Below are 57,411 nucleotides of genomic sequence, written 5' to 3'. Positions count from 1 at the left end.
AAATCCCCAATTCAAGACAAAATTGGAAATCCTGAAAATTAGGAGAGATTAATAAAATGTAAAGTAAGAAAACCATTAAACTAATAAAACTGGGAGCTATTTTCATGAAAAAAAAATGAGAGAGATAAGCTATTGATTAATTTGGTTTAAAAAAAGGAATACTAAATTGCCAGTATAAAAAATGAAAAGGATGAATTCACCACTAATAATGATGAACTATTAAGGGCTATGCAACTAAATTTAACAATCCAAATTTAATTGTCCAGATTAATGAAAGAGGAAATAGAATACTTACATAACCCAAGCATAGAAAAAAAATTGAACAAGCTATCAGTGAGCTCCTTAAGAAAAAATCCACAGGCCCAGAAGAATTGACAAGTGAATTCTACCCAACATTTAAAGAATAATTCATTCTGGTACCATATAAACTACTTGGAAAAATAAGCTAAGAAGGAGTTCTACCAAATTCCTTGTATGAAACAAACATGATGCTGATACTTAAATGACAAAAGCAAAAACAGAGAAAAAAGACCATAGGCCGGTATCCCTATTGAATATTGATGCAAAAATTTTAAGTAAAATACTAGCAAGTAGATTACAGCAATATATTGCAAAGATCATACATTATTACCGGATGGGATTTATTTCAGGAAGGCAGGGCTACTTTGATATTAGGAAAACTATTGATATTACCATATCAATAACAAAACCGACACAAATCATATGTTGATCTCAATAGATGCAGAAAAAGCTTTTAACAAAATGCAGCATTTGTTCCTATTAAAAATGCTGGAAAGCATAGGAATAAATGGAGCTTTCCTTAAAATGATAATAGTATGTACCTAAAACCATTCCAAGTATTATTTATAATAGGGATAATCTTTCTGGTAAGATCCAGGGTGAAGCAAGGATGCCCATTATCATCACTGTTATTGAATATTGTACTAGAAATATAACAATAAGAAAAATAAGTTGAATGAATTAGAACAGACAAACAACAGGAAACAAACTATCATGCTTTGCAAATGATAGCATAGTATACTTAAAGAATCAACTAAAAACTATGCCTCTTACGTTTTTCCTGGACACCATCTGAACTGGGCTAAGCACCCTTTTCACCTCCATGAAATGGATCTTTCTTGAATCCTTCCAGTCTATCTTGAGCTGGAGAGTGGTTTCATTCTATCAGACTGTTCAGAGGCTTGATTTCATATAGTTTTCAAGGGAAACTGGAAAAGCTCAAGAAGCTTCTTGGCTTTACTCTGCCATCTTGTCTCTGTCCCCAGAACTTCCCCATATTCAGTTTTAACTGTTGCTTCTTGGCCCACTTATAAGTTCCTCAGGAGATAAGTAAGATGATGTAGTCTAGTACTCCCATCTCTTTGAAGACTTGCCACATTTTGTTATGGTCTACACAAAGGCTTTTATCTGTTAAGCAGAAGTAGATGTTTTTTTTGTTTTTTGTTTTTTCCTGGAACTCCCTTGCTTTCCCCACAATTCAGTGAATGTTGGAAATTTGGTCTTTAGTCTTTCTGCCTTTTCAGAATCCAGCCTTATCTTCTGGTAATTCTTGGTTCATATATTGCTAAAGCTTGGGTTGCAGAATCTTAAGTATAACCTTCCTGGCATGTGAAATCTTAGCAATAGCTTGGGAATTTGGACATTCCTTGGCATTGTCCTTTAGAATTCATACATAAACTGATCTTTTTCAATTCAGTGGCTATTGAGTTTTCCAAATTTGCTGGCCTATTGAGTGTAGCACTTTAACAGCATTAGTTAGTAGAATTTTAAATAACTCAGCTGGAATCCCATCACCTTGACTAGCCTTATTGTTAGTAGTATTTCCTAAGGTGCACTTGACTTCATTCTCAAGGATGTATGTCTCTAGTTCAGTAACCACACTATTGTGGTTATTGGTGATGTTAGGATTTTTCTTGTATAATTCTTTTATGTATTCTAGCTGCCTCTTCTTAATTTCATCTGCATTTATTAATCCCTACCATTTTTTGTCTGCTATCATGTTCATTTTTACTGAAATTTTCCTTTGATATCTCTAATATTCTTGGAGAGAGCTCTTATCTTACACATTCTATGTTTTTTGTTTTCTTTGTGTTTCTTATTTAAGAAAACCTTCATATTCCTTATTGTTATTATCTGGAATTTTGCATTCAGTTGGGTATACAGTTTCCTTTCTCCTTTACCTTTCACTTTCCTTCTTTCCTCAACTCTTTGTAAAGCTGCATAAGAGGCTTTTTGCTTTCTTGCTTTTCTTCTTTTTTGTTTCTGTCTCCTGTACAATATTGTGAACCTCCTTCCACAATTCTTCAGGCACTCTAACATATCCATTTTTTAAAAAAATTAATAGTTTTTATTTACCAGATATTTGCATGGGTAATTTTACAACATTGACAATTGCCAAACCTTTTGTTCTAATTTTTCCCCTCCCTCCCAGATGGCAGGTCGACCAATACATGTTAAATATGTTAGAGTATAAATTAAATACAATATATGTATACATGACCGAACAGTTGTTTTGCTGAACAAAAAGAATCGGACGTTGAAATAGTGTACATTTAGCCTGTGAAGGAAATCTAAAATGCAGGCGGACAAAAATAGAGGGATTGGGAAGTCTATGTCGTGGTTCATAATCATCTCCCAGAGTTCTTTCCCTGGGTGTAGCTGGTTCAGTTCATTACTGCTCTACTGGAATTGATTTGGTTCATCTCATTGTTGGAGAGGGCCACGTCCATCAAAATTGATCATCATACAGTATTGTTGTTGAAATATATAATAACATATCCATTTTTTAAAGCTATTCAACACTTCTCCTTCATATTCTTAAGAGATGTTATTTAATCAATATCTATATGGTTTGATGTTTCCCTCCACGTTTTCTCAATTTATGTCTGAATTTTTCAATAAGAAGTTCATGATCTTTTCTCACTCTTTTAATGTCTATGAGAGCTACTCCATTTCTTCTAAAGGATTTTTGCTTACAGTAATATATCTAATCAATTGAATTAGACTCACGCATTCCCATCCCTTTAAGTTCACTGACGCCTAAGATGTCAGCGTTTAGTCTTTCCATCTCCTATTTGACCATATCTAGCTTATCATGGTTTATATATCTTATATGCCAAGTTCTTATGAAATATTGATCTTTACAGTTTCAGACTTTCCTTTTGCTTCCAGATACATCGACATATATACTTCATTTCAGCTTTGGCCCAGATGCTTCATTAGTACTGGTATTATTTATGGTTGTCCTCATTTATTCTCCCCTAGTGTATTGGACACCTTCCATCCTGAGAGGCTCATCTTTTGTTTCCATCTCTTTTGTCATTTTAGTATTATCCCTGGGGTTTTCTTGACAAAGATACTGCAATAGTTTACCATTTCCTTTTCTAGTGAATCACCTTTTGTCAGAATTCTCTAATATGACCTGTCTTGGGTAATCATGCAAAGTATATACTTATAGTTTCATTGAGCTACCCAAACCCCTCCACTATGGCAAGGCATCCAGGATAAGGTGTGCATATGGGTAGGCTGATCCAATATAATAAAAATGACAGTTTTACCTAAATTAATCTACTTATCCACAGGCATACTAAAGCAAATTGCATGGAGTTAGGAAAAAAAATAATAAAGTTTGTCTGGAAGAACAAAAGTTCAAGAAGATCAAGGGAATCAATGAAAAAAATTGTGAAGGAAAGTGGCCTAGCAATACCAGATCTCAAACCATAAAATTAAGCAGTAATCATCAAAACAATCTGGTACTGGCTAAGAAATAGAGTGGTAAATCAGTGGCATACATTAGGCACATAGCACACAAAAGTAAATGATTTTAATGATCTAGTGTTTGACAAAACCAAACATTTAAGCTTTGAGGAAAAGAACTCACTATTTATTTAATTTATTTTTATTTTCTTATTTGTTAAAGTTTTTTATTCTCAAAACATATACACGGTTAATTTTTCAACATTGACCCTTGCGTAGCCTTGTGTTTCAGATTTTCCCCTCCTTCCCCCCACTCCCTCCCCTAGATGGCAAGCAATCTTATATATTATAAATGTTAAAATATATGTTAAATCCAATATGTGTAAACATATTTATACAATTTTCTTGCTGCACAAGGAAAATCAGATCAAAAAGGAAAGTTAACGAATAAGAAAACAATGCAAGCGAACAACAGCAAAAAGAGTGAGAATGTTATGTTGTGATCCACATTCAGTTCCCACAGTCCCTTCTCTGGGTATAGATGACTCTCTTCATCACAAAATCATTGGAACTGGCATTAGTCATCTCATTGTTGGAAAGAGTCATGTTCATCAGAATCGATCGTCATATAATATTGATGTTGCCGTGTACAATGATCTCCTGGTTCTTACTCATTTCACTTACCATCAGTTCATGTAAGTCTCCCCAAGCCTCCCTGAAATCATCCTGCTGATCATTTCTTATAGAACAATAATAATTCTATCACATTCATATACCATATCTTATTTAGCCATTCTTCAGCTGATGGGCACACACTCAGTTTCCAGTCTCTTGCCACTACAAAAAGAGCTGCCACAAACATTTTTGCACATGTGGAATCCCTTTCTCTTCTGTAATCTTTCTTTGAGATATGGACCCAATAGAATGTTCTGGTTAGCTCTCTGAAGATCCTCCAAATGGGCCTTGGCTTCAGCAGAATAATCACAAGAATAGTAAGTATAAAGTCCAAAATCTTTAGTATCTCCTTCACAATCTGTCTTCTTCACCTGGGGCTGGGCTGGCTTTCTGGGGGACCTTCAGATGGGCCTTGGTCTCAGTGGAGAAGTGAAGGATGACAGGCCAGCCACCACAAGGGTCTCTGTCTTCAAGTCTCTTTGAGTCCCCCTCTAGGTCTGATTCTGACCTCTTAAATACTTTATTACAATTAAATCTATTCATCATGCTGAGTATAAGCCAATCATTATATCACTAGGAATCCATTATTTATTGTAAGATTAAATCAGTTATACTGAACTAGAGAACTCACTATGCTAAACTAGATAACCATTATCTTCTCAATTCCACTGAGTTAACACCTTGTTTTTAGAATACTTGCATTAAGTATATTTCTCTAGAGTTCTGGCCCATTGTAAAACACTGCTGGATCAAAGGGTATGCACAGTTTGATAACTTTTTTAAGTATAGTTCCAAATTGCTCTCCAGAATAGTTGGATCCGTTCACAGTTCCACCAACAATGTATCAGTGTCCCAGTTTTCCCACATTCTGTCCAACATTTGTCATTATCTTTTCTTGTCATCTTAGCAAATCAGAGTTGTCTTAATTTGCATTTCTCTGATCAATAGTGATTTAGAGCACCTTTTCTTATGACTAGAAATGGTTTTAATATCTTCATCTGAAAATTGTCTGAATAATTCACTATTTAATAAAAATTTCTGAAAAAACTAGAAAGCAGTTTGGCAAAAACTATGACTCAACATTTTATACCATATACTGATATAAATTCAAAATGCGTACATGATTTAGAGATAAAGGGTGATGTTACAAACAAGTTTAGGGGAGCATAGAAAATGTTTCCTGTCATATTCATGGATAAAAGAAGAATTTGGGTAAACATGAGATAGACATCATTGCAAAATATAAATGGATAATTTTTATTACATTGAACTAAAGAGATTTTGTAAAAAAAAACAAAACAAACAAACAAACAAAAAAACAATGAAGCCAAACAAAAGGAAAGTAGAAAATTGAGGGAAATATTTTCCAGCAATTCTATTATAAAGGCCTCACTTCTCAAAAAATATAGAGAACTAAATTTAAATACTTGATACCTATTAGGTTGACTAATAAGACAGCAAAGGAAAATCACATATTGGAGGGAAATATGGAAAAATAGGATCAATCTTGGTGGTTGTGAATTGGTCCCACTATTCCGGAGAGCAATTTGGAACTATGCCTGAAGGGCTATAAAACTATGCATACCCTTTGACACAACATATATCACTACTAGGTATGTCTCCCGAAGAAATCCAAGAGAAAAAAAAAAAGGACTTCCATGCGCAAACACACTTAAAACAGCTATAATTGTGGTGGTAAAAATTGGAAATTGAAGGGATGCCTATTCTGAACAAGCTGTAATATATGCATATAATACAATATTAATGTTCTATAAGAAATGATGAGCAGGCAGATTTCAGAAAAACTTGGAAAGACATATTAACTGATACAAAATGAAATGAGTAAAATAAAAAGAACATTGTACAAAGTAACAGCAACATTGTACAATAATGAACTGTGAGTGACTGGGGTATTCTCAGCAATGCAATGATCTGATACAGTTCTGAAGGATTCTTGATGACAATGTTATCCACTTCCAGGGAAAAAAACTGAGTTTAAATACAGATTGAAGCATACTTTTATGCTTTATTACTCTTGGGGCTTTTTGGTCTGTTTTCTTTTGGAACATGGCTAATATGAAAATGTTTTGTATGACTTTATGTATATAATCTGTATCAAATTGTTTGCCTTTTCAAGGAGAAGAGAAAGGAATGAAGGAGGGAAAGAATATGGAATCCCAGTTTTTAAAAAAATGATAAAAATTTTTGTTTACATGTAACTGAGAAAACTAAATTTTAAAAAGGGGAATCATTGATAATTTTGGGTCAAGCAGTTTCATTTTAATGATGAAGTCAGAAGCCAAATTGTAGCGAATTAAGAGAGTGAGAGGAGAAGCAATCACTGATTATTATATGGCCTTCTCAAGGAGTTTAGTTACAAAAAAGTGAATAGAAATACAGGATAATAGGTGGGGGTGGTCAGATCAAGTGAAACATTTTATCTTGAGAATTCAGGGGGCATAGGCATATTTGTAGGCAGCATAAAAGCAACCACTAAACAGGTAGAGATTGAAGAAAAGAGAAAGTTAGCATTAAAAATGAACAATCCAGGGGAGAAAACAGCATAAGATGGGATTAAGGGTGCATGTAGAAGGGTTTGCATTAGGAAAAAGAAGGGTTGCCATGTGCTGCCTAGAGGCATCTGTGTAGCCCTTTGCATAGGATACAGTTCTAGAGCTGGAAAGGCCTGACTTCAAATCTGTCTAACAATGTCACTCTGGGTAAATCACTTAACTTCTGTTTATCTCAATTTCTTCAACTGTAAAATGGGAATAATGATAGCACCCACTTCTCAGGGTTGTTGTGAGTCTTGAGTGAGATAATATTTGTAAATCACTAAGTATAGTGCCTGGCACATAGTAGGAGCTTAATAAATATTTCCTTTCTTTATGTGAGACAGAGGCTGAAAGAGCTAGCCAATGAAGAGGATTTAGTTATCTCTATGCCATTGACTCCCAAATCAACATATCCAGCCTTATTCTCTCTCCTGATGTCCAGTACTATGTCATTGCCTGCTGAACATCTCGATGTGGATGTACTATAGTGAACTCTTCTGATAGAAAACTCATTATTTTCTCCTCCAAACCCTTTCCTCCCCCAAACTTGTCTTTTCTTGTTGAGGGTACCACCATCCTTCTTATTACCATCTCTTGCATCTGTTTCTGTCCTCTACTCAGAGCCACTACCCCAATACTGATTCTTAGGCCATTACATAGTAGTGTCTAGTAGGCCTCCCCTCATCAATCCATCTTCTAAACAGTTGCAAAAATCACTTTCTTAAGATACAGATCTGTTGTGTTCAAGAAACTTCACTGGCTTCACTGCCTTCATTTGACTTAAAGAGAAGATAGAAACCCAGAGGGAAAGTGACTTGTCTAAGATCTCACAGATATTATTAGGGCCAGAACTTAAATTCAAATCCTCTAATTCCAAATTGAGTCCACTATAGTCTACAGTGTTCTCCCATTTCCCAAAATAGGATGGCAGAAAAAACTTAGATGGCAAAAAAAAATAGTAGTGTGGGCAAACTCATCTACACATGTCACTTTGGAATCAATAGTCCCATTATGAACAAGGGAAAATAATGTTAATAGCTTCAAATGCAAAGCAGAGAAGTATTTTTGAGTGAATTAAATGAAAAAAATTGTTTACTTCCCTGTAAAATCTTAGGTTAAGAAGCTTCTAACCATACACCCCTTGTCCGTCATTCATAAATAGTCCAATGAAACACTTGCACAAGACAAAAATTGGCTGGTCCAAATAAAATTGGCCAGTCTCTTAAATGCATGATCTACACCTGCCTTTAGTTGGTTGACACCATTTGGACTGCAAACTGAAATTTCACAGTAGAATGTCTTTGGTCATTGAGGCACTAAATTATCTGCAATTCATCTTTCAGCATCAAATGGATACCAACTTAATAAGCTAAGTGTGCTTGCCTGATTGGAGTTTGAAGAATGTAGAGCACTGGTATGGCAACAGTCTCTCGCCTGTCTAGGTTCATGGGTGGCATTGCTGTGAGTCCAGACATAATTAAAAATGGGACAAGGCTCTAAAATGTGGGCCATCCCAGTGCCTTCAGGACATGTGGTAAATCCAAGGCCAGAGCTGAATGTTCTGGAAAGATTTTAGGAAAGAGTTTTATAATCTTTTTAGATCTGGTGTTCTAAACAACAAATTGCCTTTTCCCAGGAACTCCTTTTTCTTGGCTTTGAGATGAAGACTTCTAAAATGTTTGATGGATAGGAGTTTTGCTTGATATTTTTTTTGGAAAATAAGGCTTACTTAAAGCAACCATTGCTGTGCTTCTTCTTAGATATCATTTGCACACCACAAAGATGAGTCACTAACTTCTGATCATCAGTGTGGTTGGTCTTGGATTATTGTTGGCCTTTCTAATGCTGCCTAGATGCTTTCCCAGCCCAGCCCGGAGAAGGGCACGCAGCCAATGTCTCCAAATAGTGAAAGACAGACAGACGGACACACACCCCCCTTTATATTTCTGCTTCTCTTTTTCCCTCTCTTTCTCATCCACACCAAAGGAAAGATGATGTACCAGAGAAAGGAAGAATGAAGAGAAAGCTAGAGGGAGAGGGCAGAATTGAAAGGAAATTCTGACTAATCTGTACTTAAAATGGCCCCTTCTAGTTCTTAGACTGGAAGAAGGATTTGGTGCTAGAAAGGAGTCTAGCCCAAACTTCTCACTTTATAGAAAGAACAACAGAGGCCCAGAATGGAGAAATGACTGGCCAGGAATGTGTCGCTAGAAGTGTCTGAGCCACAATCTGTGACCTCTGAGCTGGTATTTTTTTCACTTTATCAGTGGCTGCTTCATGTGACCACTGGTTTTTAGGCTGCTTTGTCATTTCCCAGGAGTGTAGCAATACAATTAGTCTTGAGAGGGGAAGTTTCTCACTACTTCACAAAAGATTTACCCTAAAATTAGAGAATATTAAAGCTAAGACATAGTTTAAAGAGCTTCAAATCTACCCTGCCATCTTCATTTTCACAGAGAAAGAAACACACTCAGAACAGGGCAGTAACTTTTCCTTGGCCACCCAGTTCATGAATAGCAGGACCAGCACTAGAACTAGAGATGTGTTAGAGCCAGCTCCAACCAACCTATGAGATCTCCTGATGATCACTTGTTAAATTTTCATTGTGAGAATATATACCTGGAAATCAGCAAATGCTAAAAACCAGGGCTTGATTTATTATTTTATTGATTGTTGAGACTTAAGAAAGTGATGGAGAAAATACTGATAATGTAGATTAAACTTAAAAGTGGATCTTTTGTGCATTTTCCAAAAAAGGCTTGGTTTTTAAATATGATTTGAACCTCCTGTCTCCTAAAAATATGGCCAGTAAACTAGACTGCTGCAAGGCAATGCTTAGCTTTTCTTGATGGTACCCATAGCTTTGTCAAGGCTATCTTGATTTCAACTATAATGCTGCTTGTCATTTTTTAGCTCTCCATTCTGGAGGCAAAATTCTTTTACATCTAGGATCCATTGAAACACTTCCTTATGCTTCAACAGATGGAAAGTCCAGGTGTGAAGACATTACAAGCCAGTGAGTCCACAGATGACATGATAGACACAATGAAATGCTGGAGTTAGGGTCAGGAAGATCTGAGTTCACATCCATGTGACCCTGAGAAGTCACATAATCTCTCGGAGCCTTAGTTTCCTCATCTGTAAAATGAGAATAATACTAGCACCTACTTCATAGGATTTTTATAAGAATTAAATGAGATAACCTGTAAAACTTTGCAAACTTTAAAGTGCTATATAGATATTAGTTAATATTAAGATAAAATACTAGTTTCATAGAGGTATGATCATCATATGTATTGTCAGGAGAGACAGTGGGGTGGTAGCAAAAAAATGCCCAGACTTACTTAGAGGGCACCTGTGTTCTTTTTCTTACTGCTTCTTTCCAGTGATACAACTCTGGGCCAGTCATTTAATTTCTCTCAGTCTTTATTTCCTTAGCTGTAAATCTGGAATATCACTATGTATGGAAAATGCCTTTCAGACTTGAAAGTATAGAGACAGTGTGGTTAGAGAGACAGCTTTTTAGTCAGGAAGACCTGGATTCCGATTTACTTGTGATATATACTAGTTATATGATCCTGGGCTAGTCACTTAACCGTTTCTCAGTGCTCCAAATAAGTTACATATGACTATCCAAATATGGACTTCTAGGTCACTTGAACAAGATGAAGGACTAGACATTTTCTCCAATCCCCATAACCTCTCAGACCTCTCCAAAACAAATTATGCACCAAAGTTTAAACAACTTTAACTGTTTCGATGGTCTAGCACGTGTATAATCAAAAATAAAGGTTAAAAATCCCATGAACTAACACTTACTAATCCTGAGCCTACTCAGCACCCTCCTCCACCTCCCATGCCACTACCAGATCCTTTACAAAAATAGACACCGTTAAATGTATTTTCCCCCTCCTTCTTTCCAGTTCCATGGAGACCTCAACTTCACTTTATAGGACTTTGCCCCAACAGGGACAAATATCTAGGCAATGTAGCCCCTATGTAGCAAAAGCCTGCCAAGGATGATAATCCTGTAACACCAAGACTGGAAAGCTCCAGATTCTACTACCTGTACTGAACCACTAAGGAACAGAAGGAGCAGGATACTGTGTGTGCATGTGTAGCTAGGGCTAGTTCTGAGGACCCAAAAGTCATTTGGTGCAGAGATCTACACTGCTGAACTGTGAAAATAGAAGGGGAGGAGCCTGAGAGATTTAGACCAACCCCCCAAAAATTACAAGCAGAGGGGAGGGGGTCAGAAAGTGAGTGATAGGGCAAAATAAGGGGAGTAATGGACTCAGGAAGAAGAAAGCTCAAAAATCTTGAACATAAGCTGCTAAATCAACAGGAAAAACAGTAATAATGGAAGGAAATGTGGCCTCCAGATCTAGTAAATGAGTTTAGGCATCTACGAATAAATACTACAAAACAAAGGAAAATGATCCAACACTTGACGAGACACAGGATTCTGTAGAATTTGAGAACATGGAATCCTAATATACTGCACCTGAGGATTCAAAACAAAATTTAAAAATTATGAAAACAGAATTTGTGGCCTGAATAGTAAAAATAATGGACAATACAAAAACTGGAATCTGTAATAGCACGCCACACCAAAGAAACAAAAAAGGGGAACAATAGATTGGGAATGCAAAGACCCAACAAATACAATAAGAACAATCTAGGAAAAAACTAACAATAAAAATATTCTCATTATGCAAGCAAAAAGTACTGATCTCAAAGACAGGATGTGTAGAGACAATCTAAGGATCATAGGTCTCCCTGAAGAACACAACAGCCTCCAAATCCTTAACACTGCCCAGAAATTCTACATTTCGGAAATGAAATATTAATTGAAAGAATTCATACATCACCTCCGGGGGGGGGGGAACCCAACAAGGCTGCAAACTCCAAGACACATATACGTAGGACACAAACTCCAAGACATAACACGAAGGAAAGGAAATTAGAATAATATAAGACTATTTTATATCCACTAGAAAATGTAGAAAGAAATAGAATAATGTATTCCAAAGAGCTGTGGTGATTAGGATGCAGACCAGCATGACCTATCCTGCAAATCAGAGCTTAATCATACATGAAAAAAGATGAAAATTCAACAGTAAAAATGCATTTAAACTTTTTTTTTCTAAAGAAAACCAGAACTGAAGAGATTATTTCCTTCTCAAGCAACCAGAACAACAGAAAGGCAAGGAAAGTGAATAAATGCAGTAGACAAGAACAACAATAGCAATGCCAACAGAGTGACCAGTAAGAGACTTAGTTCTAAATGTACACCAGGAAACAACAGTGAAAGTGAAAGTCTGATATAGGTAACAGTGAAGAGGTGGTTAGGGTGTTAGAACCTGGCAACATTCTACCTGTAAGTGAATCAAATGTTTTTTGGTGGAACTGCATTACAATATAGGAGGAAGAGATAGAAGGGGCCAGGAAAACAGAGAGAGTGTATGATATGCTAGGGATTATTGATGAATGCTCCTATGGGTGAAGAGAAATCATCTGTGAAAGGAGATGGGGATTTTATACTGAATATGGTCTGAGGAACTTGATGCTTGAAAAATCTATGTGCTCATCATTTAGAGAATGGATGAATATGTTAGGGCATATGAATGTTATGGAATATCACTGTTCTGTAAGAAATGATCAGCAGGGTGATTTCAGAGAGGCCTGGAGAGACTTACATGAATTGATGCTAAATGAAGTGAGGAGAATCAGGAGAATATTGTACTCATTAACAGCAAGATTATACAATGGTCAGTTCTGATTGACATGACTCTTTTCCATAGCAAGGTGATTCAGGCCAGTTCCAATGGTCTTGTGATGAAGAGAGTCATCTGCACCCAGAGAGAGGACTGTAGGGACTGAGTGTGAATCACAACATAGTATTTTCACTTTTTCGTTGTCGTTTGCTTGAATTTTATTTTCTTTCTCTTTTGTTTCCTTTTTGATCTAATTTTTTGTGTAGCATGATTGTCGAAATATGTATAGAATTATTTTACATGGTTAACATATATTGGATTGCTTGCCATCTAGGGGAAGGGGGGTAGAAGGGAAGGAAAAAAATTGGGAACACAGGGTTTTGCAAAGGTGAATATTGAAAATTATCTATGCATATTTTTTGAAAATAAAAATGCTTTAATTAAGAAAAGAAAAGACTATCCATTCTACATTGGGAGGGGTCAAGTTGGAACACATAAGGGCAACTGGTACCTGGGGGAGTGGGAGAACATAGACCCAGGGAGGAGCTTTTGACACAAATGTGTGTGTGGAGGAAAGTTAATGGGGAAGAGGGTATAGATTAATGGGGAACTGTGTATTAAAGTAGGGGAAGGACCCTACCATGGAGCAGTGTACTCTCTGACATCCACAATAATTGACAATGAAGGGAAAAGGAAAAGAGGAATTCTTGGGGGCAAGCTCTACAAGGCAGTGGCAGAAACTACTTAGAGATGAGAGCCTAGAATGAATATGTTGGAAGCTTTGATTATGTGAGGAACACAAAAAAGAGAGACCAAATAATTATAGGGGTCATACATCAAAGAATAAGTGTAGAATAAAGAGAGGGTTGATAATGAAGAGAATGATAGAAATCCTTTTTGGGAAGGAGTAAAAAAAAAGTGAAGCTAATGAAACAACAGTTAATGAACAGAACTAAGTGAAGGGGAGGAAAAGAAGAAGAGGAAATCCACTTAACTGAAAGGGAAAAAGGGAGAGGAGAAAAAATATACAACCAGAAATAAGGAATAGAGGAAAAAGGAAAATAATAAATAAAACCCCAAAGGGAAAAGGGCAAAAAAATAAGAGGAGATAAGGGATGAGGGGAAGAGAGTCAATGGGAATAGGGCCACCTTTTTTAAGATTAAAGTAAAATAACTGAAGGAGTACAATACTGTGTTTGCAGAAGAAGAGGGGAAAATCATAACTTTAAAAAATGTTAAGTGAATGAAGAAAATTTAAATCCAACTCTTATGACCTTAATTGTGAATAGATTAAACAGTCCAATAAAATGAAAAACAAATGACAGATTGGATAAGAAAACAAAACCCTAAAATCTGTTGCTTATAAGAAACACATTTAAAAGACAAAGATAAACACAAAATAAAATTGTAGAGAGGGAAAAATTTACTGTCCATCACATTTATCCAGAAAAGCATGATTTGTAATCATACTGGCAAAGCAAAAATAAACATCCAAAAAATGAAAAGGGATAAACAACATAACTATATTATGCTCAAAAGAACAAGAGACAACAAGCCAATTTCAATAATAAATTTGCCTGCTCTAAATGCCTTAGCCTCCAAATTCATAAAGGAAACATGACCTAAGCTACAAGAAGACATAGATAGTAACACAATAGTAACAGGAGACTTCAATATTCTCTCAAGTTTTTTTTTTTACCAAGTCTAAAAAAGATAAAAAAGGAAAAATATGGGAGTGAATAAATTGCTGAAGAAACTAGATTTAAAAGATTTATGGTGTCTTCCAAAAGGAAAATCAAATGAATATTATTTATTTCTTGATACCAAAAGGAACTTTGACAAAACCTGACTGTGCAAGAGATATTGCAAACAATTGTTAAAAGGCAGAAAAATAGTTAATACATCCTTTACAGAGTATAATGTAATAAAAATAGAAATTAGTCCAGGGACCACAAAAAAGATACAGACCAAAATGAAAGCTTACCAATGAAATCCTAATTAATGAATGGATCAAAGTATAAATCATAAAGACAATTATAATGTTGAAACAACATACCATTTCTAGGATAGAGCTAAGGAAGTCCCTAGGAAGGAACTATATCCTTTCAAACAAACATTAAACAAAATAGAAAAGAGAGGATTAATGAATATGCATTTAAAAATTAGAAAGACCATAAATAAACCAAAAGTAAGCACAAAAGAGGATATATTAAAAATTAGAGGAGAAATAGATCAATTGAAAACAAAATCCATGGTAAAGAAAATAAGAAACTTGTTCCTTTGAAAAGACCAATGCAGTTGATAACCCCTTAGATAATTTGATTTTAAAAGAAGAGAGCAAAAAACAAATCAATAAAATAACGAGGCAAAAATCTGAAGACATAAAAATAATCAGAACATTTTAATGTAGTTATATACTAACAAAACTGAGAACATAAAAGAAAAAGAGAAAAACCTTCAAAAACATATACTGGAACTATCATTAGAGGCATATGTTTTTTTTTTTTTTTAAAGATTTTTGAATAACACAATCTCAGAAATGGAAATAGATCTAGCTATAAAGTAACTACCAAATAAACCCCTGGTCCTGATGGATTCAGATGCACACTCTTTCAAACCTTTTCATTTATTTATTTATTTATTTATTTATTATCTATCTATCTATCTTTCTATCTATCTATTTATTTATTTATTCATTGCTGAGGCAATTGGGGCTAAGTGACTTGCCCAAGGTCACACAACCAGGAAGTGTTAAGTATCTGAGATTAGATTTGATTGGGTTCTCCTGATTTCAGGGCTGGTGCAATATCCACTGCACCACCTAGCTGCCCCTTTCTCATACTTTTAAAGTAAAATTAGAACCCATACTTCACAAGTTATTTTCCATAATTGAGAAAGAAAGCACTCTGTAAAATACTTTTATGAGACAAATATAGTTTTTATACCTAAACCAGGAAAATATAAAACTATAGGCCAATATAATTAATTAATACGTTTTGATTCAAAAAAATTAAGCGAAATATCAACAAACAGAATAAAGCAATTTTTCTAAGAAATCATTTATTGTGACAAAGTGGGATTTATCAAGTATGCAAGAATTGTTCAGCGTTAAGAGAAAAATAATGTAATTACATTAAATTATATAATATGTCTATATTTATACCTATAATTAAATTATATTAAAAATAAAAACATCCAAAAACCACATAGCCATCTCAAAAGATTCATAAAAAGCAAAATGCAGTAATGGAAAGTGAAACCCCATTCCAAATAACTACAAGATATATAAAATATCTGGGGATTGACCTCCCAAAGAACACAAAAGAGTTAGAGATTCAATAACAAAATACTCCTTAAAGAAACAAAGAACAATTTAAATAGCATGGGCTGGCTTTTATGAGGTAATCTTCTGAACCTTGGACAACCAGTCAAGCTATCATCAGTGAAATCAATGTGTGTTGCTAAAATAGTCCCATTTCCAATGAGGACCAATTTTGGTCTTAGAACTGAGAGAATCTTAGGAAGAGCAAGGTCCTTCCTTAGAGTCACAGTCAGAAACTTCAGAGACAAAAGTAATTGAAAGGAACTTGGATCCTTTAAGACACTGAGTGGAAACTGATCAAATGATTCTTTGGTCCTATCCAATGAAGCCACATTTTATCACATCCTTTCTTATCCCTCCCAGGGAAGTAGAAAGATTTCTTTGAAAGACACGCCGAATCAACTGGGCCATCTTTATTCTATCTTCTGACCAACTTCTGACCTGTTATCAGACTTTTCCAAATTTGAGTTAAATATAACCAAGTACAAAAAGAACACTACCTTGGGTTTCATTTAGGACTTAACGCTACTTCTTTTGGAGTAACATTCATTAATGATACTGGTCTATAGTTTTCTTCCTATATTTTATCTTTCCCTGGTGTAGGTATTAGAATTATGTTTGTCTTGTAAAAGAAGGCTAGGTAATTGTTTTCTTCCTAAATTGTTGAGAATAGTTTGTAAAGTATGGGTACTAACCTCTTTAAAAGTTTGAGAGTAAAGAAAGAACTATGGAGTCTGAATGTGGATTAAAGCATCCTATTTTCACTTTTTATTGTTTTTGGAGAGATTTTTGTGGTTTTCCCTTTTATTCTGTTTCTTCTTTCCTAACATGACTAATGTGGAAATATGTTTACATGCTTGCACGTGTAAAACCTATATCAGATTGCTTTTCATCTTTGGGAGAGAGAAGAAAGGCAAGGAGAAAAATCTGGAACTCCAAATCTTATAAAAATGAATGATGAAAATTATCTTTACATGTAATTGGAAAAAATGAAATGCTATTTACTCAAATAAGTTTTTTAGAAGTTTGATAAAGTACTCTTATGAATCCATCAGGACCAGAGTTTCCCCCCCCCTCTTTTGGTAATTCTCTTCATTTTCCCTGGGGATGTTGACCAGGAACAGATGGAGGACTGGACTCTAATAAACTCACTGGTAGTCAACATGTGGTACATTTTAATAGCCACAGAATCACATTTGTAGAGCTGAAAGGGATGCTAGATGTCATCACATCAATCCCCCTTATTTTATAGAGGGAGATACTGAGACTCAGGGAGATGAACTGGCTTCCCCAAGGTCATATTTAGGATCATTGATTGAGACCTGCCAGGTACCCCAGAGACCAGCTAATCTCTCCTCTCCCCCACTCCTGCCTTTTTACAGAGAAGGAATCTGGCACCCAGGGAGTTTGATATTCCTATAGTCATTAACTGGTTAATACTAGAGGAAAGAGAAAGGAAAGAAGTAAAGGAGGTAGAAAGGAGCAAGAAAAGAAGGAAGGAAGAAGAAAAACATCTATTCAGCATGTATAATGGGCCAGATCCTGGATTAAGTGCTAGGCATAAAAATGCAAACCAGGTCTTTGCTAACTCTAAGACCTGTGCTTCCTTCATTGTACCACACTGCCTCTTTAAGAGGGTACTCTAATATTTTAGGGTGCTTCTTTCCAAAAGTGTTGGCATTTTAACAGTTAATAAAAGCTCTTCACTAAAATAATGGTTTGTGTAGCTGTTGTTGTTCACCCTTCCTTTTTAAAGAGGATAAATGACATCATATAGTGATGTTTCAACTTGCTCATGAATTGGATTTAAGTGAGGCAAAGTTGCACAGAGTCATCAGCTTCATTCTCTCTTCTAGAGTCATCGAAATCCATTGACAAGACAAAAAATCTGGACAACTGATGAAGCCATGGATTGCAGTCTTGGATTGCATGGATTGCACCTTTGCTGTTTTGCTAAGCTTTAAGATCTCTACAGGACCTGCTGCAGCTGCCTTCATTGCTGTTGGAAGAAATTGTTCTAGTTTGCCCATTGTGCTGAGAGAGGTCTGTAGCACACTAAGATTTACAGGATATTTTCTGCATAAGGACCCCGAAAGGTAAGAAAAATTTATTAAGCGCCAACTATGTGTCAGATGTTGTTCTAAACTTTTTGTAAATATTGTCTCATTTGATCCTTTCAACAATGCTGCAAGGTAGGTGCTATTATTATCCCCATTTTACAGATGAGAAAACTGAGGCAGAGATGAAGTGATTTGCTTGAAATCAAGTAAATGTCTGAGGCTAAATTTGAACTCAAGTCTTGCTAACTCTGGGTCCAGTGCTCTATGCACTATACTGTTGTGTCTTGCTTCTAGAACCCCCAAGTTGGGGTGACAAAATGTAGCGTTGCTTTCTAGAGCCCCCATAGTGGGGTGATTAAAATACACCTTCCTAGTGGAGAAGTGATAAAGCAGGACTCCTGAGGATGATGGAAAAATGGAGTCTGTTTATATAACGTAACAAAAACAACACTGTGCATGTGGGGCCACATGAACAACTTGCTAGTATACATAGTTTGCCATCTGGGATTACTCTGCTTCAGTGATAACACAGGTTGTCACCACTCCCCCCCCCCACTTCTCAGGAAGGCCAAGAGCCCTTAGAGGAGAAGGGGAGCCGAACCAGCCATTGTTAGAAGGTTCCCTCTGGCCTGAAGGGTCTTATACCTCACCCAGAGTTCCCCCACTGTCTGTGACCCTCAAGCTATATCACCTAGGAAAGTGGGCAATGCAAGGATAAGTATCCATATTTGATACATGAGGAAACTGAAGCTCAGAAGCAAAAATCTTGCCCATGGGGATAGTTCCAATTTGCTCTCTAGAATGGTTGGATCATAACTTTACCAACAATGTGTTAGTACTCCAGTTTTCTCACATTCTCGACAACATTTATCATTTCCCTTTTTATGTTATATTAGCCAATTTGAAAGGTGTGAGACACTACCTCAGAGTTATTTTAATTTGCTTCTCTCTAATCAAAAGTGATTTAGAGCACTTCCTCATATGCCTATAGATAGCTTTGATTTCTTTATCTGAAAACTGCCTTATCAAATCTTTTGACCATTCTTCAATTGGGGAATGGCTTGTATTTTTATAAATTTGATTCAGTTCTCTATATATTTGAGAAATGAGGCCTTTATTAGAGATACTTACTATGATTTTTTCCTAGCTTTCTGCTTTCCTTTTACTCTTGATTGCATTGTTTTTATTATTATTATTATTAGATTTTCAAAGTACGTTAAATATATTTTTCCATTAATCCTTATAACAACTCTGGGAACTAGGTACTGTTATTAGCCTTATTTTATAGGTGATGGTTGAGGCCAGTTAGGATAGTCTCTAAGATGGGATTTCAACACAAGTCTTCCTGATTCCAAGTCTAGTGCTCTCTCCACCAGATGACTCCAGCCAGCAGACTGAAAAAAGCCTTCCATCCTTTCTTCTCTCCCTTCCTCCCATCCCTTAGCTGAGTGACAGTTCAAGTTGCTTCCTCCCTCACCACAGGAAAAACTAAAAAACAAAACAAAATGAAACAAAAACCATTTACCAACAGTGCAAGAGACCTCAGGGGTCACTGAGGCAATTCTCTGATTAAGTTGCATTCTTGTCCGAGAGGTATAGGCAAGGAGGAAACTGAGGTTTCCTCTTTACAATGAGACTAAAGGCTGAAAAAAACATCAGCTGGTCCCATTTGTAGCCTAGCATGAGACCAAAGTTTTCTTTGGAAAAATTCATAGTTTGTCTTTCAGCCTTCAGGTGTATCCTGTTTTATACTTGAAACCTTACAATGGCCTAAAAATGGATAGCAGCTCACCAAGAAGGATTTAGCAGTGTTCAAAATGTGGGAATAATGACGTTGGAGGAAGGCAGAGTGAATTTCAGTCACATACTAAGTGAGCCAATAGTTATAATGGATATCAGTGAGTCACACAGTGGAAGCACTGTTTCTGCCCAGAGCTTGGACAGAAATAGTGGGGAAATGTGACATTTATACTTAGATACAGATGTGGATACTCACAGACTGCTAGAGGTAACAGAAAGCCAAGAGACCCTTCAGTCCAATAGCACATAGCAGGTTCTTGCTGTTCAATTGCAATCGGAATAAAAATTCCTTCTATAAATTTCTCAATAAATGGTTATCTAGCCTTTTCTTGAAGACATCCAAACTGGAGGAACCCACTATTTCTGATTCAGCCCATCCTATTATGGGTAGCACTAAAAATTAGGATCTTTTTAAAACATCAAGTCTAAAATTGCCTCTGAAACTTGCACCTATTGCTCCTGGTTGTGACCTTTGGGGCCAAGCCAAACAAGGGTGATCTCTGTTCTACACATTTATGTTCTACACATGATGATAATACACTCATTCTCAGCACCAGGCTTTGAAATCATCGAAAGAAATGCTAAATTTCAGGTAAAGATGAGTGAAAAATCAAGATGTCAGTTTTTTTTCTTCCAAATTCACTGATCCCTTGGAGGCTCCATCACTACAGGTTAAGAACTTCTGTCATGATATGAACGGATCACGGACCCCCATTAGCCTAATTCTTCTTCTCTAGACATTTCCTCGGATCATCATTATTGTTGTTCAGTCGTTTTTTGGTCATATCTGACTTTGTGATTTCATGTGGGTTTTTCTTGGCAAAGATATTAGAATGATTTGTCATTTCCTTCTCCTAATTTCACAGAGGAGGAAACTGAGGCAAACGACATTAAATAACTGGCCCAAGATCACATAGCTGGGAAGTATGTGAAACTGCATTTGAACTCAGGAAGATGAGTCTTCCTGATTCCAAGTCCAGCGCTATATATACTGAACAACTTCAGCTAATCAAAATCCTTCCTAATCTGGGATATGGGGAACACTGTACTGCTATGCTCTCATAATGCTTGAGGGCAGGAACCATTGTCATGGTTAACTTTGTATCCCCAGAAGCTAACAATTCCTGAAACCAGTTAGGAAAGAGATTGGAGCCAGGTTGCAGTTTTAAATGCCAAATGGAGGCCTTTTGGGTTCTCTTCTGGAAGCCATCATCACCAGCCTGGAGGGAGCAGCTTTGTGGGGGCAGTACTGAGTCAGACCTTCAGGAACATAGAAGAGAAGGCTTAGTGGGAGGCCCTACTTACCCGCTAGTTGGGAGAAGAGCAAAGCCAAAGAGAACAAACTGGGGAGAAAAAGAAGACATGAATGCTGGGTGCCCCTGGCCAGGCTCCCCCCTGCACTGTGTGCCTATAGATTGCATTTATTGAAATCCTCATCTCAACCATCACTGAGACTAGGTAAGCTTGGTGTCCCTCCTAGCTTCCCCGCCCTCCATATGATAAGTAAGCCTCCTCCTTCAAGCCAGATCTGCTTGACTCATTCATACCTTCTCAGGGGGCAAGGAATTTTCTACAGGTAGGAGGCTGAACCATGCATTCTCCAGAATTCACTTTCAGTCAATCATTGAACCCCCAAAACCCCATTTCAAAGGTGCCTCAGATGTATGGGACTTCATATTTCATGCTAAATAGTATATAGCAGTATGTGGTTATAGTCTTAGAGCACATGCACACACATCTCACACACATGTGTGCATATGTGTATACATACACACCCACACACATACACACACCCCTTATTTCTGCCAGTAGCCTTATTTAGCTAGTGACCTCAGCTGAAAGTCAGACTTCCCCTCACTTACCACAACCAGTCAGTCATGTTGATTCCCTCTATGCAATGTCTCAGATAATTTTGGCAATGTATTAAGTTTCTTGTTTTTTGTTTTTGTGGAAAGCAATGTTCCTATCAGTCAAGAGTATGATAAAGGTGGCCAACAAAGTGAATTCCAGCTTGAGTGGCCTTGAGAGCAGTGTAGAGTCCCGGACTAGGGGATAGACTAATGAGTCTGCTGTGCCTTTGCCCTGCCCTGGCCACATTAGGAGCAAAATGTTCAGTTCCAGGACCCACCAATTTCAGGAGATTGTTAAGCTGGGGAGTACCCAGAAGAGGGCAACAGAGACAGTGAAGAGCATCAAGGTTATGGCCATGTGCAGTCTGGTTGAGGGAACTGGGGATGATGTTTAACCTAGAAAAGCTAAGAACTAGGGCAGGGGAAGCACGCACACTAGCCTTCTTCACATAGTTTGAGTTGGCAAATGAAAGAGGGATCAGATTTGTTCTATTGGACATTAGAGGGGAAAACTTGGGTGATGATTGCAAAGAGTCAGATTAAGGCTTAATGTAAGGGTGGGGGAACCTATGAACTTTCTTACTGGGCCTGTGGGAAAGCAGAATTGATTCCTGTGGGGAATAAAGCTAATTTATTACTTGAAAGGGATATTGTAGAGGAAATGCATGTTGGACTCACTGGCTTCTGACATCACTTGTCATTCTGTGACTGCCTCCTGGTTGTTGTTTTGTAACAGACCATCAGAGATTGGTATGGGATCTTGGGAAGGAATAGGCTATAGGCCATCTGCAATGGTATATCAGCTGCCTCTCTTGGCCCCTCACACTGAAAGTAGTAACAACTCCTTCCATTTCTCCTTTCACATTCATCGTGCCACATGAGCTTTCCTATAACCCAGGGAGGCAGGAAACGCAGCAGTGAACAATAGCAGCTCCCATTTCTATGGTCTCCTAACAGCTCTGATCGGGAGTATTAGTATTTGCATTTCATAAATGAGGAGCCCAAGGCTCAGAGAGTGTGTGACTTACCCAGCATCCCACAACTTGTAAGTATCTGAAGCTAGATTTGAATTCATATTGTACTGACTCCCAAGTCCAGCATTTTTAGCTGCCTAGCTTAGCTGGAGTCAAAGGTAAGAATAGAAACTTGGGCCAAGAGACTCTAAGTCTAGCATCCTTTCTTTTCTTTTTTATTGTTGAATTTCCTTTTTTAAGTTTATTATTTCCCTTTGCTTTTTTACATTAAAGTCATTTTCCCTGAACATTAACCCCACTCCCATCACTGCCAATCCCTAAATTGAACCCTTCCTCATAACAATGAAAAACATTTAGACACAGATTTTTCTAGTAGATTCTGCTATATTCCATAATCCCCCGTGTCCCTACTGAGAGAAAGAAGGAATATTTCACCATTACTTCTCTGGGACTGAGTTGGACCATTACAATCAGAGTTCAATTTGCTAGTCAGTATTGCTTTTATTCACATCATTACCCATCTGCACAGCAGCCTGTTTCTCCATCTACTGTTGAGACCATATATGTGGATGTTTGGAGAATTGAACTTCCACAACATAAAAGATGTTTTGGGAATTGATCCAGTGATAAAAGATATCTTTGGAATGAGCAATACATACATACATAAAGTGTTTGCTGTATGCAGCAAAGGAGTTTGAAATTTGTTTTGGTGTAGACAGACTCATTAAAAAGGCACTGAATCTCTTACAGAATAAGGAATTTATATTAGAGTAAAACCTATCTGAACTACTTTACATACTGCATATCCTGCTCTCCTGATTCTATTTATTTTGCTCTTAATTAGTTCCCATACTTCTCTGCTTTTTTATAGCACAATGTTATTTTTTATATTCCTAAGCCACAACTTGATCCACCATTCTCCCAGTCAGTGGGTGTTCATTTGCATTTCCATTCCCATGTTTTGCTACCACAAGAGTGCTGTTATAAATATTTATGGATATGCATGACTTTTGCCTATGCCTGTGACCTCCTTGGGGTATATCCCCAGTACTGGGGTTGCCAAGTTAAAGACTGAACATTTTAAATGTTTTTCTTGCACAATTCCAAGTTGTTTTTCGGAATAGTTGGACCAATTTATAACTTCACAAACCATGTATTAGTGTCCCTTTCTCTTCCTCCAACAATGTAGTTCCTCCAACATTGACTACTTGTGTCTTATAATATCTTTTTTTAATTTGCCATTTTAAATTAATTTTTCTTGTTATTAATGATTTGGTACAGTTTTGGTTTTGAGAATTCATAACTCGTTTTTAAAATGTTTCTTCATATCCTTTGATATGAATAATATAAATGGTTTGATGTGATTGGTGTATATGATTGTCACAGGTCCATATAGATAATCTTCGATTACTTTCCATAGGCCTGTGATTTCATCATTGTGAAGGATTCCTAGCACAGAAATTCCCTTTCCCAATCTATCAGCAACTCACAATAAATTTGTAGTCTTAGAGAATCTTTTGAGTTACTAAGAGGTTAATTGTGACTGCCTCTTGGCCAGAGGTAGCTAATATGTGTCAGATACAGAACTTGAACCTGACTTGATGGCCAGTAATTATGTCACATTGTCTTTAATATTGTTCAGTGGAGCAGTGGACAGAGTTTAGGACTTGGAGTCAGAAAGACCTGGATTCAAATCCTGCCTCAAATACACACTAGCTGTAATTTTGGGTGAGTCACTAAACCTCTTTGTGTTTCAGTTTTCCTTATCTAAAAAATGGGGATAATAATAGTATCTATATCCCAGAATTGTTATGAGGATCAAATGAGTCATTAAATGTAAGATGCTTTGTAAACATTAAAGCACTATATAATTACTAGCTATTATTATTATTGAAATTTGTCATCTTAGCTATCAGACTATGATCAGATATTCGATACACAAGTTTTTCTTACTTGATCATTTCTTTTCTTATTTCTATCTACATTGATTTATTCATATAAATTATTTTTAATTTTACATAATCAAAATCATTTGTTTCATCTTTTGTTATCTCTTTTATCTCTTATTTGATTAAGAATAGTTCCCCTAGCTATAATTGCAAAAAGTACCTCCTTCCATTCTCCTTAAGAGATCACTTATATTTAAGTCCAATATCCATTTGAAGTTTATTATGGAATATGATGTAAGATGCTTACCCATTTTCTGCCAAACCGTCTTCCAGTTTTCCAAGTAGCTCTTGACTAATGGAGAGCTCTTCCCCTGGTAGTTTGTGTTTCAGCATTTATAAAACAAATAATTGTTGTATACTATTACTTATGGGACTTGCTTACCTAGTCTGTTTCAGTTCTTTTGGTTTTATTTCCAATTTTCTTAACTGGTACCAAATAGTTTTGATGATTACTATTTTGTATTATATTTTGAGACTAGTAATCTTACTCCACTCTACCCTTCCTTCATTCCTGCTTTAAAAAATAGAATGTTTCCTTTGATACCTTGAGACCTTTTGTTCCTCCACATGAACTTTTAAATGATCTAGTTTTACAAAACAATCATGTGACAATTTGGTATGGCACTATATGTTAGTTAAAAAATAATTCAGGTCGTATAAGGTATTATATTAGTGATATCTAATTATGAACAATGACTTCTCCGCAAATATGTAAGTCTTCTTTTGTTTCTGTAAAGGGTGCTTTGTAGTTGTGTTTATACAAGACTTGAGTGTATAAGTTGACTCCCAGACACTCATCTACTCAAATGTGTTGAAGGTCTCAGTGCTGTGGCTATTCTTTATAAGTTCTGGACTCTGGCATCCATGAATTACTTTTTTAAAAAAATATTTTGATAACTATATTTCAGCATAATTGGTGATCTTTGTAATCCCAAATGTTTTATTTTATGCATTTAAGAACATTGTTTTATGAAGGGATCCAGGACATAAAGGTGACTAATTCCTCCATGCCTGAATGTGTTGTGTACCTCTTCACCATATCTTCCTATGGGAAGGACAGAGGGAAGAAACCCAGCATGCTAAGGGTTATTCCTCTTGAGGATGCCAGTTGTATTCCTTCACTTGTCTTTTGTTCTTACTAAATGAACAGCCTGTCTTCCTTTTCATGCACATATTTCTTTGATGACATCTTTTATTTCGGTTCTTGATTCTCAGATAATAATATCTAGCATTTAGATAGCCCTTTTAGGTTTGCAAAGCTCTTTCCCTTTTTAAATGTTACCTGCTCTGATCTTCACAAGAATTCTGTAAGGTAGATGCTATTGTCCTCATTTTACAGGTGAGGAAACTGAGGCACAAAAAGGTTAGGTGACTTTCCCATGGTCACATAGCTAGTATATTAAGACAGGATTTGAACTTGGGACTTCTTGACACTAAGGCCAATGACACCAATTCATTGTACCACTCAGCCACCTCAATATTCTTCACATTTCATAGTCATTGTTGCTGTAATTTCTCTTTCTTGCTTTTCCTCCTGGTTTCTGGTAGTACTGTATAGAAATGTTGATGTTTTATGATTTTATTTTATATCACTACTATACTGAAGGTATTGTTTTGATTTAGTGAATCTTTGGGATTTTTAAAGGAACCCTTATCATGCTGTATCCAAATTGGGATTTATTTGTCTCCTTTTGATCAAAGTCCATACCTCTCATTTTTCTTCCCCTCCTTATTGCTATACGTAAATGGTATTTCAAAATCTAGGTCGAAGAGTCATGAGGAGAGGGGCCATCTACTAAAAGTCCTTCTGTTGCACTAAATGACTGCAAGTAGATACAAACAAAAAAAATAAGTCTGATTCATGAAGAATCAAGAGAGACAGTAGATGAGCGAGTATGGCTTTATACTCTACAGGAAGCTTTGTGGGTTTTTGTCACACTCTTTCCAAACTCCATCACAAAACACATGACTCTACATCATTCAGTCAAAGCAGTAGCCCTTGCGCCAAAAGGCTATAATGATATGTGGACGGACGGTTTCAATCCCCAGTGCTATACAGCATAACACTTGGCATATAGGTGGCCTGGGCTTCAGTGGGTCCTTTGGTCTTTGATGGTCATGGGTTTTCTTTCAGAGCTGTCTGTCTGATTCATCATTTCGGATGTCACAGACTGCAAAGTACTGGTAAATGTGAGCAAATAAGGAGTATAAGCACAAACTGTGGAAGCTTTTGGAGAATGACACGAATGTGGGTAGGTAAGGAGAGAAAATCTGCTCACTATTAGTGTGCCCCAAGAGAGTCTTATAGAGTTCAGTGAGGCCCATAAACTCCTGGGGTTTGGGGACTATCCAGTGTCCTCCAAGTTCCAGGAGCAGGTAAGGGGATGAAAACCTACTCTGGAGAATCAACCTGGATACCACTGCTCACTTGTCTTTACTTTGCTATAAAAGTTTAGCATTTTGGATATATTTAGGTTCGGGGATTTTTTTTGGGGGGGGAGGGAGGGGTTGTTTTGTTTTTTGGTAAAGATCAAGTGATCTTTCTTACAGTTCTTCTTTTTACTAATACACACTAACCATTCAGATTTGGCTGAGGCAAGACTGGAATAAATGCTCAGACGTGGCAGGGAACAGTCAGATACTCTGTTTCTGATTGAAGGCATACACAAATCGTGGAAACTATGAATTTTATCCGAAGCCCAAATTGGTGTTCTCTTGCCCACAATAACCTCGGAGACGATTGCATTCCCAGACAACTGAGTGATGCTGACAGAGTTCTCTACCTCCTATTCGAGGTGGACAGTTTGGGTTTTTTTCCTGTTTTGCTGAATAAACAACGTTACTTCCTCTCAGAGCTGCACAAGCCCGCAGTTCCCTACAGGATATCTGTGTAGAGAGGGTAAGGCTCTTCTTGACTTTCTCTTGATACCTTAAAAAAATAGACCTTCCTAAACTTGTGTGGCTTGAAACTAGTATAGATTAGTTACTGCTGCTTCCTTCTGGTTTCTTTTCCTTACCTACTGGGGGATATTTTCTCTTGGAAGACTGGAGGCTCCAGGGAGGTAATATCTATGCATGCAATACATTCCCTCTGTAAGCGCAAGTGGTTAAAATGCTCAACTAATACTGGCTGCATGCTTCGCCTAAGGAAACGGGACTGTCTGGAGGAAAAGTTCTTTTCCCTACGATGTAATTGACATGTAATTGACATAGACCAGGAGGCCAGCTTAGTTAAAATAAACACTGTTCCTTTTAACAAGCCCATGTAACAAGTTCAGTTTGAGAGCATGGTTGATTAACAGTACTTTCTGAGAGCCAGAAGAATAAGCTGCCCCATAGAAACTTAAATCTGATGTTTAGGAAGAAGCCTTCAAATATCGAAAGCCATTTTCATTTCTAGACTGTGCCATTTCAGAAAGTTCATGATCGGCATTTTCCCTTCCACCAGGGCATTTGAAGTGGCTGCTTTCTGGGGTGGGGCAGCAGGGCTTCAAATATCGAACGGATTCTCATCAAGCTTTAGAGTCCCAGCTGTCAGATGGCTGTGGGGCTCATTCTCAGCTTACCCTGAGAAATTTCTTCTCCTGTATTTATAAATTGTGAGTATGGGAAACATTTTCAGAAGAGAATCCAGGGCTTGCCTGCCTCTGATGAGAGATTCCTTTCATTTTCCATACTGGGAACATTCAAATCTGGCTCTGTCTGTTCTTAATAGCACTAATTTCATGCTTGGAGTGTGACTATAAATTCACAAGTGGTATAGGGCATGCAGAATTATATATGGTTCTATTTGTGGAATAACAAGCTTTATTGCAAGATCACTGAAACCTTCTCATACTTTGGGCTTTTCATGAGAAGCAGCTGGTGTTAGGGAAATGTGATATGGGCATGGAGTTGTATTAGAAGACCTGGGTTCAAATCGTGGTTCTGACATTCATAAATTGGATGAGGTTGATCTTCTCTGGGCCTCAGTCTCCTCAATCTGTTGAAAGAAGGGATGGAACTAGATGAGCTTTTCAATTCCTTCTAGTTCTAAAGCTCTGACCTCCAAGTACTTAGGATCATAGAGCTTGAGGAGAAAGGGACCTTAGAACTCATCACGTCTTGTCCTCTCGTTTTATGAATAGAAGAAACTGAGGCAAAAAGGAAAGGCACTTGAGCAAAGGCACAGGGTCACTTAGACAGAGACCTGGGATTTGAATCTGGCCTCCAAATCCAATCTAGTATGCTTCTTGTCCTCACTTTCCTACTCTGTCAGATAAGGGGATTAGTCCCTTCCATTGGGCTGTAAAACCCAGAATCTTTATTCTGAATTGACTGTGGAGATTTTTTAAATGTTCAATTTTCTTTTAGTCAATTCGAGTACAATAAAGTGGGTCATTTGGCATTTGAGGGTCAAATGTTGAATCAAGGAAGGAATAGAGCTGCCTTCCAGAAACCCAATACTAATAGAACAGCTGTGTGCAATGTGAGCATGAGTCACACTGCCGCCCTCTCTGCACCATAGCCTTTGCCAAGTGGGCCCCCGAAATCTGAGATCTGGAAATCTGCTCCACCTAATCTCTATGACCACAAGTCCAGGTGGAGCTCTTCCTCCATCTGAGGGTGATTCAGAGCTATTCAATCAAGCTGGGGAGCAGCTGGAGGGTCTAGTCCTCCGGGCACCATCCGGAGGGATTGCTGAGGTCAGCAAAGTGCCCTTCCCAAACCTTGCCCCCCCCCCCCCAGGAATCTTCCCCAGCAAAGGAAAAAAGGCCCAGCCTAGCAGACTCAAAGGCTCCAGAAGAGCTTCTTGTCCTAGTCTGCACCTATAGGTGGCCTGGGTTTCCTACCTATTCTATCCTTAAGCCTGCAGAAGAGGTACTCCAAGGAGTCCCCCCCAACTCTTCCCTGCCACATACACTGTTTATCCTTTGTTTTCTGCAGTGCTAAAGTAGGTCACAAATTTGGGCTGGAATATCCCTTTGGGATCATAAAGGCCAAACATTTTTACAGAGGAGGAAACTGAGGCTCATAGAGAAGACATAATCTGCTCAAGATGGACTAATTCACTAGTGTAAGTGATAGAGTCAATATTCCCACTCAGGTCCTCTTGCTTTTAAATCTACTGTTTTTTTTTTTTGTTTGTTTGTTTGTTTTTTTTATTACACCAGGCTCTCCTATGAGATCTTAAGACACTTGATCCAATCTTCTTCATTTTAGAGTATAAAAATGGGGAAAACTGGGGATAAGCAAGGGGACATGATTTGCCCAAAATGGCGGAATTTTTCCTTGAATCCAAGTTGCCCAATTCTAGATCCAACATTTTGCCTTTAGACCATGTTCCTTGGGCAAGGCTATTTGCTAAGAATGGAAAAGAATGTTTACCTGTGGTATCTGGGTAACCATGTCAACATATTTCTCCAGCAAGGGCAGTCTGTTTATAGGCAGCTGTTTGTAGGATATAATTTCAGGGGCAACAAAATGTCTGCCCTTGTGCTTAAAATTCTAACATTAAAGAATAATCTCTTTAGGGCAGAGGGTTTTCAACTTGGGGTCTTTGAACTTTAAAAAAAATGTTGATAACTCCATTTTAATAATTTGATTTGGATACAGTAGGTTTCCTTTGTAATCTTATATATTTTATGTATTTAAAAACATTTTTAAGAAGGAACCCACAGACTTCTGTAGACTTCCTAACACTAAAAAGGTCAAGGACTTTTACTTTTGTGTAAACATTACCTTATTTTTCTTCTTCTTCCTCCTCCTACTCCTCTTCTTCCTTTTCTTTCTCTCTTCTTTTCCTCCTCCTCCTTTCTCCTTCTTTTCCTTCTCCTTCTCTTCTTTTCCTTTTCCTCTTCTGACTCTTCCTCCTCTTTCTCCTCCTCCTCTTCCTTCTTCTTCTTCTTCTTCTTCTTCTTCTTCTTCTTCTTCTTCTTCTTCTTCTTCTTCTTCTTCTTCTTCTTCTTCTTCTTCTTCTTCTAATTCTAATTCTTCTAATTCTAATTCTTCTAATTCTAATTCTTCTTCTTCTTCTTCTTCTTCTTCTTCTTCTTCTTCTTCTTCTTCTTCTTCTTCTTCTTCTAATTCTAATTCTTCTAATTCTGATTCTTCTTCTTCTTCTTCATCTTCTTCTCTTCCTCCTCCTCCTCCTCCTCCTCCACTTTCTCTTCCTCCTCTTCCTCCTCCTCCTCTATCTTTTCCTTTTCCTCCTACTCCTTTTTCTTCATCTCCTGCTTCTCTTCCTTCTCTCTCTCCTCCTTTCCTCCTCTTCCTTCTTTCTCCTCCTCCTTTTCTTTCTTCTCATCCTTTTTATTTTCTTCTTCCTTTTCCTTCTCTCTCTCCTCCTTTTCCTCCTCCTCCTTTTTTCCTTCTTTTCCCCCTCATCCTCCTCTTCTTCTCCCTCTTTTTTTAAAGTACAGACCCCTGTGACTTGGGAAATCGTCACCAATTCCTTGGAGGGCAATTGTTGATTACATTGGCTTTCTCCAAATTAGAAAGTTTGCACAGGAGGAAAAGCTAACCTCTTCTAGTTACAGGAGAGGAAATCAGATCAGAGAGAGAAAGGGACTTGCCCAAGGTCATGCAGCTGGAAATTGATGGGGGGGGTTGTAGGGGTGGGGGGGAGTCCAAGTCATAGTGTAGTTTCAGAGATGAAGTGCTAGACTTGGAGTTAAATTGGCTGAGTTTGAATCCTGCTGCAGATCTAGCAGTATGATTGTAGATAGTTGCATGGTCTATAAAACGGGAAGGTTGGACTAGTTGGCCTCCAAGGGAATTTTGAGCTCTATATCTATGATCCCAAGACTCCTGAGCAGCCAGATTCACTTTACTTCCTATTCCAGCCCACTGCATGCCCATTTCTAAGCCCCAGTCGGAACCATCGAGCAGAGGTGAAGCACAGTCTGTTGTTGGCATTAGCCTGGACCACCATCTGCACTTTGCAGGTGGGCAACAACAGTAGCTGGATGAAGCCACCCTGCTTTCAAAGCTTGTTTCCTGAGTGTCTTGCTCCAGTGCCTCTCTTCTAAGAGGAGGTTCAGTCCAGTGATCACAAAGACAGAGTGTATTTTTTTCTGAGAGGCCTCCTGGGGTTTCCGTGATTATATTTCAAAGAGAGCTACTGATCTTTAGTTAAAATGGAAGGATAGTAGAAACCCATTTTCCAAGAGTGGCTGGCCCAGCTGGCCTGATGAGAGAGAGAACAGCATTTGGTTTGCAAGACTTTGGAGCTCTCCAAAGGGTCCCCCTGGGACTTGGCAGGTAGGCAAGCACAGAAAAGCCCTTTGTGTCCTGTTTCCCCTGTGACCGTTTCTTTCCCCTAGTGCAGCTCAGCAAGGCCAGCCTTCTGAGTAGGTATTATAGGTGGCTGCCTACATGGTGTGATTTGAGGAGCAGCCAGTCTTCAGGATAACCCCGGGACTGTTACTAAAATCGAAAATTCTTAGGTCCACAGAACAATCATAGAATTGAGGAGAATATTTCATTACCATTGGTTTCCTTTGAAAACCTACTCGTCTGATTTTATGCATCTAAAAACATGATTCTGAGAAGGTGTCTATAGGTTTTACTAGGCTGACTGCCAGAGGGATCCATGATACAGGCAAAGGGAAGAAGCTGGCTGTCCTGCCAGTTGCCCCTCAGGGGGTTGATTTCATCACATGCTTTGCTTCTGCACTACAGGGTGCTAGGAATCGGGACACCAGCCCCCTGGTGGAGGGGAGGAGCAGGAGACAAACTTCTACCTTACCCCTGGTTTGTCTCAGGGCCAGCCCTGCTTCACGGCAACTAAGGCATGGGCCTCCCCCTGATGGGGAGCCATTAGCCACAGTAGAAATCAGAATATAATGAAGGGCTAATTGGCTGGAACAGAGATACTGCAGGTAGGAAATCTGACTTGCAATGCCCCCTCTTGTAATGAGTAGCCCTAGCTGGCATGACCCTAGTTGAATCACTTCTTCACTGTGAGACGTAGTCTCCTCTGTAAAATGAGAAGTTTGAGCAATCACTGAAAAATTCTATTTCTTTGAAGAAACATAAAACATAACCTTAAAAATTGTAACAATGCAATATCCCATTATACATAGGTTTGGAGTAGAAAGAGATCACAAACTGCTAGCCTCTGTGAGTCTCAGTTTCCTCCTCTGTTGGATTAGATGATCTCTAAGATTCCTTCTAGATCTAAATCCTATGATCCAGCTCCTCTGATCATTTTACAAAAGATAAAACTGAGGCCCAGAGAGGGTAATTAACTTGGCCAAGGTCACATAGTTGAGATTCGAACCCAGGTCCTCAGACTCTAGATTCCAAGTTCTTGTCCGCTAGATCCCAAATGCCTTCCCTCCATTGTTCTGATTCAGAGAAAGTAGCATACCCAGGCATTCAGGAGCAGCCCCTAACCCACAAATAAAGGGGCCTCTCCCTTCTCTCTCCTTTCCGGGGTTCCTGCTTCCTTCCTGGCTGTAGCTAGACAGACTGTCCAGGTTGGATTATAAAGAGACCTGGACAGATAGCTAGCTAGCAAGCCTCAGTAACTGCCAAAAGGGGTCAATGCAAGTTCATCCATGTGGGTCCCCAGGAGAATAGAATTGACCCTTTGAATGGCCCGCAAGACCCAGGTCAGTGGGCCTGGAGTGAGAAGGAAGTAATTACATTCCATGCACTAGGCTTATGGTGGGGAGCCTTGGATTTTATCTCTTCCTGCAGCTGTGAAGTAGGCAGACCCAGCTTTGGAAAGGGGGCTCTTAAGGGGCTGAAGAGCTGTTTGCTTCTGAACTGCAGTGCATGAAGTGGTACAGCTCTTGCTCTGTCTGAATCACAGTGAGCTGGCCCATGTATCCTGTTGGGCACATAAAGGTAGGGAAGTCCAAGTTAAGGATGAATGTAGATGACCCAGCTCTAGAACCACACAATCAGCAAGGGTTTTATGTTGTTTTTGTTGGTTGGTTGGTTGGTTGGTTGGTTTTTTACAACACTTAATAGGTGGTCAGGTGATTTGAGGATCATGGAAAGTTGTCCTCAGCAACCAGATAATTCCTTTCTCCACCGGGCAATGCTGCCAAATGTCCATAGCTAGTCATTCCTTTGAATTAAGGCATTGTCTTGTCCTCACTCAAGCTTTTAAAATGCAATGTCAGATAGAGGTTCAAGTACTGGTTGTAGGGTTAAGAAGTACTGGATTTAAATCTCACTTAAGACATTATTCACATGATCTTGGGCAAAGTCCCATTACTTCTCTGGGCCTCACTTGGATCCAATGACCCCCTGTTCTAATGTGTGTCTGTGTGTATATTCATATACACATGTATATATGTACATGTCTATGTATATATAGGTGTGTGTGTGTGTATATGTGTGTATGTATGTGTGCGTGTATGTTTATTTGGTCCCAAAAGGGACCAGATCTTCCAGTGAGTCTGGAGCATGGAAAAAGTAATTTTATCCTATAGGCATTCTACACTGTAGAAAGGGAGCTGAGGTTTGTTGGCTCAAGTAATTCAACCGTTTTAATTTATAGATTAAAAAAATACGGGTCAAACAGGAGAAATACAGAGAGGCTTGGAGAGACTTTCATCAACTGATGCTAAGTGAAATGAGCAGAACCAGAAGATCATTATACCCTTCAACAATGATATTGTACGAGTATGTATGCTGATGGAAGTGGATATCTTCAACATAGAGAAGAGCTAATCCAATTCCAATTGATTAATGATGGACAGAATCAGCTACATCCAGAAAAGGAACACTGGGAAATGAGTGTAAACTGTTATTTTTACCTTCTGAATCCAATTCTTCCTGTGCAGCAAGAAATTCGGTTCTACACACATATATTGTATCTAGAATATACTGTAATATATTTAACATGTATAAGACTGCCTGCCATCTGGGGGAGGGGGTTGGGGGAGGAAGGGAAAAAAATCTGAATAGAAGTAAGTGCAAGGGATAATGTTGTAAAAAATTACCCATGAATATGTACTGTCAACAAAAGTTATAATTATAAAATAAAATAAAAATTAAAAAAAAAGAAAAGTAAAAAAAAAAAATACGGGTCAGAATAGAGTGGCTGCCCCGAGGTCTAATAAGTAGTCATTCATATTTCTTGTTAAATTTTCAATAGTGGTTAATTTTTCTAAAGTTTCCAACATTCATTTTTGTAAGATTTTGAGTTCCAAATTTTTCTCCCTCTCTCCATTACTTTTCACCTCCCCGAGAGAGCAAACAATCTGATTAAATATGTGCAATCCTTTTAAACATATTCCCATATTTGTCATGTTGTACAATAAAATCAGACCAAAAGGGGAAAAACACAAAGGAAAAAGCAAACAACCAAAAGCAGGTGAAAATACCATGCTTTGATCCATATTAAGTCTCCATAAGTTGTCCCTAAGGAAGCAGATGACATTTTCCATTCCAGTTCTTTTGAAATTGTCTTGGATCACTGTGGTGATCATCATGTAATCTTGCTGTTATTGTGTATGGTATTCTCTTGATTCTGCTAACTTCACTCAGCATCAGTTCATGTAAATCTTTACAGGTTATACTGAAATCAGCCCGCTCATCATTTCTAACAGAACAATAATATTCCATGACTTTCATATACCATAACTTATACAGCCATTCTCCAGCTGATGGGCACCCCTCAGTTTCCAGTCTGTTGCCACTACAAAGAGGGCTGCCACAAACATTTTTGTATATGTGGGTCCTTTCCCTTCTGTTTATGATCTCTTTGGGATGCAGACCCAGTGGTAAGACTGCTGGATCAAGCAGTATGCTCAGTTTGATAGCCCTTTGGGCATAGTTCCAATGGCTCTCCAGAATGGTTAGATCACCGACAATGCATCAGTGTCCCAGTTCTGCCACATCCACTCTAACATTTATCATTATCTTTTCCTGTCACCTCAGCCAATCTGAGAGGTGGAAGGTGGTATCTCAGAGTTGTTTGAATTTCTATTTCTCTTATCAATAGAAATTTAGAGAATTTTTCTTACATTACCAAAAAATGGCTTCAATTTCTTCATCTGAAAATTGTTATATCCTTTTACCATTTACCAATTGGGGAATAGTCATTCATATTTCAAGAATGCTTTGAATTTTACAAACCGCCTTGCCAAGAAAGAACCTTGCCAGTTACTTTAATTATTATGGTTCTTACTGTATCCATTTTGCATCTGAAGAAACTAAGGCTCTAAGACGGGAAGTGACCCACCTAAAGTCTCAGAGCTAGTAAGTTGCAGAACTGGAATCTGACTCTCCTACCCCTACCCTTCACTTAAATGATCACTTGTTTGAATTCAATTCAATTTTTAAAAAATTACTAAGCACCTACTATGAGTCAGGCAAGCTGTGTGCAAGTGGAGGATACAGATACAAAAATGAAATAGTCCCTGGCTTCAACAAGCTTACTTTCTATTGGAATTTTGGAATTAATCAGACAATATGGAGGAGCCAGCTGAGATGCATATCTTTCCAGTTCCATGCCCCTGTCCCCAGTCTTCATGTTTGCTCTTGTGGTCAGAAGTCCATGGTCTTAGCTCCTTATTGCTCCTGTGCTGACCCTCTTCTCTCACTTATCATGGTCCATTAATATTTACATGACCACCTTCCCACTGGAGAGGAAATGTGCTATAGTGCTTTTGCCTCAACCTTAAAATGGGAGGCAAAATGGAAATATAATGGAAACCAGCCTGGGCTTAAAATCAGGAGAAAAGCCAGTTTGAGTGTTAGCTTATGCTCATGGCCAAGTCAATTAACTCCTCTAAGCCTCTGTTTCCTCCTCCATAGAATGGTGATAATAACATTTGTGTAGGGAAAATCATTTAGAAATTCTAAAGCACCAAAGAAATGGAAGCCAGTGGCAAAGTACAGTATTGTACCTCATAGGGTTATTATGGTGCAACTTACTTGAGATCATGAATCTGAAACTGAAATGGAAGGGAAAGTTGTTATTGTTCCAGGAGTGGCAGCTCCACAGCCTGTTCCTTCTCATGAAAGTGGAACTGATGGCCCAGCATAAGTAAGCAACAGCCAGGAGACTTATTGGCTTCCTGTGCCCAATGGGCCTTTGGATAGCTGTACTGAGCAACTGTCCAGAGTTCTGCCTGATGGTTCTTTAAAAGAGTCTTCTACTGCCTTGGAGAAGGGCTAGAAATTAGAGGATGAGGGCTCCAATGTAGACACTCTGCCATCTAGCTTGAAGTTAATTTGCAGCGAGACTGAATGTTGCAGATGAGATGAATTGGGCTTTCAACATGGGAAGAGACCCTGGAGAACACAGACCGGAAACTGGGTGGGGAGCAAGCTGGGATGTCTGGGGAGAGTCACAAAGCCAGCACTCGACCTTTCTATTCCTGGATTAAGTCGCCTAAGTCTCACCTTTAAACCCTACTGGGGAAGCTGCTTAGCTTGTACACCAAGAGCGCAGTGACGAGGGACGGCATCCTGAAGTATGTGTCTGACTCTGTGAACCCATTTGTGGTTTTCTTGCCATTTCCTTGTCCAGCTCATTTTACAGATGAGGAAACTGAAGCAAACAGAGTGAAATGACCCACAGCTAGGAAGGGTCTGAGCCTGGTTTTGAACTTAGGAAAATGAGTCTTCTGACTCCAGACCCAGCTCTCTCTCCACTGCAGTGCCACCCTTTTAACTTGTAGTTTCTTTTAACTCATTAGTTTGCTACCCAGGTGCTAATTGTAGTTGTTTCTATGCTGTCCAAAGACTTCAGTTGCAATATTTGCTCTCTAAGGCATTGCATTGTGGGACAAAGGCTTGGTTTCTCTAACTTAGTTATGGAGTATCTGAGCTGACATTTCTAGGTTCTGGTTTTCACAGATGAATGGTGTACAGGGGGATTGAAGAGGCAATCTGAAGTCTGTGAGTTAAGTTAGTAAGTTACATTAGCTATTCAGATAGTTTCTGATGTGACTCATAACCTCAGTGGTGGGCCCCTGAGGTATACACAAAATAAACCCATTCATTGGCCTCCCCTTCCCACACAATAGAGGAATTTCTGAGTCCCTAGCTTCCTAGGGTCATAGAATCAAAGGATTTAGAGTTGGAGGAGACCTTTTGAGATCACCTTGTCTAACATTCATACATTACAAAAGGGAAGACTGAGGCCTTTTTCAAATAGGAAATAAGCACTTATCCAGTCCTTGTAACTCAAGGGCTACTCCAGGAACTTCACCTGCAAGGAATGCTCCAGTATCCTGGGGCCTAGGAGGTGGTTGGAAGCCTTCTAGAAGTTATTTCCTTATCTATTGGGGAGGAGCAGATTTACTACTGTCCGTGCCAACCTCACTCTGGATTTCCAGTACTCAAGACCCTCTCACACAACCCTAAACTCTAATCTGTTGCAGAGTTGTCAAAGGTTAAGAAGAATAAGCTAGCTGCTTCCAGGCAGAGACCATGTTGTTTCTATCTCTGTATGCCCCGGTGTATAGCACAGTGTCTGGCCCATAGTAGGCACTTAACAATGGTTGGCAAATTAAATTGAAGGAGAAGCAGTCCCTGCCAGGACTTCCTTTTCCTGTTTCCACAGGCACAAATCTGATCTATAAGTGAGATGTTCATTGTCAGGTCCCGTATCTATAGGCACGCACGCCAAAGATCTTCTGAAGTTATAGCTGACGAAGGAAGTGCAGCCTCTTTTTGGAATTGTTCTTGGCCACCCAGAATGTGGCCTGTATGCCATGGAGATTTTTTGTGCTTGGAAAGATATTCCCTGAATCTAGGAATTCAAGGGACCCAGGTGAGGGGTCATTGAAGAGACCCCCATACCTGAGCAGTATTCCCCTCAGTGTTTCCTGGCCTTGACTTATAGCCGTCCCAGGCAAGGAGCTCACTGCTTCCTGAAGTAGTCCATTGTCCTTTGGGACACTTCATATTGTTATTAAGTTGGGGGTTCTCTTCCCTTTACAAGGAGCCTAAATGTGCCTCTGCAATTTCCACTCATTGTTCCTTGTTCTTCCTTCTGGGGCCCAGCCAACCACCACCGCTCCTTCTTCCAAAACATGTGACAACATTATAGATCCTAGAATGAATCCTAGCCTGCCATTTGCCCTCCCTCTGAGCCTCCTTTGCTCCAAGCTAAACATCCCCAGTTCCTTCAAACAATCCTCATATGGCCCAAGGGCCGATCCCCTCAATAGCCGGACTGTAGACATTCTCCAGCTTGTATCCATGTCCTTCCTACTCTGTGGTGCTTCAAGTTAGATCTTGACCAGAGTAGAATAGAGTTGGATACACCCCTGACTCCTCCCACCAATCCTGGTCACTAGACCTTATGCCTTCTAAGCTGATGTTCACATTGTTATTTGCCCCATCACGTTCATACAGAGCTTATGGTCTACTAAAACCTCCAGATTGTTTTTTGAGTAAACTGCTTCTAACCAGGCTTCTCCCATTTTGTACTTGTGAAGTCGATTTCTTAACATCCGAGCTCAAGACTTCTATTCTTATTTTTATTTTTGAACTAAGTCGAATTAAGTGACTTGCCCAGTGTCTGGGTTAGTAGGTGTTGAATGTCCGAGGTCACATGTAAATTCAGGTCTTCCTGACCTGGGCTTGTGCTCTATCCACTATAGTACCACCTCCCTGCCCCCCAAAAGTGCAAGACTTTTATACTTATACCTATAAAATGTCACCTTATTATATTTGGCCTGTAATTCATCTGTGTAGCTTTTTTTGTCTTCACAGAACACCAGGATATGCCCAAATGTTCTAGCTAATTACTAAATGACCCCTTTGAACTCTCAATCTAGGTCTTCAGCTCACTGAGTCCTGGAAATGCCTGTCAAACAGACCTTTGGGAAGATTGGGCTTTTCAATCCACATTCCTAATTTTGCTACTTGCTAACTGTGACCTTGAGTAAGGTATCTCCCCTCTCCAGGCCTTGGTTTTCTCATTTGTCAAATGAAGGAAGATCGGACTAAATGTTTCCCAGATTGCTTCTGCCTCTAAATCCCAAGCTATGATTCTAAGTGTACTTTTTAGTTACAGTACTTAGGACACGTCTAGCCCCATGTTAGGTACTGTGAGGATGTCCAAGAGAAGAGTATGATTCAGGTCTGCTTTCAAGAAGCTTACTTTTGGGGGAGGTAAGATCAGTACTGGTATAATGTTAGTACAAGACAGTTTAGCATTTAATGGTGGATGTCATACAAACTCTACTTGCTGTCATAGGTGAAGGGAGAGGGGAAAATGAAGGATGGAGCAGTCAAGTAAGACTGCCTTTGGGAGGTAGTTTGACATCCAAATAGGGATCAGGTTTCATAACCTTAGGTTTTCAGAGCCAAGTTTTTCCTCAACCTTTAATATCTGAGATTGTTCATGAGAAGCTTTCTTAACCTCTCTGAGTTTCAATTTCCTTAGCTGTTACATAAGTGAGTTGGATTTGATAAGGGCTCTGGTTTATCTTCAGCAAACATAGAAAGAGGGTGAGCTGAATGGACCAGTAGACCCTGGAGGGAGTTGGGAAGGCGAAGGATCAACAGGAAAGCTTGCCTTTATGGTACAGCCATATCTAAGCACATCCAGCCCATTCTATCTGTGCACATCTATGATAAACATATAAGTGGTGAGACTTGTTAGTTGAATAGAAGAACCAGTGTCTTGAGCAAGTTTCTTTCTCCCCCCATTTATCTACTAAATGGAAGGGTTAGATAGAATAGCTGATCTCCACGTCCCTTGCAGCTTTGATGGCCTATGATAAATGCTTATCTCCATCTTATTAATACATTGTACTTATTCCCATGCCACTAGGTTCTAAAACATTTGACCAACAAGGTTAGTGTCCAAAAATTGGACTTTGAGATGTGTTTGGAAAACTGAAATCATCCCCACGTGACTTGAAAAGTTCGCACCATACCGTTGAAAGGGCCTGGTTTCATCTCCAGTTCTCCCATTTGACACATGATTAAATTGATATTCCAAAAGGGATGACTTTCCTATAGTTACCAGGTAATTAGTGGCTGAGGCAACTTCAAAGCAAGGTCTTGGGACTCCACTTGGCTGTGATGCTGTATATATTCGTGTGTGTATGCACATGTACATGTGTATACATTCGTGTACATATATACTCACATATATGTATATAGAGAGAGAAATGTATACAATATGTAGATAGAAGTATTTACACATGTACATGTGTATACATAGTTTAAATATGTATGTGTCTATATCTGAGAAGAGATTAAGGCTTTGAGATGTTGCCTTCATTTCTGTACTCCTCCCAGTACTGCTTCCATGATACCTTAAATATACTATGTGTCTAATAGATTTGTGTTTAATGGATTAGTATTATTAGCATTGTTAATGACTAAATTCGTTTAAGAATTTCCAAAAGAAACACTAGAGAGGCAGTGTCACTTAGTGGCTAAAGAACTGGCTTGTGGTTAAGCCCTGCTTCTTCTGATAGATCACTGAAACTCTTGGTGGCCCACACAATTCTGTAAAATTGTCAGTTGCAGGGAAGGTGTTGGATTGCAATGGAAGAAGGAGTTTCTTTTGCAAATACAATCATAAGTCTAGGCCTTCCCCCAACCCCACCCCTTCCCTCAACCCGCCAAGCTTGCTAAAAAAAGAAAGAAATGAATAAGAGTTGATTTGAAAAGAAACTCCCCAGAATGCCCTGCAAAACTTCTGTTCTTGTGGCTACAAGGGCGTTGGCACTTCTCAAAATGACTTCTCCTTTATTAGAGAATTATAGATGACTTCTCTTAATGATCCAAAAGAGACCAATGAATCATGGCTCACTTGTGACATCTGGTGGACAATCCAGAAAGCACCATTTAATGGCACTTCCTTTAAATTCTTTTCCCATACACTACTTGGTTTCTCAAGATTCATTTATTCCTAATTCTTCCAACAAATATGCTTATTGAGAGCTTACCTAGACCATTTGGAAGATAAAGAAACTGAGACCTAGAGAGGGGAAGAGAATGTCACAGCCTCAGTGTCAGTCCCAGCGATGGGCCCTGGTAAGAGCTTTGTTTTACAGATCTGGAAACTGAGCCCCGGGGTGTGGGGGTGGGTAAGAAGGTCACATAGGTAGTGTGCGCTAAAGCCAGGATTTGAACCAGTGCCCAAACCAGATGTTCTTCCCCTTTGAAAAGTCTAGAATCCTGAGATTTCAAGTTGAAGACATTTAAGTGATCCCTAGAGGCAGTGAATTTCCAATTGAGGTACTGCTAGACATGCACACTTCCATCTGGGGTCTGGAATTTTCTCACTGCGGACACTCTTTCCACAGCCTAAGTTTGCAGCCCTTCTGAGCAGATGGCTTTTGAATATCCATCATCCTGCAGCCAATCTGCCCTGAATTGAACTAGGCTGATCCTCGAATGACAGACATTCAGCCCATCACCAGCCCAGACAGGAAGCCTTCCCAGCTAGGGAGGACCTACTGAAAGCATGTGCCCCAGAAGCAGAGCCTTGGAGACCTGAGTCATCTCCTCCTCATGTTGGGACATCATGGACCTGAGGATGAAGGACATTAGTGAAAGAAAAGGTACACACACACACACACACACACACACACACACACACACACACAGTTCAATAGCAATAGAAAGCAAGGTATGAATAAATGCAGAATGATGGGAACAGATGATAAACATTACTGGCTTCCAGCCAATGATGAGATCACTGGGATTAGGCTCATTCAGGAAGGTGTCCAGAGCAGATGGTTCTTGAAGAATGAGTAGGAATCGTCCAAGCACAGGCAAAGTAAGGAAGGCATGGAGATAGCAGGAAGGTCACTGGACTAGAAGAAGACCGGGGATTGACTTCCCAGCTCTACACTGGCTGGCAGGGCCAAAACAGTCACCTTTCTGACTTGTGGTTTCCTCCTCTAGTGAATGGGGACAAAATATCTGCCTCCTCCATTGTGCAGGGTCATTTGTGGGGAACAATTAAGATGTGTATGTGAAAAGGCACTTGGAAAATATGACAGCTCTTCTTTAGGCATTATCATCAACTTCTTCCTTTGTAAATGTAATTTTCTTTTGTTTTCTTTTAAAAATTTTAAATTTATTTTCTCCCAATTACATAAAAACATAAAAAATTACATATATGTAACAATTTTCAGCATTCATCTTTAAAAATTGAGTTCCAAGTTCTCTCCTTCTTTCCTCACCTCATTGAGAAGGCAAACAATTTGATATAGCTTGTACATGTACAATCATGCAAAACATATTTACATATTAGTCATGTTATGGAACTCAAGTAAAGAAAAACCCAAGAAAAATAAAGTTTAAAATAGTATGCTTGGATTCTGTATTCAGATTCTATTAGTTCTTTCTCTGGGAATGGATAGCATTTTTCCTAAGTCCTTTAGAGTTGTCTTGGATCATTGTATTGTGTGTTATTTTTTACCAGTTAACAAGTCTTTATTTGTCCCCCAGCTAACCCTTTATCCCACTGATAACCAAACCAAACCTTGTAACAATAAGTAAGTCAAGCAAAACATCCTCACATTAGCCATATTCAAAACTTATGATGCCTCACTCTTTATCATCAGATGCTAGATTTAGAATGGGAAGACTTTATTTCAAATTCAGCTTCAGATACTTGTTAGCTGTGTGTCCATGAGCAATCCATCGAACCTCTCTGTGCCTTGATTTCCTCATCTGTAACATGGAAATAATAAGAACACCTACTTCACAAGGTTGTCATTGAAGATTAAGTGAGATAACATATGTATAGTGCTTTGCCAACTTTAAAGCAAAATATAAATGCTATTTATTATTAATAAGGATTGTTCAGTGTTATTTTAGAGTTCAGAAGTCTTTCAAAGTTGTTTTTCTTCATATTTTTGTTGCTATTGTATAACAAGTGGTCTTGGTTCTGTTCATTTCAGTCTGTATTAATTAATACAAATCTTCCCAAATTTCTCTGAAACCATCCATTTTTAGAAGACAACAGCAGTACATGTAATTGGCATCTATATAGCACCTTCAGGTTTACAAAATGTTTTTTGTCCATAAAGCTTCATGACAATCTTTTAAAGTTGTTACCAGAGGGAGTGCTATTCTCATTTTACATATTGAGCATATTGAGGTTTAGCAAGATGAAGTGACTTGTCCAAGGCCATGCAGCTAGTCAGTGTCTGAGGCAGGACTTGAACCCAGGTTTTACTGATCATAACCTCAGCACTCCCTACCCGCTGCCTTATCTTCCATCCACAGGCAAGCCACACAGCGAGGACACACAGTATGAGCACAGGCCTCCCCCTGGTTCAATGGCAGTTTTTGCTCCTCTTTAAAATCCCTATGACAGAATCTTCTCTATTTAGAGTACAAATAACAAAACATTTCAGGGCTGGGTTTGAGGGAACTGTGGCTTTGGGCAATCTGGTTAATTTAGTAACACCCCTGGGGTCCAAACACTAAATGAATGTTCTGGGATCCCTGGTCAATGGTCAATTCAGTTACATAGTGAATTCCCTTAAAAAAAAAAAAAAAGTTGGGCAGGCCGGATTTTTGTCTGAATTGCCTGGCTGTTTGCCTGAATGGCCCTATTAATCCAGGCTGAGCAGTCTAAGAACTCCCTGGCGGCACAGCCTGCCTTCCAGGACAAACCTGGACTTTGCCTCCGCTCTACTGATCCTAGGGCCAGTACCTTTCACCATCTGATTTTCACTTGCTTTAGCCATTAAATGGGAAGATACCCTGATGGTCGCTTACCCAGGGACTAAGAAGATAGCTCATATGGGAAATGAATGACTGGGGACTCTGTCTGCTTGGGAACTTTGCTCGGTAACTTACAGAGTAACTATGTGCCCTGAATGAATTGATTCTCCTTGGGACAATGTGGGGATCAGCCCCTCCAGACCATAGACAGGTGGTCTGGTCTGTCCCTGAGTTCATACTCCACTAGCCATGCTCTACCAGGTACTTGGTAGACTGACCCTCCCTGCCCAGGCCAAAATGCATCAGAGAAGGCTAAGAGGGAGACAGACTCGGTCCATTGGCATGGTTAGAGCAATCAGTGGACTCACTGAATTGTTCACTTTTCAGTAGTCTCTCTAATTGCTAAGTAGACAGACATAGCTTCAGACCGTCTCAAAAAAAAAAAAAAAAAAAAAAAAAGGCAAGTCATAGCAGAGCTAATGCAGACTGTATGTTAACTCTAGATCTCAGGACCTGCTCATTTTAAGTCAGTCTCACTTTCTTTTCAAGTCAACCCAATTTGAATTCTCTTTGTGACCAATAGAAAGTAATCGGAAGTATTAATGTCCTTTATTTCTACAAATTAAAGAGGTACAGTGGCAGATTACTGGGAATCGGGAAGACCAGAATTTACATCCTGTCTCAGACAATAGCTGTGTGAACTCTAGGTGATTACTTAACCTCTTAGTTTTCTCATCTGTAAAATGGGAATACTAAGCTATACAAAATAGCTGATACAATATGATCTATAAAATTTACTTTTCCTAACATGAGAAATACTGCGGTCGTTACAGCTTGGCCTTCAAGTTTGTTTGTTTGGTTTTTTTTTTTGCATTTTTTAAAAATTAATTTTATAATTATAATTATAACATTTTTTGACAGTACATATGCTTAGGTAATTATTTACAACATTATCCCTTGTACTCCCTTCTGTTCCGAATATTTCCCCTCCTTCCCTCCACCCCCTCCCCTAGATGGCAGGCATTCCCATACATATTAAATATGTTATAGTATATCCTAGGTACAATATATATGTACAGAACCGAATTTTGTTGTTGTTGTTGCAAAGGAAGAATTGGATTCAGAAGGTAAAAATAACCTGGGGAGAAAAACTAAAAATGCTCACAGTTTACACTCATTTCCCAGTGTTCCTTCTCTGGGTGTAGCTGATTCTGTCCATCATTGATCAGTTGGAACTGGATTAGCTCTTCTCTATGTTGAAGATATCCACTTCCATCAGAATACATCCTCATACAGTATCATTGTTGAAGTACATAATGATCTCCTAGTTCTGCTTATTTCAATCAGCAACAGTTCATGTGAGTCTCTCCAAGCCTCTCTGTATTCCTCCTGTTGGTCATTTCTTACAGAGCAATAATATTCCATCACATTCATATACCATAATTTACCCAACCATTCTCCAATGGATGGGCATCCATTCATTTTCCAATTTCTAGACACTACAAAGAGGGCTGCCACAAACATTTTGGCACGTACAGGTCCCTTTCCCTTCTTTAGTATTTCTTTGGGATATAAACCCAGTAGTAGCACTGCTGGGTCAAAGGGTATGCACAGTTTGATAACTTTTGGGGCATAATTCCAGATTGCTCTCCAGAATGGTTGGATTCTTTCACAACACCATCAACAATGTATCAGTGTCCCAGTTTTCCCACATCCCCTCCAACAGTCATCATTATTCATTCCTGTCATCTTAGCCAATCTGACAGGTGTGTAGTGGTATCTCAGAGTTGTCTTAATTTGCATTTCTCTGATCAGTAGTGATTTGGAACACTCTTTCATATGAGTGGAAATAGTTTCAATTTTTTCATCTGAGAATTCTCTGTTCATATCCTTTGACCATTTATCAATTGGAGAATGGCTTGATTTCTTATAAATTAGAGTCAATTCTCTCTATATTTTGGAGATGAGGCCTTTATCAGAATCTTTAACTGTAAAAATGTTTTGGCCTTCAAGTTTGAACCAAAGAAGAATATTGGCATTATCTCTGGCCCTAAACACTCATAATCATGTATTTACAAGAACTGTTGACAAACACGTTCTATAAGGAACTGTGCTTAACCTAGAAAGAAGCCTTAGGGGCCGGCATCTTCATGATAGTAGGAACTCACTAAGTTTCTGAGCTGTAGAGCAGTCTTTCCTACTAAATGAGCTCCAGCAATAGTAGTTTGACACATTAATGTAACTGGCTGCTTGAGCTCTCACTTGGCCAGTGGTCACTTTAATTGGTTGTTTAGCCCGTGACTGACTGGACTGGTGCTGAAACAGCCAGTGGAAGGGGAAGGAGGAACAAGAAAGATTCTGCCTCCTTTGTACAAATAGTGGCAGGTATCATTCTGAAGATCAAAAAGTTTTAGCATTATAGAATTTCCAAGCAGGTAATAAAGTTCCAAACTGCCCTGGAAACTCACAGAGTAGAGGGAACTCCTGACTCCTCTATTTCCTGAGGTCTCCTGTAAGTAATTGTGGTGTGAATGGTGGGGGAAGGTTTCTATATGGAATTCTCTGGGTGGGGAGTGCCTCCAAATGCCTCAGTGTGCTCATGACTGTTTGACTGAATTGAACCAGGGTTGTCTCAAAATACTGAAAGGGATGGCCTGCCAGGATCTGTGAGGATGTAAAGGGAGACACCTTTGAGTTCACAGAGTAAAAAGGGAACACAGAGGTCATTGAATCTAATACCTTCACCTTACAGATGAGGAAACAGAGAGGTTAAAGAACTTTCCTAATGTTGCATGAACACTATCAGCCAAAACCAGTGTCTCTGACTCCAGTTCTGACCCTCTTTCTACTATGCTCTACTGGCTTCAGCATGACAGGAGGACAGACATGATGAGTCCAAAAAATTTATAAAACAGAATAACCACGCAAAAACCATTTCTGATTTCTGGGTAAAATCCTTCACCTCTTATAATAAAATGTATAGTCTAAGTCGGGTGGTGTCTATGGAATAAAAATAAACTTCTCTGTTTTTATATCCTGTCTGAGCTCATTTCCCTCTTGAATAATGGGAACACTGCTGTTTGTACTCCCTACCTCATGCATGTATACTGGAAACCTGAATGTGTTTGAGGAGTCAGTTTTGACAGAATAGGTACCCCTACATATATACACTGGACTGATGTTGCCTTCCCCTTGTTTTCTGCAGACCTTTTTTCTCATGCGTTCTTTACAAAAGCAGCATAAGTATTCAAGATGGAAGGGAACAGCACAGAAGTAAATTGCACCGGTCTTCACCTGCCATTTCAGTACTCCCTGTATGCTATCACATATATTGTGGTCTTCATCCCAGGCCTTCTGGCCAATAGTACAGGCCTCTGGGTCTTATGGCGTTTCATCAGCAAAAAGAACAAGGCCATCATCTTCATGATCAACCTGGCTATTGCTGACCTTGCCCATGTTCTCTCACTACCGCTGCGGATCTATTATTATATCAACCACCACTGGCCATTCCCAAGATTCCTGTGCCTTTTCTGTTTCTACCTGAAGTACCTCAACATGTATGCGAGTATCTGCTTCCTGACTTGCATTAGTCTGCAGCGATGCTTCTTCCTTCTCAAGCCTTTCAAGGCCCGAAACTGGAAGCGTAGGTATGATATAGCCATCAGTGCCACCATCTGGATCACCGTGGGGGCTGCCTGCTTGCCCTTGCTCGTCATGAGAAGTGCCAGCTTGGCCAACGCCTCCAGTGAGACCTGTTTTGCCGATCTCGCAGTCCGACACATTGACATGACTTCTTCCATCGCCATGATCACTGTAGCTGAACTGGGAGGATTTGTGATCCCTGTTGGTGTCATTGCCTTTTGCACCTGGAAGACAATGAAATCCTTACAAGACTACCAAATGCCCCCCCAAAACAACAATGAGAAAGAGAAAGCCTTGCGGATGGTCCTGATGTGTGCCATGGTCTTCTTCATTTGTTTCACCCCATACCATATCAATTTCCCTATCTTCATGATGCTGAAACAAGACCTCTTTTCCAGCTGCTCCTTTATGAAAAGCATTCTGTGTTTCCATATCATTTCTTTGTGCCTCGCTAGTATGAATTGTTGCCTTGACCCGCTGGTGTATTATTTTATGACAGCTGAGTTTCGGGATCGGTTGTCACCCCGTGGCTTCATGAATATCCTGTCCCGTTTCACATCCAGTAGCAACAACTTTGGCTTTAATCGCAGACAAGAGGAGCTTCAAACCATTACGTTTGAGCTTCTGGATGACTTCAAGCCACTTTAATTCTGTTATAAGCAAGTAAAATATATTCAATTTTACACATTTATGAGGATTGACTTAAAAAGACTGTCACCCTTTGATTTTACTTAGAAAGTACTATTTTAAAAAGTCAAAATTTTGTGTTATGTTCATAAATATTTACTAATCTGGAGAGAGACACACACAGAGAGAGATAGAAACACAAAGAGAGAATGAGAATTTCTTTCCTTAATCCATTTTGCATGTAGTTGCCAGATGAATCTTAGGAATTGATCTTATCACATGGTTTCCCTACTCAAAAACTTCAATTTTTTTATTACTTAATGAGCAAAATTAAAACTCCTTAGGCTAAAGTTAAGGGTCCTTCATGATTTGTCCCCAACCAATATTTTTTCAGCTGTATCTCCACTAAACCCTTTCATACACTTGATGCTTCAACAAAACTTCCCCCCCCACACACATTCATACACCTCTGTGTCTTTTTTCATGCCATTCTCTCTCTCCGCATGGGACTCTTCCTTTTCATATCTAGCTGCTGAAAACCTACCCCATATTTTAAGAGCTAGCTCAAGTGCTAACTGCTCCATGAAGCATTATTTTATGATCATAATTAGTCTCACTCTTCTCTGAACCCAGTAACACTTTGTGCTTTGCTGTTGCACTTGTTGCATTCCATCTTGTGTTATAGCTCTGTGTGTATTGTGTGTACATATATATACATATACACACATATACATATAAGTATATCTATAAATAAATTTATGTATATATGTATGTATAGTTCTTATGTTAGAGCCTTATTCTATACTTGTCACAGGTACATTTTGGAGAACTTATTTCTCTGGTTCATAGCCCCACTGAGATAATCTGAGAGCTTCAGCATCTTGCAAACCCCTACCCTATCCTGGGACTGATATCATCATTTCCCCTTGCAAACACATAGGTTCACAAAGTCTGAAGCATAAACATATTTATTTACAAGTTAAGGGAAGCAAAAATAACATCAAAATCCATAGAAAATAATAATAACCGAAAGTGAACAACTCTACTCTGCACCCATCCTGCCCTATCTCCCATCCCCAACCAGGCCCAGGCTTACATAGATAGCATTACATTTAAAAACTAAATCAATATGCAACCCAAGAAGGACTCTGGTTTCTCTTTGAGATTGGCATCACTGGCTTTCAGTATCTCCTTAAGTAGGGCTCCAATGGGCATCTTGGTGATTGTTCCTCCATCTCTGTGCACCCTGTCGTGGCTCTTCTGGCTGGCTATGTAATGTTGCTTTTCCTGCCACTCTTAGCTAATGTCACTCACTGGTTGCCGGTCCCCAAATGGGTCCTTTTAGCTTATATTTCCTACAATTCTCTTCTACTCCCAGAAAATGGCGTCTATTCCCTTTCCCAAGGAATCACCTGTCCTCCAGAATCTCTGGAAGCCTATGTCCCATTTCTTTTTTTTTTTTTTAATTTTTATTATATATATATTTTTATAATATTATCCCTTGTATTCATTTTTCCAAATTATCCCCCTCTATTCCCTCCCCCCGATGTTATGTCCCATTTCTGAAAGTCTCTCTTATACCCTGGTTCTATGGCCCATGGACTGACAATAATGAGATCTCAAGGAACCATCTCCTCTTGCATCTTACAAGCTGCTGTCTCTTCAATTCCATGTTGGCTTATGGTGACTTACAATTTGATCTCCTCTCTTTACTGAACCCAGGCTGTTCATCTTTCTCCTGCACCAAAGGCTTCTAAGGGTTTTAAAGATTTATGATTGAGATATATATATATATATATATATACATATACACACATATATATGTGTATATATATATATATATACATATATATATATATATGTGTATATATATATATGTATGTATGTATGTATGTATGTACATAGTCCCTGACACATTTATATAGCTCATCCATATTTCCTACAAAATTATAATTTTTTTAAGGCTGGGACCATGTCTTCCTCATTCATGTATTACCCACCCCTACTAAGTAGCAAGCACAATACTTTCCACTGTATAGAGACTCAATAAATATTTGTTGAATGAATGAACAGACTAAGCAATGTTATCATGAGCAAAATAAAGAATTGCAGATTTCTAGGTAGGTATGCTTGTTTTTCATAAATACGTTTTGTTTTTCTACCTTTTCCTGCAACTTTTAAAAATCAAGGTACAATTTAGAAACCAAATATAAAGTGAGTCTTTTTTTAAAATGTAGAATCAGTGTGAAAAGAAGTCTTTGAGACCATCAAGGCTAACCCCTTCAATTTGCAGGTACAGAAAGTGAGGCTGGAGGGAAGATACTTGACCACAGTCATACAGCTAGTCAAAAGCAGAGCCAGAATTCAAATTTAAGTCTTGGGAATTATGAAACACCCCCAAGTTTAGTTTCTTTTTTTAAAATGAGCTTTATCGGGTTTAATATTAGGCATTAAAATAATACTATTAGAAGATTTTACAATAAGGGTTTATGCCAAAGTAGTATTTTAACCACACAATTCTATTACTGACCACAGTTTGAAAGCCCTTCCCCTACACCATGCTTCCTGCCCCCTTCATTGTTTCAATATGGCTGTCATTAGTGAGGAAGAGTGATGTGGGTAGCTTTTGCTCTACATCTGATTTTAGGTTTCTGATTTCAGTTCTCCATACGGGATCATAGGGTCTAGATTTAGAAGTGGGCAGTATCTTAGAGACAATCAAGTCAACCCTGTCATTTTACAAATAAAGATTATATGATTTGCCCAGGGTCACAAGCTAGTTAGTAAGTACTGCAGGGCAAAACAGAACTCTGGTCTTCCAGATTCTTAAGTCCAGTACTCTGGCCATTAGCACCTGTTTGCCAAAAAAGGGTTAAGAATTACTTTAGAAAGAAAGAAAAAAAAGGAGCCACAGGCAACTTTTAACAAAGCATTAAGACTTTGTCTAATTTTCCATTACTTTCTTCCCAGCTTCTTAAAATCTTTTCATAAACCCCAGGAAATTGAAATGGTGAGTCATATCAAAGCCCCCACAGCACTTAACATAACAAGAAAGGGTGGTTGTTTTGTTGACACCTGGGGTTTCTGGGAATAAATTTTCCCTTGGCTTCCAAGACTCACACTTGCCAGCACAAGTCATTGGTTATTTTTAGTTTTATCAATTATTTAAAAAATTATACTCCCAGAACCATTACTTATCTCTCCAGAAGAAGAAATGAGTTCCAAACTGTTTTAATGCTCTTGAAATGGGTGATTTTCCTCCTTGCTTTTAAGAAAATGTCTGTTGAAATGGACCTTGCTTCTTTCCTTTTAAAAGCACTCAGTATTCCCCGTTGTGATTATAATAGACTTTCAGATGTTAATCTTTCCTTTGGAGGCCCACTGGAATGAAAAAAGTACAGTCCCCCTAAGCCATCCAGTGATTAGTTAGGTTTACCCAGAAGCCCCCACCACCATCTCTCCCGACTCTAGCTATTAACACAAGGAGAGTAGTTATGGGTTTGCCAACTTTGCCACCTTATGGCCGCATCTGTGAACTGCAGCTTCATGTCCCTGGAATCTCTCGCACTTGGACCATCTGGTTCAGCAACATGATGTTACCAAGATGAAAACTCAGAATGCTAAAGCTGCATGAGTTTTTTGAGACCATCTAAGCCATTCTTCTCATTTTAGATTTGGGTCATATCATACCCCAGAGAGAGGAAGATATTTGCCCAAATTTGCAACTAATGTGACCTCTCTTAAACCCAAATTTTCATCACTGTAAAGCCAATGTTTTTTCTCTTTCATACACAATTCTGCCTCCTCTTCAGGCAAAGCTTCCCAGAATAGGGCTGTAACCCAATTTGCTTCTGTGTCCCTAGTACCTAGCACAGAATCCTGTGCTTAGCCGAGTTCCATAAACGATTCTTGGATTTGAGTTGGATTGGCAAATCCAAAGCCACTCTTATGGGTTCTCATTCTGCCAGAGACAGAAAGAAGGGCAGGATCAAGATATATGTTCTGTATTAGATAATTACTTTTCAGATCTTACTGGTGGAGGAGGAAAAGGAAATCAGTAATTTTTTTTATATATTTTTTTGCGAAATCAGTATTTGTTAAGCACTTACTATGTTCCAAGCAGGCAGCTAGGTGGTAAAGTGCATAGAACACTGGGCTGGGAATCAAAAAGACTCATCTTCAGGAATCTAAAACCAGCCTCAGACACTTACTAGCTGTATAACCCCGGGCAAGTCACTTAACCCTGTTTGCCTCAGTTTCTTACCTGAAGAATGAGCTGGAAAAGATCTCCTTTGCCATTTCATCAAACTATGCCAATATCTCTGCCGAGAAAACACCAAATGGGAGTCACACGGCTGAAATGGCCCAATAACAGATATGTGTCAAACACTATGCAATCCACATTTTACAAATATTATTGCGTTTGATCCTCACTATAATCCTGTTGGGTAAGTTTTATGATTATCCTCATTTGACAGTGAGGAAACTGAGACAGCTAGAGTTGAAATGACTTGACCAAAGTCACACAGTTCTCATAAGTTGTCTGAGGCTTACTTTGAACTCAGGCCTTCTTGATTCTGGGCCCAACCCTCTACTGTGCCACCTAGCTTTCTCTTTCTGGTATGTGTACTCATTGGTCATTGGAGGAAGGAAGGGAAAGGGAACAAACATTTATATGCTGTCTACTATGTGCCGGTCACTGTGCTAAGCAGTTTACAATTATTATCTCATCTGATCTTCATATCAACCCTGGGAAGTAGGTGCTATTATTATCCCCATTTTTGAGTTGACAAAACTGAGGCAGACAGAGACTAAATGGCAAATGACTTGCCTGAGTTCACAAGGCTAGTAAGTATCTGAGGTTACATTTGAACTCAAGACTTGCCAACGCTAGCCCCAGCATTACTATCTACTATGTATACTGCCTATCTCTGTCTGTCCAGCAATCCTATCCTAGGGAGTGAAGAAAAAAGAGCTCCCTCCTCTCTGGCTGAGGACAGAAAAGGTACTTGGTGAGCAGCTGATTCTAGAGAAAGGAGAAACTGGCAAATCGGATTCTCACCCAAAACATCCTTTGAGGCTCCTGAATCTCATGATGACACCTTTAGGGCTGTCAGGCCACTTTGTTCTCTTTGTCCTTTGTTTTCAAAGAAGACCAGTGACATCATAGGTCGTCTTGACTTGCACATGAACTGGATTTAAGTGAGGTACAGTAGTCATCAAAGTCTAGTGACAGGACAAAAATCAAGACAATTGGTGATGATCCGGGGCCTTAAACCCCTCAGTGACTTAGGGGGTATTTGTCCCAAGTATGTGAAGACTTCCCTTGATAAAAGTGACAGATGAGAACACTTTGTTCCAATGACCATGAAGGCAGTTGCGGCAGGCACTGTGGAGCACTTTAGAGCTTGGTCAGACATCAAAGGCTCCAAGGTTAGCCACTCAGGTCACTTTACTGACATAAGAAGCAATCAGGGAGCAAATACTTGAACCATGGCTAAAGGTCAAGTAGCCCTTGTCAGGTCACCCACCCGGGAAAACAAAAGGAAGATGGTCTCTGTCCTAATCTAACCACAAGTCAGTCACAAGTGTCAGCCAATCAGAGGTCACAGTCCATTCAGGGACCATGTTCTTCTCTTCCTTTTTTATCCCCTGCACTTAGTAAAGTATCTGGAACATAGTAAGTCCTCAATAAAGTGTGACTGACTGTTTAACCATCTGATTCCATCTAAACAGAAAAAAACTCACTTCCTCACTAGACTCTGAATATCCTTAGTGTTCTTCCTCTAGGCTTGTATCTCAAGAGGCTGATGAGCCCTCTTGAAATTGTTTTCATTCATCCAAAACCTACCCATCCCCCAAGTTTCAAGTCAACACTATATTCTCACCACTCTAGGCCAAAGTCATTTCTTCCTCAGGACTTCTAGAATTCACTGTAAAGTCTACTCAGCAGGTACTTAGCATCTATTCATTGCTCTTGATATTTTTTTCATATATATGACCACACCCACATTCAATTCAGTCCTATCCAACAAGTCTTTACTAAGTGTCCACTATGTGCCAGGCACTATTGTTTATTGGATTATAAATTCCCTGAGGGCAGGAGGAAATAAGTTGGGCCTGGAGTGAAGAGAGACTTCTGGAGAATCTGATGATTAAGTCAAAACTTGGAGATGGGTAAGATTTGGATAGATGGAGAGAATTTCAAGAAGGCTCAGCTCTTGTGGTGTAAGCACAGAGCAAGTGGTAAGAATATTCAGTCTGGTGGGGCACTTTCTATCTCTGTAACCTTGGGCAAAACACTTGGTCTCTCTGGGCTTCACTTTCTTGCTCTGGAAAAGGAGAATGCTGAACTACTTAGGCTTTAAAATCTCTTTCGTCTCTAAACCTATCACTCTTGGATGCTTACAAAGATAAGTCTCTAGACGTCACAACTTTCTGGATCTGCCCAGCATCCAAAGGGAAGTAAGTGCCCAGAGACATTCTATTTGGAAAGATCACTGAAAAAAAAATAGTCTGGTTGGCTTTCTATTCCATTAGCATGGTTAGGGGTACTGCCATTCTCTTTTCTCTAAATCTTCCGGAATAAGTAATTTGTGGGGGTGGGAAATATATATATGTCCGTTGCCAAGATCATTTTGATCACCTAGCTATTTAGTGAAATCGATGTATTTTATCTAATGGATGAAGCAAGTGCTTGGGGCCTCCAAATACCTAAAGTTAGTCCCATTTGCCACATGGCTTCCTGTCTCTTTTCTCCATTCTGCAATTCATCCATTGTTTTGGCGCTGAAGAAATTTTCCTAAAGCACAAGTCTGACCATGTTACTCCATTACTCAATAACCTGCAAGTGACTCCCTATTTCCTCCCTGTCTTACTGTTACTGTTTACTCATTTTCCAGTCATGTCTGACTTCACTTGGGGTTTTCTTGGCAAAGATACTAGAGTGGTTTGTTGTTTCCTTCTCTAACTCATTTTACAGAGAAGAAAACAGAGGAAAATAGGGTTAAGTGACTTACCTAGTGTCACACAGCTAGTGTCTGAGGTCAGGTTTGAACTCAGGTCTTCCTGATTCCAAGCTCAGCACTCTATCCACTGCAGTGCCACTTAGCTACCCTATTGTCTCCCTAGGATCAAATATTATTTGATGTTTAACTTCTCCTTTTAACGACCTGTTTTTTGTGTGTTTTGTTATGCATATTTAATAACATAGTAGTACCTTTCTATAATTTATAAATTAGCACTATGTATATATTTCAGAGAGATGCTCAAAATATTTTCATTGAAGGAGTTCTTGATCACTGCTCTATGGGACATTGTAACAGCTATTGTTTGCATATGAGATCAAGGCCAAACCATTAACTAGGCATTTGAGCTCCCCTGCCCCTTCTACTTACACACATATATACGCATTCATACACACACATACACACACACACACACACACACACACACACACACACAAGGCCTGACTTCTATTGTCAGCCTTCTGTTCCATTGCTACACTTTATATACCTTTCAAATATTCCCTAAGCCAACCCTTCAAAGCAGCCAAACCAGTCTCCATAATAGCTCTTTAGCTTTTCCATCTTCCTACCTGAAGACTACATGAACACCCAGTGACATTGACTTGCCACCTTATGACAACTTATTTGATTTTCAAGGAGTGGAGTTTATTTGTTGAAAAATTCTTCCTTGACATTGAAATCTACTCTACTCTGTCCAATAGTCCTAGTTGCAACTTCTGGGGTCAAGCAGAACAATCCCAATCCCTTTTTCACATGACTTCCTACCAGATATCTGGGGATAGCAGGATTTATCCTTCCCTGTATCCCACTCCAAGTCTTCCAGAGCATGGGCATATGTTGGGTTTTAGTTTTGGTGCTAGGATGGGCCTGAGGAAGCAATCAATCTTACAAAGGAGGAAACTGAGGACCAGAGAAAGGAAGTGACTTACTTAACACCTTGAAGAAAGTTAATGTCGGAGTCAGGATTCAAACCCAGTTCTGACCCACAGGGTCACAGATCTGTAGCTGGAAGCAACCTCAGAGGCCATCTAGTCCAATGCCCTGATTTTACAGAAACCTGATGGGTTTGGCAACTTGCTCTTAGTCACACATGGGATCATAGATATCAAGGCAAAAGAGACCTGAGAGGTCAGCCAGTCTGACCTTCCCTGTTTACAGATGAGGAAATTGAGTGCTTACTCACTCTAAGTCACACAAGTAGCATGCACCACAGGTAGGATTTGTACCCGGGGTCCTCTGATTCTAAGTCTACTCTTTTCTCCATTATACCACACTAGTCTCAGATCGCCTCCTCCTCCTACTATTAGCACACATGTCCTCATCAGTAAAATGGGGATAAATAGCACCTCATTCCCAGGGTTGTCATGAAGATCCAATGAGATCCTGGTAATGCTCTTAGCATGGTGCCTGACACATAGTAGGCACTACGTAAATGCTAGCCATCATCATCATCATCATTATCTTCGGTATCATCTCTACCTTCATCAGCAGCACTATTATTGTCATCATTACTTGGTGAAGCCCACATTCTCTCACTGGAGCCGCCTGATGGCACTGCCAGCTATGATATTACATTCTCCCTATTTCCATACTGCCAGATGGCATTGCTATGCTTTTCTTTGTATTTCCATTGCTTAGCAAAGAACCTGACATATTATAAGCACTTAAGAAATGCACATTGACTTAATGATTAACTGGAATTGATTCTCCAGCAGCCCCTAAGAAGGCCAAATAGCTACTCCCACTTTGCCTTTTCATCTTTTCACAATGAAGTTAAAGCTCCACATCCAGAGGCTTAGGGCCTGATTAATCAGGGATGTTCCTGACAGGGAAGAGAGCTTTGTCTGGGACTTTGATAGAGGAATCTTCCTCTGGGGCCTGTAGGCA

The 57,411-nt window shown here is 39.0% G+C and overlaps 1 protein-coding gene across 1 annotated transcript; it reads left to right on the top strand.

Annotated features, from left to right (window-relative positions):
* The first annotated feature begins 27,213 nt into the window (after positions 1-27,213).
* On the top strand, positions 27,214-48,846 carry LOC141548354 (putative P2Y purinoceptor 10). The gene is made up of 2 exons (XM_074277189.1): positions 27,214-27,518; positions 47,433-48,846. Exon 2 carries the CDS (start codon positions 47,480-47,482, stop codon positions 48,515-48,517), a length of 1,038 nt encoding a protein of 345 aa, XP_074133290.1. The 5' UTR covers positions 27,214-27,518; positions 47,433-47,479; the 3' UTR covers positions 48,518-48,846.
* The last annotated feature ends 8,565 nt before the right edge of the window (positions 48,847-57,411 follow it).

The sequence above is a fragment of the Sminthopsis crassicaudata genome, chromosome X, assembly GCF_048593235.1.
Source record: "Sminthopsis crassicaudata isolate SCR6 chromosome X, ASM4859323v1, whole genome shotgun sequence".
NCBI lineage: Eukaryota > Metazoa > Chordata > Mammalia > Dasyuromorphia > Dasyuridae > Sminthopsis > Sminthopsis crassicaudata.
This window is presented reverse-complemented; position numbering and strand designations above follow the sequence as displayed.

Coding starts and splice junctions, on each gene's coding strand:
- LOC141548354 (XM_074277189.1), top strand. CDS start 47,480: ATGGAAGGGAACAGCACAGAAGTAAATTGCACCGGTCTTCACCTGCCA.